Below are 72,089 nucleotides of genomic sequence, written 5' to 3' on the forward strand. Positions count from 1 at the left end.
CCATATTAACTTATTTGCTATTTGTTGGTCATGCTTCCTGTCGTTCGCACTGCCTTCCCAATTGACATTTTAAAATTGAGATCACCCGCTACAATCACGTTCCTTTTCATAGCGTTTCCTACATAGCTGATCATCTTATCAAATAATTCTGAATCTACCGGGCGAGTTGGCCGTGCGGTTAGGAGCGTGCAGCTGTGAGCTAGCATCCGGGAGATAGTGGGATCGAACCCCACTGTCGCCAGCCCTGAAGATGGTTTTTCCGTGGTTTCCCCTTTTCACACCATGCAAATGCTGGGGCTGTACCTTAATTAAGGCCACGGCCGCTTCCTTCCCATTTCTAGGCCTTTCCTGTCCAGTCGTCGCCATAAGACCTATCTGTGTCGGTGCGACGTAAAGCAAATAAGAAAAGAAAATCTGAATCAGCGTCGTCAGCGCTACCCTTTCCCAGTCTGTACCCTCCAAAGACTGTCTTACGTTGGGTTAAATACAAGAACAGCTGACAGTGGGACCTGGTATGATCAGTCGCTGTAGCCTACGTTAGCGGCACACCTAAGCTGGAAGAGTAATGATACAAGTTCTTCTCGTTCTGCTTATTTTTAGCATGCTCCTTTACCTGACGACAGAGATGGATTAGAGAACACAGGAAGTAAACAAGGAGTAGTTCCTGGCGTGGGTGATTGCAATCATAACTTGAACCCGTAATACGTACCCAGTGACCACGTTATAACTGCCGCTGAGCATCTGTTTCCTTTCTAAGAACTCGAATGGCCGCAGCTGTTTCCTTTCTGAGAACTCGAATGGTCGAACTGCTGTCATCTGTGCTATTCCATATTGAATGACATTTGTTGCGCAGTTGGGGTTTATCAGTACTAGGCAGGACAATGCAGCCGACCTTGTAAGTAGCGCAAGTGAAAAATGTTTTGAAGCCGCTCTGCGGATTCTAGAAACGTTTTTGTAGATGCTAGTAGAATCCCATTATCTCATCTCATTCTCTCTCCACGCTCTTTCGAGAACCAGTGACGTTGCTGTGCGGCAGAGTGGGCTATGCGCATCATTATTTCAGCATTCAGTCTGCAAGCCTCTCTGAATCGACTAAGCCCCTCCGCAAACTTCTGTTTGCTACTAGCTATGTAGCTTCGTTCATTTCCACGCCTATCTTATGATTAAATAATTAAAAACCCAGTGTATAGCATCATCACCATCTTCTCTTACCCTCCATTGCGGAGTCCACTATTTCCCTTGGTAACTTATCCGCCTACAGCCGCCTCACATCACCACATAACCTAAACCTGTTTTGTGCTCACTGATCTCTCTCTTTACATGGATCTCTGATGGCAGCTCTCCGCTGCAAGAGAAAGTACGCCAAGTTGAGCACGCGGTCCGCCATGTTGGTGTACCCATCCTAGAGCTGTCCTTATAGGGAAGCATTGATAATATAATCAATTTTAAATCGCAATTAATGTCGCATGGGAATAATTAAAAATATAGGGACATGTTCACATAAAGCATAAGGATATTGGGAACACCGACACGTCATTTCAAGGTCAGTAAATCTCCGGGATAGCAATAAAAATTAGTGTATAATAACGGCCGACAAATATTAGGTGCTGAATATATGCAGTTAGCGATCGGTAATACAATACGAGTGAAAACCAGTTTCTGGAAACATTGCTGTAAATTTTATACATGTAAGCCACGAAATTATGCATTCTTAAGGGGAGGTATGACTGAATTTTTCGTATTTTGAGCCCAAAACTCTATTTTTCGTTTTATTCATACAAAAATAGCCCTATTCTTCATATTTCAGAAAATGTTTTTATTTTAGTAATTCCGGCTTGTTTAAAGCTTGTAGAAGCCATTTAATATGAGCCCACAGGACATTTAAAACCCCAGAACCACACCCACTTCTCCTGTAACGGCATAATTATAGTTTACTGTGTGTTTTTCGCTGGATATTCAAGTATTTCGCTGCGAATTTGCAGTAGAAGTACACTTCGGCATGCTGACAATTACTTGTTTGCTACGTAATCAGTACAGTTACGTTATGTTAGGAAATATTGTTATTTGAACTGACGGAGAGAATGTTGTACCTCTTCCAAATAGTACTCAATTTATATCTGCCACACATGTATACTTTGATAGTTTAAATATATTATGTATTTGTATTATTTACATTTAGGAATTCGTATTTGTGTTAATCGTAGTAGTACAAGCATGGCTCCCTTGTTTGTTTATATTTTAGTAACATGCAGAAGTAACACGTGGTTTCAATTCAGCGCGTGAAATATCTAAACTAGTGATTTTTCATTGATGTATTTCATCTTAATCCCTTTGTAAATGTGTGGGGCATTGCAATAACACAGTACAGAACACCCGTGGAACTACAATCAGGAGGCCTGGCGTCACTGAACTAGCGAAGCATAAACAAGGCAAGCGCGCTCCTCGTGGTCTACTGCACCGTGCGCTCGCTGCCATCTTACTACACCAGTCATCTTCTATTCGGCTTACTGCTACCTAGCTACCAGACATCCATTTATAGAGATCAGTGGAATAGCTCTATCAGTAAAGTTCATTCCTATTTTAGCCATTATTCTTATGTTGTTCACCCATGCCCTTTCCTACATCTTGTTATAGCAAAGAATTAGTTTTTCTTTTAGTGTCACGAAAATGCTGGTGATTTGATTGTATTCTCCCTTACGGTGGTCATCATCACCACCACAAACAAACGTATTTATATGCAGGAATTTGTCGTAAATCATTGAAGATTTTCCTCGGTAAACTCCAGACACAGAATAACAGCTCACATTGCTTACAGTATGTCTTCCTAACCTAAAACACTTGAGAGGAGAAAAATGTACACCACTAGCTCTCTCACATGCAGTTCTGTATCACATTGTTATCATAAAACAGCAAATCTGAGGCAAACAGGCAATGTGGGTATGATCTGATGGACTCGCGGTTGGCTGCATTATCAGTACAAACGAGGCCATGCTTATCGGCCAAAGGCCAACTATCTAGTGTTCGTCATGCAGGAAGTGAATAGTCGATTTTACCATTAACAACACGGTTGTAAACGCCCGCCGTATATTTTGGAAAAAGGGACTACTACGATCCATGCGTTGCTAATGGCGACAGAACGTGAAGGTCTTTGAATGAGTGGAAGCAGAAGGCTTCCATTCACAGTAGTTAGCCTAATGTCTAGTCACGTCCTACCCACCTTCTTCCAGAATTAACCTGGCAATCAGGTTTGGTCAGTACCATACTCAAGGGTGGAAGGGGTGGTTACGAACTTGAAAATTTGTTTGAACTTCTCTTTTTAAAATTGAATCTCTGTCAGTTTCATACATTCACAGTTAACATCTGCGCACGGAAATAATACTAGCCTAATAAATATTGTAGCAATAATAATAATAATAATAATTACATAATCTTTATATAGAGGTTACTGTTATGCCTTTCTGCGTACGGTCTGCAAGCCTCTGTGAATTAACTACCCCCTTCAATAATTCTCTCTTTGCAACTACCTCTGTGGCCTTGCTTAGTTCCATAGCTTTTCTCACTAAATACTTAACAAACGAAGTCTGCCCATCGTCGCCCTTGCCTTATCTACTTCTCTTACCCTTGGTGGCCCAGTCTGCTATTTTCCTAGGTAACCTATCCTTCTCCATTCGCCCCATAAGAACCCAGCACCGTAGCTGGTTTATGCGTGGTTTTTTTTTTTTTGCTAGGGGCTTTACGTCGCACCGACACAGATAGGTCTTATGGCGACGATGGGATAGGAAAGGCCTAGGAGTTGGAAGGAAGCGGCCGTGGCCTTAATTAAGGTACAGCCCCAGCATTTGCCTGGTGTGAAAATGGGAAACCACGGAAAACCATTTTCAGAGCTGCCGATAGTGGGATTCGAACCTACTATCTCCCGGATGCAAGCTCACAGCCACGCGCCTCTACGCGCACGGCCAACTCGCCCGGTGTTTTTATTTTATTGCATTATTTTTATAATAATAATAATAATAATAATAATAATAATAATAATAATAATGAAATAATATAAATACTAATAAGAAACAATTAAATTGGTAGATTGCTCATGCATAACCAGTTTTTTTTCTTTCTTTCTTTTTCTTTCTTTTTTTTTTTTAATTTACTTTACGTCGCACCGACACAGATATGTCTTATGGCGACGATGGGATAGGAAAGGCTAGGAATTGGAAGCAAGCGGCCGTGGCCTTAATTAAGGTACAGCCCCGGCATTTGCCTGGTGTGAAAATGGGAAACCACGGAAAACCATCTTCAGGGCTGCCGACAGTGGGGCTCGAACCCACTATCTCCCGATTACTGGATACTGGCCGCACTTAAGCGACTGCCGCTATCGAGCTCGGTTATAACCAGTCTTAAAAATAAACACATACACTCTCACTTGACACAGTTTTGCGTATTTCTGTGTCAGTCATGTTTAAATACAAAGGAAATTCAATTTCTATATTTCCGTCATGTAGCCTGTGTATGTATTTACGCACGCATAATTATGAGTAATCGGCTGAATATCATTTAATGAACATTTGTTTTTAAGGTAAGGGGAGAAGGCACTGCGATCTATCCTATACAGAATTTTATTCACGCTGGGTGAAATAATAGTTTAGGGGAAGGTCTAAAAATTAATTCGTAAATTTCTCCGTTTATACGGATCCTATTGATAAATGCTGTACCGGGCTCGATAGCTGCAGTCGCTTAAGTGCGGCCAGTATCCAGTATTCGGGAGATAGTAGGTTCGAACCCCACTATCGGCAGCCCTGAAAATGGTTTTCCGTGGTTTCCCATTTTCACACCAGGCAAATGCTGGGGCTGTACCTTAATTAAGGCCACGGCCGCTTCCTTCCCGCTCCCAGCCCTTTCCTGTCCCATCGTCGCCATAAGACCTATCTGTGTCGGCGCGACGTAAAGCAACTAGAAAAAAAAGAAAAAAAGATAAATGCTGCATAGCAATGCGCTCACGAATTGAGCCTACGACGAATAATAACGGACATACTCTTGATTTTTAATTCATTTCCCGCGTCCAATCGTTAACATCAATCTTAACGAGGAATCCTTTGTAACTAGAAAGGGGAAATACTACGGTTTCATATTTTTTTATCACAGTAGAAAGGTTGATCTTCCCGTTACTTTAGTGTTTTTTCTGAGTCAAAATGGGCGTGAGCGGACGTTGCATGACACGCGAGAGCCTTCCGTCAGACACTGACAATTGTAGCAGCTGGGATGAGGTGCAGTCAAGCTTCTCTGTATAAATCCTACTGTCCGATTCCCAGCTCGCGAACCTTGCTGGTTGAGTAGGTGAGTAAACAGAGAGACGCGCGAGGTAAGCATGTATTAAGTGACAATTCTGGATCGAACATTAATTAATTCAATCATTCATTTCCAGATCCGAATCAAATAACATTTTGCCAGTGAGTAGCAGCAGTTATGGCTGTAGTATTTGCAATCATGAGGTGGTCTTTCGAACATAATTATGTCCTTTGTCTAGGGACAGACCAGCAAATGATCTGGCTCTTGTGAGGTACCGCAGTCGCAGAGCTCATCGTTGTTGTTGAGCGTGTTCCGCGTTTTGAGGTTGGCCTTACAGCGTGAAACTCCCGTTGTCAGCCTGTTCATCGATTTCAAATTCCATATGGCAAGTTGTGATCTGGTGCCATTTTTCTGAGAGGTGGTTCTTGACGTCTGTCTTCCGTATCTTTATACGGGCAGCTTCTTGTGAACATTTGAGGCTTGTTATTGTCCTGAAAAGGGTGCCTTGGGACTTAAGTCTCTGTCGGGCTGGTTGATGGCCAAAAAGTTGGATCTCTTAAGTCATTTTCTTGCCGTTTCCTCTCAGATGCCGCAGCCGCCATTTTTCGAATATGAGTTGGAGAAATTCCACTCAGAGTGTAGATCTTCTGAACTAATAATAATAATAATAATAATAATAATAATAATAATAATAATAATCGTATATCCTCAGCTACCGTGTGCAGACATTTCGATTTGACGCCATCTGGCTGTCTGCTCGTCAATTTCGACGTTCCGTTTTACTCTAGGTCCGCTAGATGGCAGACAGAGTAAACCGGATCTCTCTTGGGCGTCTATGGCTGAGATTTAATTAATTTTGTCGGGTAAACACCAAATGTATCACCAGAGATCTTTTACTTGCCGACATCGTACGACATGGAGAGTCGAATGGACTTTTTTCCGCCCTTCAAAAATCCGACTACCTCTGCCGGGTTTGAACCCGCTATCTTGGGATTCGGAGGCCGACACTCTACTGATGTTGGTCTATAAACATCCAGACACAGTCCTGGAAGTTTCACTCAGAGCTATATCCACATCTTTGGAATGTGAAGAAGAAAACCAAACAGGTGCTGTATATTCAGCAGCAGAGAAGCACAGTCCAAGAGCTGAATCTCTGAGAGTGGCGGGGTTAGCCCCATGTCTTTCCTTTTAGTGATCTTAGTATGTTACCGTTATTGCGTGAAGATATTCTGCTGTTGGTGTTCAGGTAATGCCGCTTGAAAGACGAGTCCGGTCGAGGCTGACACCAAAATATTTTGGTGTAAAGCAATGAAAGAGTGTTTGATCATGCAACTTAATGTTCAGTGTCCTCTTGACTTCTTTATTGCGTACGTGGAAAGCACAAACTTGTGTTTGCGTTTGCTTCAAATCATTTCTGTGATAGAACGTGCCAAGTTCTTCCGAAACACATTACAAAGAATTTTCTACTTTTGCAAAGCTACTACACCTATTTTGTGTGACTACTGCAGTATCATAATCACAGATGAATCTCCGAGTGTCTTTTGTTCTTGGCTGGTCATTGGTAGTGATGGGCAGTGCTCTCGCACGAAACTGTCGAGACTGACGGCACATATCTCGAGACTTTCGTGAGAATTTCGAGACCGATTCTCCTTTGCTGTGATCTCTGCGACGTCCCAGTAACTGCGAGCGTAACTTTGATGGAATATCATAAGCACTTATTGCGTGAAACAACGTTCTCATAAAAGAAGGTGTGTGTGCCGATAAATTTTGTCAAAAACCTGGAAAGGTACTGCAATGTTTAACTGTGAGCCCCTTAATTCCATTAACGAAAGTGAAAACGGAATGCCAGTATCTTAAACGGTTCACGAGTTATTTGAGGTGGACATCTTAGCTGAATAACGCTGCATAATTTGTGAATAACTGTAGATAGATTGTAGATTCACACACCCCCACCCGCTACAATAACACATCAAGATACACGACATAAACACAGATACCTACCTCACTTACCTCTCTTCATAAATTGCCGTGGATGGACTGGAACGAACTAAAACAGTTCGGAGCTGAACCCGCGCGTAGACAAAAAGGGGAGAGAAGGACAGAAAGGCAAGAACCCATAATCCCCATGAATAAAAGGATGGATAAAAATGGGGTTTCTTATCACCACATAATATTAAGATGAAAACAAGAAAATGGGAAGCTGCTTTAAAAAGTTACTTACATAACTGCAGGTAAAACTCATATCAAGTGGGACCATGTTCAATAACATAGTAGATTTTTGTATTTCTCGGCGAGAGTGCACACAGTCGCCCAATTCAATTCAGTACGACCACATTCGAATACAGGCTTGCTCCGAAAATGCATGAAAATGTGAGCTGGAACACGTTACCAAAGGAACCACAGTGGGCCAATATAATCGTATAAATACGAACCGCGCACATATCAAAAGTTAGTATTCCCGTGCTCCAAACGAGCGTCAACTCGATGCTAGCGCGTCACAACAACAATAATGCGAAAGCACAGTCTCCCAAAGGAACAGAAGCAATATTCAAGATGATGTTGCCACAGTTACAAAACAAAATACAAGCGTTGACAATAGAGCAGATATCGGTCATGAAAAATATAATAGCACATCACACAGGCCCAAACCGGCCAAGTAAAACGAAAACAGAAAAGAAAAAGAAAGAAAAATTAAAATTGCGAGATACCCAGAGTACTATAAACCGCACTCAGGCAGACAGCACAGGCACGCACACATACATACGGACAAGAACAGAGACCCAAGAATATAAAAATCGACACAGACTAGATCGGCGTGTCAAGGCACGTGACGTGCATCGTGGACCTACGAGCTTGGTTCGAACACCACAGATACAATGCAGGACCGCCGCAATAATAGGCAAGGCTGATCGAAATATAATCGTAGCAGTCATACTTTCGTCGACCCGCCACCCGGGACATCCAAATTGCCTCACGTGGACAAACATGGATTAAACCCCGTAGCGTCAAATCATACAATATACCAATGCTCAACCATGATTCAAAACGACGAGAAAATAGAAGTGCATGGTTTCAAAACCCACAAACACACAAACCCAGACAAACGGGTAGGTAATCACCACTCTCCGCTCTCGCGCGTGTGTACGCAAGCAAAGAAAAAATTAACACACACACAAAATAAATTAACTAAGAGCCCACGAAGACAGGTAATGAAAGACTACGGAAATGTAATCATGTAGAACTGTTCTTGTAAATATGGCATGTGAAATAAAATGAAATACCTGGGAGCAGCACATGCGGAATCTCATAAATATTTGCGTCAGTCGGAATAATGACTCCCAGCAGAGAGCCGAGTGTTGAAACAAGTAAATCCAAGATAGAAGCAATTCGTCAATCAAGAAGCACATTTTAATTCCCAATTTTCTCATTTTCGATCCATCCATTGTTGGTTTCACGAGCAGACCAACTTAACACTCGGGGAGCTAGAGACAAACTCAATCACAATACAGATGACTAGATAGCCATCTTCAAGTAGAAACTATAAGTTTCACGTCACATTTTGGTAATGTAAATTAAAGGAAGTGCATCTCCAAGGCAGGCGTGGTTCGGCACAGTATCTACCTGGGTACTAAGGTTTGCATTATTCGAACTTACGACGGGTAACCAAGACGGAGCAAGATGTGCCTTGCTGCATATGCAACCACCATTACGAGTGAGTGGAACGTGTAATCTAAAATGCCCGAGTTGGCTCAAATTCGTTCGACAGGGCATGTTCGATGCGAAGTATGCTGACTAGGGAGGATGACCTTGCTTGCTTTACTGACGTTGCAAACAACAATATGGTTCTTCCAGAGATGAATAAGCCCTTGTTTACAACGAGCAAAGGCCGGGAATTCGGAAGTATAAAAGGATGATGGAACGGTTGAATTAACCATTAGCTTTGAACTGTGAATCGGCGGACAGCGTTATGGCTAAAATTCAAAACGGTGAATATAAACTAATCAAGAGAAGAGGGCTCAGTTCTGATGTTTGGAAGAAATTCCTGCTTGTGGTCACTGCAGACAGTCAGGAGACAGGTTTTTCCCATGGAACGTTTTGTGCGCTGTTAGCATATAAATCCGGTATAACTCATTAAAAAAACACGTTTGTAAATTTTATTGTAGCGCTTTTCGCCAAATTTTGCCCGGCAATACAAAGCAAACCATAACAGCGCCATTTCACTATTTGAATGTGGCAAACGTTGGCCTGTGTTTACATATTCAAATATCATACCGATGCAAAAATATTTGAACGACGCAGGATTCGAACTGCCGCTGGTACGTTCCGTCGATTGCTAGGCGAACGCCTAACCACATCCGCTACGCTACACTGCTTTTTTTAGTTGCTTTACGTCGCACCGACACAGATAGGTCTTACGGCGACAATAGGACAGGGCTAGTAGTGGAAAGGAAGCGGCCGTGGCCTTAATTGAGGTGCAGGCCCAACATTTGCCTGGTGTGAACATGGGGAGCCACGAAAAACCATCGTCATGGCTGCCAACAGTGGGGTTCGAACCCACTATCTCCCGCACTTAAGCGACTGCAGCTACCGAGCTCGGTCGCTACACTGCTGGAAATATGGTGGTAGTACGACGAGAGCAGAGTAGGCCTACATGCGCCATCCTGTTTAGTGTTTAAGACATTAATTATTGCACTGTTACCTAGTTTTATGCATTGATTCCCCTCTTCGTAACACGCGGTCACGAGGCACGACACATTAACATAGTTACATTGTAAAAGGGCGTTGCTACGTGATTTCAAGGCGTCATATTTTGCGAACGGATGATATAACATTTCGCTAGGGTTCAGAATCGTGTGCAAAATTGAGTTGGCCGTGCGGTTAGGAGCGCGCAGCTGTGAGCTTGCATCCGGGAGATAGTGGGTTCGAACCCTACTGTCGGCAGCCCTGAAGATCGTTTTCCGTGGTTTCCCATTTTCACACCAGGCAAATGCTGGGGCTGTACCTCAATTAAGGCCACGACCGCTTCCTTCCCACTCCTAGGCCCTTTCCTCTCCCATCGTCGCCATAAGACCTATCTGTGTCGGTGCGGCGTAAAGCAAATAGCAAACCAAAAAAAGTAGTGTGCAAAATGTGCTCATTGAACATTAGCACCTCTATAACCATGTGCACGTTAGTTGGGCTGTAGCAAACGATATTGGAAGGGGCTGCTGAATTACACTGTATATAATTACGTAGGAGTAAGGTGACTTGTCGTCGATCCTGTATATTGATCCATGCAGCTCGGTTGTCAGACTTCGTCATATCTGCTCAATTTGTTTGCTTCCAGTTTACTATTATAGGTAACTGGTGACCAAATCAGGTACAATTTTTTAAACGCAAACAAAAATGTAGGAATATTTGAATTTTCTATTGTTTTGATGTACTCCTGAGTAAGGTAGCATTTTCTTATCATTCAGACTTTATCAAATGTTTTCAAGGAAAACGTGTCTAAAATGACAATCACCAATTTGTTACAGAGTAAATAAGCAACATTTGAATCAGCAGCTTATTTTTTTAAACTTCCTCTTGGGTTATATTTTTCTAGTACTTTATTTTGTGTTGCTTGTTGCCCTTTTATTAGGATCGTGCTTGTACGAGGCCGAGCTCGAACCGAGAGTTTGTTCATTAATTACGAGAAGAACACGCCTCTTTGAAACAAGTGAGGTGTAGCTGACTGGCTGAACAATAGCGCCTTTGTACGTTTTGAGCGCTTTGTTCGATCGATGTATCGTAAAATATCGAGGATCAGTTCTGGTGTTCCTTGATGTATCGAGATTATTATTATATTAACTGTTTTTTGCTGTGTAGTGAAAGTGAAATAAGTCGTAGTGCCTCACAAAACGTAACTACCGGGCTCGATATCTGCAGTCCGTTAAGTGCGACCAGTATCCAGCATTCGAGAGATAGTGGGTTCGAACCCCACTGTCGGCAGCTGTGAAGATGGTTTTCCGTGGTTTCCCATTTTCACACCAGGTGAGTGCTGGGGCCACCTAAATTGAGGCCACAGCCGCTTTCTTCCCACTCCTAGCGCTTTCCTGTCCCACCGTCGCCACAAGGCCTATCTGTGTCGGTGCGACGTAAAACAACTTGTTAAAAAATACATGAACTGTATTCCACTGTAGATTAGCTGTCGATGATGCGTAACGTGGCGTGCGTGTACGGTAACGAATTTTATTTCTTTAATGCATTAAGCAGTACACTTAATAATTTGTTTACGATATAGTAAGTGATTGAAAAGGTTTGGCAGAAACTGAAGTGGCCCCTACAGGACGAAACCCTGCGTCAAAGCAAGCCTGGGAATGTCAGGAACGGCATAATGGACAATTTATTTTTTCCAAAATGCTCGATATTCTTTTGAACAATTCAGAACTGGCAATCCGTTAAGTGATAGTCGATTGTGCACACAGTAAAGCTAGACATTGGAAACTGCATGCTGTTTACTAAAGCTGTTCGAATTGTCGTCTACCTCATTCAGTTTCCAGTGTCTAGCTTTACTGTGTGCACAATCGACTATCACTTCACTGATTGTCACTTCTGAATAGTTTAGAATTGTACAGCAGTTTAGAAGAAGAAATAAAGGGCTTTTTTAAAATGTTATTTCTGGTATTCCCATGGTTGCTCTGACGCAGAGTTTCGTCCTAGACTATCGAAAGTAGTATCAGGTACTTCGGTTTCTGCATGATCTTTTGAATCACTTGGTGTATATAAAATGCAAAATACGATTCACTTACTCACTCGTCACATTATCTCGCCAAGCCGGGGAGAGTGAAATTTCGTGTAGATGTTCATCTTAGACCATAAGAAATCTTCTTGTGGATGGTCTTACGCTAAAGAGAACCAAGTGACATTACATGATTTCAAGAAAATCAGAGAACATTTTGGCTCACTCCTACAACATATTTACAGTCTGTGAACCCATTACTTGGATGTAGTTGTAGTAGAACGATTTACTTACCTCAAAGCACACAGTAGAATTTGTGAAGTACTTATTAATAATAAAATAATGCTTTTAATTATTTTATCAATAATGTACTAATGCTGTACCTTGAGGTACACCTCAACTCCGCACATTCAAAAGAAGCGCCTTAAAAACTCTATCTAGCAAACAAATGGGAAACAGCTACTGCTTGAAGTTGGGACATTAATCAGAAGATGTTACCATGGGAGTATTGAGTAATTGTGTTATTGTGAAGTTGCCTAAACTGACTGGATTTATTTGCTTTGTGGTTGTTTACTTCAAGAAGTTTCAACTTTCCTCCATAGATGTCTTAACAAAAACTGTGGTCATGCACTCTGGTGTAAAGAAGTTTTGTGTTATTATGTTTTCTCAACTAAATTAACTTTCATTTATCTTGTTATTTCAAGGTTTGCAACACTTCCTTCTCATTCCACCAGTTTTGAATCTGGCCAATCAGAAATTTTCTGCAATTATTTTTCAACCAATCACACATTTCTTGTTCATTTTGAATTTGCCAATAAAATTGAGAGGGTATTTCCGGATTAGTCCAGAATCCTCTTGAACAATCCCCTCGAGTATATAAGCTGAGGATTTTCTGACTACCTTGTCTGATTGATCGTCGTCTTTCTGAGTGTGTGTGTTAAGACAGGAGGCGGGGCGCCTCATTCTTCGGCATGCAGAACAACAGCCCAGGTAATGGCCACCAATATTCTATCTTTCTAGTTGTCTCCGCAAACTTATCCAAGGAGAAGGTTCGAATTTCTAACTATGTAACCACCCTTTTCTAAAATGTAAATTTTCTTTCGGCTAATGTAAAATTTCATAAAGTCTTTAACAGTAAATCGGGGATAGAGAGTGCGTTACCCCCTCGAGTTCCCCGTTCAACTTGGTTTGAGGTGACTACGATTTTGTAACAGTTTTTCTTTGATGTAATACATTAAATTAACCTTCATTCGAGTCACCTCAGTAGCTTGGGATTAGTCCCTGTACCATCGTGCCGAGAGCTCAATTAGGATTTTATACTTAATTTTCTAGGAGCGCAGGTATACGCCTCCGTTCAGTTTGTGTTTGGGCCTTTAATTCAACCTGTTCTTTCTCCACGAAGGCCCAGTAGGTTGGGTAATAGATACCCCTGTGTAAAAGAAATGTTAAATTGTAAATTGTGCCGAGAGAGGCCAGGGATCGTAAGGTTTTGTGTAATGTTGCCTTAAGCGGGCTGTTAGAAATCGGTTAATGTTGGAGAGAATGCAAGTTCTTTTCTAAGTTTACTGTAATATTGAGGGGTGCCTTTGGAAGGCCGTAAATTGTTACTGTTGGAGCCAAGTGCTCGCGAACACTGTGTATTGGGATACAACTCTCCTTATCTGGCTAACGCAACATTAGCGAAACTTGTAAATTAACTATCCTTGGGTTTTCTATTTTGTATCCAATTACCAGTACCTGAAAATATTGTTTGTTAAGTTTGAGATTTTGAAAACCGAGCTCGATAGCTGCAGTCGCTTAAGTGCGGTCAGTATCCAGTATTCGGGAGATAGTAGGTTCGAACCCCACTGTCGGCAGGCCTGAAAATGGTTTTCCGTGGTTTCCCATTTTCACACCAGGCAAATGCTGAGTCTGTACCTTCATTAAGGCCACGGTCGCTTCCTTCCCACTCCTAGCTCTTTCCTGTCCCATCGTCGCCATAAGACTTATCTGTGTCGGTGTGACGTAAAGCAACTAGCAGAAAAAAATAGATTGTGAAAGACATATAACCTTTATTTGAAGTTTTAAATTAATGTTTGATATCTTATATAGACCCATTTAAGCCCACACCTTCTTTCACCTCGCTGCGTTCCATGGAAATTGCGGAACAAATGCTATTGAAATTCTCTGTTTCACATTCATAACTTACGTAATGCGGTAAACATAAATCGTACGGCACTCTTGAGTTGCTAATGTACATTGAAAAGCCCATGTATTGATATAGTACTTCGATCAATGCCAAGAATAACACAAATGTTTATTGATCAGACAAGCAAAAATGAAATAATTCTTAGCATAACTGATTTTTCTGTTATGTCATTGAACACTGAAAAGCAAATTTTCTTTCGTCACTAAAATTTTTAATTATCATCTTGTCTGTATTTTACTTCCTACTTATGGAGTACAAATACCGCATAGTCTCTTAAACATAAGACCATCCATATGTCTTGCCGTGGCTTTCTCTATGATATGACAGGCAGGACACCCCTGTAGGAAGGATGAGTAATTCTGTATACTTTCATTACCATTTACAAATGTCGATGTGCCTTTTACATTTAACGCAGTTTTGCAGCCGCAGGAGACAGAAATGGGTTATGTCAGACTCCACAAACAATAAGTGCTCGCGGTTCTTAAACATGATGTTGCAAGCAACAACAAAAGCTGGTCATCGTGGTAAATGAGTAAGAGAACTCGTGAAGGAAATTATCATTTTTACTCATTTGGAGACCAGAGGACGTGCTGTCATTTCCTCTGCAATTGTTTGTATGGTGGCTGATCACTGGGGCCTATAATTTTAGATGGCGTGAGCCTTCCTTTTAATTTTCTACCTAAAATAGGTTTATTTATAATTTGTTCGACAATGGAAGAATACCTAAATCACTAAAATGTTCGATTTTCTTAATATTTGAGATTTATGCATTAACTTGTAGACATGATTATTATGGGGTTTTGGGCTTGCGCCGTGTCAAGGAAACAAGGTGAAAGTCTTTAGGTTTCACATAGAACTTTGCTCCGCGTCTTCAGAAGAAAATCTAGACTGCTCACGAGGAAGGCTTCTACAGTAATGAGCGTTTGAATTTAAGAATGTATTACCGTTGGAGCTGTAGTGGTACGCTCATTCGTCACCAGGTGGCTCGCTGTAAGCTGGCACAGCGCTCCAAGCGGGAGTTGACGACAACATTAAGCTCCAATTAAGATGTTTTATCACACTGCGTGTGCATGAGAAGTTACCTAGAGGATATAGACGAATCGGGGACGAATGTGGTAGAAGAAATAAATAGAAACTAATAAAATAACGAAAGACACCAGGAGAGCTGAAGTATGGAAAGGAAATATGTAGAGAATACCAACGATGAATATTAAACTTATTTTTACAGTTTTTTTCTTCAGCAAGCTAAACATTAGGAATACACATAGAAAACATTCATTGATCCTTTTATTTGGAATTGCTGCAACTGCATACATGCCCAAATTTCTTGGCGTGAATGATTTCCCCCTATATCGCAAACTATTCTTGTGAGATCTTTCAGTGGAACACGGCGCCATTGAAGCATATTTCATTGAAGGCACTGCTGCAGGTGCTAGACTTAATTTTCGTTTCACGTTGTCTCTCTTTAGTACTGAACAGTAAATGTTCTTCATGTCCTCATATACGTGATTGTATGCAATAATTCTCTACAGCTTCGAAGCATATGTAGCTCGCACTCACTGGTCTGAGTTCCTCTTTTCTGGAAGCGCGCTGCCTAGATTGCTGAAATAGCTTCAGGTTCAGCTTGAAACAATGTTTATTACTTCAAGAAAGCCAAACCAACTGTTTAGGATATTTTAGGTGACAATTGCTCAGGGTATACTAAATCCGTAAAATGAGGCGGTTTAATGACAAGGTAAAGCATGTTTCTGAGATTGACGAGTGAACCCCGTGATATTCTTGCTTCAGAATGCACCAGTATTTTGGCAGAGGCTTGGATTCAGGTTGAAGCGAACAGGCCTCAAGTACTAGATTTCAGGACATCTCCAAATGCCAGATATTTGGAAAGACTGTTTATGTTATCCTGGGGTGATATGCATCCACTGTACGACCTTAGATAGATAGTGCCTTTATTGCTGGTGAAGTTAGGCTCAAGGCCCTCTCTTATACGTAACCACTAGAAGAGTATATAACTACCTAACTTATACATACTAATACACATAACACAAATATTTTAAATAATAATCATTTTACCGGAGGTACATCCGCTCCGTGCATTTAAGAACAGCGCCGTGGATAGGGCCCTCTGTAAAGTGAAGTTTGAAACGACTATTACAAGAAGTTTGAACATTTCTTGATAGATGTCGCAACCATAAACTTATGTTGTGACCTCTGGTGTGAAGATGAACTATTAAAATCTGGAGTAATTTTGTATGTTAAGGTTTCCTAAACTGAATTGTTTATGCTTTGTTTTCGGTGTGCTAATGTTTACAACACTTCTATCTTTTCCCACCAGCTTAAGATGTTGGCAAATGAAAAAAAGTGTACATTTATTTTTCGGCCAATCAAAACCTTCTGGTATTTATTGGATTATCCAGTGAGAATTGGGGGTGTGTCAGGGCCTTAGTCCAGAGTTTTCTGGAACTTTCCCCTCTACTATAAAAGCTGGCACTTTTCGGACCAGGTTGTCTTTGTGATCGCTCCAGTGTAAATCTAGTGTGAGTTCGTAAGAGAGGCGGGGGCGCCTTGTCCATCTTCGGGAGGTCCACCACCTCAAGGTAATGGCAGATCCAGTTTAGAATCTGATAGTCTTTCAAAGTTAGCTCGAGGGGAAGGTTTCAGATTTTTAGTAATGTAACTTATTTTCTAAAATGTAAATGTCAAATTCTAAATGTAAATTTCAAACAAGCCGATAGAACTTAACCGAAATCAGGGAATAGAGAATGACGTACCCTCTTGTGTTCCCTCTCAACTTAATTGTGAGGTGACTATGATCTTTGTAACCTTTTCTATCTTGTAATTTCTGTAACTTAAACATTTTCCTCCATCTAGTCACCTCAGTAGTATAGGTTTAGCCTCTGTAACGTAGGGCCATAAGCCCAAGTAGGGTTTTATGTATTTAATGTAAATTTTAAGGAGCGCAAGTGTTCGTTTTCTCACCATTTTGGTGACTGTTGAGCGCATAAGACAGTGAACGTTAGTGTATTTTGTTAAATGTCGGTTGTGTCATTGATAGGCCTGGAAAGTGTGAATTTTCGAAAATAGACTTCTAAGTGTAAAATTATAGAGCAAAGACGCTCTTCCCATCAGTGTAAAGGTTGAATGGTGCCTTGGAAGGCTCGAATAGTATAATTTTTGGAGAGTAGTCTCTTAGATAAATTTTGTGGAGCAAATGTGCTCTTGTAAGATAATATATTTTGGATACTCTGTCTCCTAGTGGTTTAATAGAAATTGGGAAATCCGTCTCCTTGACTAGTGACTGAAGAGAGCAGTAGTGCTCAGGTCAAATTTGTAATTAGGAGTTTCAAGCTCAGCCTGTGCAATTGTTCCCTGATTATTTTAGACCTCTCTAAAAGTGTTTTTCAAGCTTACGAGCTAAATTTGTAAATCATTGTTAATTACTTGGCAAACTATTAAGATTTTGTTATTCGCTTAGCGAATTGTTTTGTTAAAATTTAACATCTGAAAGGAAAAGGGGAAAAAGGGAGGCAATGTTAAGAAAATTAATAAAACTGCCAATTTTTAAAGTTTTAATTCAATCTTTCGATTTTCGTATATCCACCCATTCATGCCCGCACCTTCTTTCACCTCTGCTCTCCATAATATTTTCGTAACAATAATAATAGAAGTAGTAGAAATGCATCGTCTTTTACTTTTATGCGCTTTTAATTCTGTTGTGTATTTTTAACGGGCGTTACGTTATGATGCATTTTCTTGGTTATTGGTGTAGTGCAGTGTGTAGTCGCTCAAAGAAGAAATGAGTGCATGGTATATCATGTCCCTCGCATTTACTATTTTATCAGACTTAATATCAATTGTTATCAAAATATAATTTACCTCCCATATAGATACAAACCCTGTGGATACCCACAACAAACATATCTATAGGTTCAAATAAAGAAATGAATGTGCTAAATGTATTAAAGCTACTATATATATTACATTTCATAAAGCCGAGCTTTCCGCCAAATTGCATTGGCCCTCATCAGGGGATGTGAAGGTTTGCCTCCGACAGTGAACAAAGAAATTCTTCAAAGGAACGTGGAAGTCATGACCGTACTATCCACGGCCTCCCCACTAACTAGACTCAGAGATCGTCGCGCTGTGCTGTGGTTTAGTTAGTGGGGAGGCCGTGGATAGTACGGTCATGACTTCCACGTTCCTTCGAAGAATTTCTTTGCTCACTGTCGGAGGCAGACCGTCACATGCCCTGATGAAGGCCAGTGCAATTTGGCGGAAAGCTCGGCTTTATTAAATAAATACATTTAGAGGCTTTAATCCAGTTAGCACATTTATTTCTTTATTTTAAATAAACCTACGTTCATTAGGTTCAATTTTTCCTGCGAGGAACTTTACCATGTGCATTTTTGAGCGACTGTATAAGGTCGTATGATGTACAGGGTGATTCAAAACAACACCGACAACTCTTAGTATGTTATATGGTGCGACAAACTTTTCGTATTTAAAGGGGGCCCATGTCTGGAAATGCGTGGTTTGGTTACTGTGGGGCATCAAAATTTGACGACACTTGGGATACGGTGGTGGGCGTATTTTGCATATTTTGTTCAGAAACCTCCACCAAACAAACAAGAGCTGAACATTATGCATTAAATTACAAAAGTGTTCGAATTGTCAACCTCGTCCTTGATTGCAGAGCCTACTTGGGTGGCATAGAGTGGTCAGCACGACGAATCATTTCGGACGTTATTCTAGGCTTTCTAGACCGGGGCGGCTAGCTCACTGCCAGTGGCTCTTCAGTAGTTCTTAGGTAGTTCGTAGGCAGTCTGAGTGGACCTCGAACCAGTTCTCGGATCCACGTAGAAATCACTAACCTGGTGAGGAATCGAACCAGGGGCCTCTGGCTATATAACAGGTTCGTTACTCCTAGACCGTGGGGCAGACGAAATAGCTACCGCTCCTTTTCAAAGCACGGCGTTTCGGTAGGTTACTAACGCCTCTTTTATCTGTGACCGTCTTCCTTAAGCTATTGAAACTTGACTTGAGTAAGTGGTAGTATAACGGGGCTTCACTCAAGTTGAAGTACTTGTTTGGTAAAAGCAGTTGTATATCCAATCACGTGCCTGATGTTACCCTTGTCCGGCTGAGTGCTGCAGCAGTTGTGGAGAGCATTCACTTTTATTTCTGCCGCTGCTTCAATATTGAGATTGAACCATGCCACGTTCCATAATTCATGGCCCGCGACGGCTGCTAGTCCTGCCTCGTAGGAGACATGCATAACCCCGAAAGTGCATCGCAAGCGGAATGAAGAGCTTTTGTCATCGTCGGCACATGATGTTTTAACCACGCGTCATACAGTTCTGTTATTCGAGAATCTTGAATCATTTCCTTCATGTTCTACTTAGAATCTATAATCGTCCCAAATAAGTTTTGACCGAGTTTTCTCGATACGATGTCAGTTGATTCTAAGCGATCGACACCGATATCTAAGCGAGTAATGTGTCCTGGTGATACCGTTAAAAGAAACATTTTCTCCCGTCTGGTCGAGAGAAACAAACTCATAATATTCTCTATTTCTCAGAAATCCCTTATTGGTAGAAAAAAAAACGTAAAATCAAACCTTTTACTAAAATCCATCCAAGAACATCTGATTATCACATCGATTCGTGGGTCTTGTGCATTATTCAGTTCCCTAGGTCACTTAGGAAATTCTACCGAGCTCGATAGCTGCAGTCGCTTAAGTGCGGCCAGTATCCAGTATTCGGGAGATAGTAGGTTCGAACCCCACTGTCGGCAGCCCTGAGAATGGTTTTCCGTGGTTTCCCATTTCCACACCAGGCAAATGCTGGGGCTGTATCTTAATTAAGGCCACGGCCGCTTCCTTCCCATTCCTAGCCCTTTCCTGTCCCATCGTCGCCATAAGACCTACCTGTGTCGGTGCGACGCAAAAAAAAAAAACCCGGAAATTCTAAGCTACGACAGCTTTCGCTCTCGTTTCTCTTTTACATGATTTTCCTTCATTATGTTCTGGCTTTGTATTGTAAGAAGTCTGATTTTTCTGTCCATTTCTGTACTTAAAGGTGTATTTAATCTTGGTTTGTTCAACTCATATCCCCGTTTCAGAAATGTTTACACTATGCATTAATTCGAGAAAGATGTGAGTCATGTTTGTGGAGACGTGAGTAGTGTATACCAGTGTTCACTGTGAAAGTATTATATGGCTTGAAATACCAGCGCCGTGACTTACAGCAGTTAGGCTACTATTCCAACTCTCCCGTTTTGCGGGTAGTCTACAAATTCTCTTCCAGATATTTCAGGGCGGCGACAAGCGGAGACAGGTAAGAGGGATGTTTGTCCCATTTAGCATTCGACGTCGCGGTAAATGCAGTAGTGCTGATAACGACTCCAAAGAAATGCTTCTCTGTATTTGAATCGGTGTTACGTTCCTGGCTGAATACAGTTTGGGACGAATACGCTTAGCAAGTTCGGTTTTTTTTTTTTTTCAGTTTCTATTTTGTTTTACTACCGTACTGTAAATATATTTTTTCATTTAGCAATAAGTTTTCAAATTTCATTGAATTATTTGGACGATGATTGTGTAAACCTTTTAAATATGGTAACTATGATTAACGTTAAATGCACACATTTGATATATTCTGTGCGAGATAATGATCAGGGTCCTCTCTCGGTTTGGGTTAACCCCGTACCAGCCGTCAGTCCAGAATTGAAATCACTTGATCGGCCGGAGCGACACCTGGGTCCTCCCAGTAAAAGGCAGGCATGCTACTCCTACACCATGGAGATGGCTTGAGGTCCAAAAGCCGAAGTTATTTTAATAATCCCCAACTATTTTAAAAGTTACGGCTTCTAAATAAGTGTTGCAACATGCGTATGTGTCTAATAAATGCCATGTCCCAAACCCTAAAATGAAGAAAGAACAACAAAAACAAAAATAAATTCGTGATGTGAATAAGATTTGAACCAGACCATCCATTGTGACTGAACCAGCGATGTTCTGATGACAGAGAAAGTTGCAAGTTGTTCTGCTATCTTATATCTTCAGTATTCTGAGTACAGAAAATCATTTCCCTTAAGCCCTATTTTACAGAGGTTAGCGTAAAACTTGCCCTCCATCTAAAGTGTAATTCTTTTGCTAATGAGCCGCTCTTTATGGCCGAAGTAGGTTTGAAAGGTTAAGACTATTGAGTGCCTTTCTCCTCTTTTATTACAGAATATATATCGATCAGAGCCGACTTAATCCTACAGTTCGAGGGGAGGATCACGAGAGCAAGCTGAGCATCTTCAAAGCATTATTTTGATGTGAACCTGCTGGGCCAATTTTTTATTGAATTGAAGGAGGCTTAGGCATTTCAGATTTTACATTTAAAGTATCAAAACTGTTATCGTATGAACCTAGTTTTACGAACATAACCACGCAACTAATATCCTTAGTTATTAAAACATGGATGTCAAGAAAGTATATGACTTTATTGTGAATTGAATGTTCAGTTTCAAACTTTCTGTAAATATTTTGATATAAATTACAACACTATTTATAACATTTCTCTAGGTCTCCACATCTTCATAATTCGCAGTGAAGGGGAACGCAGAACTGTTTAGGCAGCCTCTCTGGTGAAGATGTGATGTTAGGAAGTGATGATGCGGAGACTAGTTAAAATGCTCATTGTATAAGGCTGATGTCGTTCTCACGTTTCCCTAATATTTACAATAGCGACGTGAGAGAGACGTGCAGCTGTCATGTGATTTAGCCTCTTATCTCAGCGGCTACTAGGATCGCAACCATGCTTGTGATTGATGTAGATGTACGAAAGGCCTGGCCGTCAACAATGATGAATAATATCAAATGCTTGCCGCATGGTAACAGTTTGAGTGCGGCGGTAATACCTGCTTGATTGCGCTGATCGCGGAGGGTCCAGACATTCATTTTTTCACTTGATCCCATATACTATAATGAGCCAAAATTTGGGGTTATTAATGGTTACTATTATTATTATTATTATTATTATTATTATTATTATTATTATTATTATTATTATTATTATTATTATTATTATTATTATTATTAACCGGTGCTCTGACACAAAACAAAGCTATTCCATGAGTATTATGTAGGTCTTGTGCGGCTCCATGGCTAAATGGTTAGCGTGCTGGCCTTTGGTCACAGGGTCCCGGGTCGGGAATTTTAACCTTAATCGGTTAATTTCGCTGGCACGGGGGCTGGGTCTACGTGTCGTCTTCATCATCATTTCATCCTCATCACGACGCGCAGGTCGCCTACGGGAGTCAAATCAAAAAGACCTGCATCTGGCGAGCCGAACTTGTCCTCGGACACTCCCGGCACTAAAAGCCATACGCCATTTCATTTAATGTAGGTCTGCACAAGTTCTGGCCAGTGACAACGCTCGGTCCGTGGCGTCCGTAGGTTTTTTCAACTCCCCTAACTCCCCTGTCGCGTACTCTCTGTGCGACGCTGCACGACATACCCACCGTTTGATGAGAAATAATAATAATAATAATAATAATAATAATAATAATAATAATAATAATAATAATAATATTTGCTTTACGTCCCACTAACTATTTTTACGGTTTTCGAAGACTCTGAGGTGCCGGAATTTATTCCCACAGGAGTTCTTTTACGTGCCAGTAAATCTACCGACACGAGGCTGACGTATTTGAGCACTTTCAAATACCACCGGACTGAGCCAGGATCGAATCTGGCGTCGATAGGACAGGGAAGGCCTGGGAGCGGGAAGGAAGCGGCCGTGGCCTTAATTAAGGTTCAGTTCTAGCATTTTCCTGGTGTGGAAATGGGAAACCATGGAAAACCATCTTCAGGACTGCCGACAGTGGGTTTTGAACCCTCTACCTCCTCGATGCAAGCTCACAGCGGCCAACTTGTCCGGCGAACATTTATTCATTCAAAGGAGTGCTGGCCTTGTTTTTATACAGGATGACCCAAAAATTCGTTCCCATATGATGAAGCAATACTTCACGGAATATTGGAGATAGGGAGGTAATAATTGACACATATGATTGACATGGCGTGGTTTTATTTTGACACAAAAATAAAGTACGCAAAATTACCAACAGATAGCGCTGGACAGCAACACGTCGGGTTCAAATGGCCACACGTGCTGGACATGACATAGGGTTTCATTGACACCCAACGAGTGTACACACAGGCCAACAGATGGCGCTGGACATAAAACGCCAGTGATGCCGCATGAGACTCGTGTACTGTATAAAAGGAGCGCCGACACAGAGAGGTCTTTTGGTGACGAGACCTTGTAGTTTGAAACTGGTCCTGTTAAACAACCCAACCTTACTGAACCTCTCCTTTGTTTTGGTACTCATTTGTTTCGAAATGCGTGTGTTTTTGAGACACCGGTTGCAGGACATCTCTCAATGCTAAAACCAGTATATCTACAACCTTGTAAGGACCCAAAACAGCATTAGCTCGTTCGGGACAACCAAGTATCTTAAGTGGGGGGATGAAATATATCAACATACGGTAGGGGTGGCATCGTCACTGGCTTTTCATCAAGGAGGCCGCGGTTCGAATCCCGGAAAATGCACGTGGGATTTTTTGAGAAGAAAAGTCAGGTCCCTGTGGCTCGAATTCCTTGTAAAACACGTCGTCCCATGGTTGTGCTCACGATATCAAAAGTGAAGGAAAACATCAAGCTTGCTTACAACCTCTCTATTCCCTGTCTGTTGTAAGAGCTGATTCCCAGGGACTCTCACTCTTGAGACTATGGAGCTCGTAGCTGAGTCTGACATTGCTTCCCCTGTCTTATGCTAGGCCCCTCACATTGACCCTTTCTATGGTGACACTTTGTTCTCTTCGACGCCGTTAATATTACTTAGGTGTACAAAGCCTAGGTTGGGTTTCATTTTCACGCCCTTCATGGCCCTTCTCTTTTTGCTGTTTCCTTCATTCTTCGAAGAGTAGAACCATTTCTTCATCATCTGATTAAAATTAATAATTTAAAGTGAATAAGGATTTTCATGAGTGACTGTTCTAAACATTGTGATTATTTGATTTATTTGAGCTAGTTCCACTAGTTACTAAAGACGAAGGATAAGAAAGAAAAGGCGGGGGCATGATAGTCGTCACTGGCGTGTTACTGAGACGGCGTGGTTCCAATCCCGGCCATTGCATGTGGAATTTTTGAAATGAAAAGTGACGTTCCTCTGTTTCGGATTCCACGTCAATTTAGAGGTGCTATTGCTTCGATCACGATACCAACAGTCACATAAAACTGTAGGATAGATTGTTTTTGTTTAAGAAGAAACTCCTGTGTTACTTACTTGACCCTTTTCTAAAGGCACTTGGATTAAGTTGACTATTTCTATCAGATTGTCAGTTTCTCTGTGTTTTGCCAGGTGTAGGGTTTGTGAGCATTCTCATTGTACTAATTACACAGGTATATTTCAGTGGTTCATTATTTATGGCTGTCTCTGCCGCATATATTAGTCCAGTGTATGGACCTATTACAGTGTCCAATTAATTGGGAATGAAAGCGCAATTAGAGCCATAAAAGACCACGGTGCCTCTAGTTAGACGTGCGGTCAATTGCGTTGTTAGTTGTAACGCAATGTGCATTATGCTATGTTGCGGTTTGCTGCCAACTCACGTGGCACAAAATAGTATTTATGGCGCAATAAAGTTGTCAATCTCGTAGTCCAAGGTAGTTGAACATACATTAATTGTAAATGTTCTGGTGAGCTTGCACACTCCCTACGAATGAATTACTAGAGGCTTCACTGTGTTGTACTGGGGATGAAACTGTTCGTCGTGTCTGCAGTATTCGAATAAACGACTGTGATGGTTTCATTATCTTCTTTGTTAGTAAGAGAAAGTAGAGTAGATTTCCTTAATGGGTTAATGGTCCGTGTGAGCCTCAAATGTAGGTTATTTCTTTATTGGTTCCCAAACTGTGAGGCACTTCCCCTGAAATATTTTCTAGGGGAAGAGGGCAGAAACAACGTACTCAGGAGAAAAAGAAGCATGTGGCATGTAGAGAAATCAGTAGGCCCTATACATATTATATTTACATTAGCTAATGTACCCGTGCTTCGCTACGGAATTCTCAGAAAGACTATATATATGGTTTTCCACATAAATAAAATGCTCGATCAAATGAAAAACCGCACTTTTCTCAGTTTTAACGAACAGTACTACGGTGTCGATATAACAGTCCAAAATTCCATTGCTGGAATGACCAGGCCGCAGACAGCCGTGAACATTTCTCTGCCATTATTCCGTTAAATGTGCATGCTGCTCGTTCCAGTCAATCCCTCAGAGTAGGGATTGAATACCTGGAGTGCTATGATGAAGCAGCGGTCAGGTGGTTGAGCTTAGGTAAAAAAAAAAACAAGCTTTCTTTCTTTGAGATTAGTGTTACGTACCAGTAGTATCAGAAAATTTACGAACCAGAGGAATGGCATGCTAAAGAAGAGAGAGAGAGAGATCTGACTTCCCATCTACTTCCCGTCAATATTCAGGCAGGCTGTTATACTCGGTACGCAGCAGTAATCCCATCTATCGGAGATGAGTGGCGACAGAGAACACAGAGCTCATCACGACGAACAATGGTCCATATAATGTTGTTGCTGATCAATTTTATGAGCTTTTAAAATTGTAGGCCTTCACATTTAGTTTTCTTTCGACTCTGTGATATTAGGGCGTCTGATAAAGCCATTTATAGCCCAGACTCCAGTTCCTTATTCCTCGACGTTATATTCCCATTTTCATTCAATTCTGTTTACCCATTTTCTCGTGACTCGACGCTGATATGGACTTTGCAACAAAAATCCAAATTCATGAATATCTCTTTTATCATATCCGGTACGGTAAAAATGTGTGACACAAATGATCGGAAAGCTATATAGTATTTGTCAATAGAAACACTAATAACATACACATTTGAGAATTCAATTTTAGGCCTTCCCCTAAACTACCACTTCACTCAGCGCGAATAAAATTATTTACGGCTTAGATTGTAGCGTCTTACTCCCTGACTTTACATACCGATTTTTATTGAATTATCTTCATCCGTTTTCTCGTGATGCGCGTACATACATACAGACAGACAGAAAATTAAAAAGTCCATTTCCTTGTTACTGTGGACACGACCAATACAAAAATACCATTCTTTTTAAAATTCTGAGCAATGTACAGACACAACTCATATATAGATGTTTACAGGCCAGCACTTCGGATTTGAAGCAGTAGCTTGATACTGACTTCGTGACGCAGCCACACATACTAGGTTTTGTTCAAATTCGATACTGTACCAATGTGGATTTTGAGAACATCTCATTTATTCTGCACTGTTATCAAATACAGGGTGTATCCGTGATGATGTTACAAACTTTCAGGGACGATGGAGGACGGCAAATGGATCAATTTGAGATAAAGAACCGTAGTCCGGAAATGATTGCGTCAAAAGTTAAGCAAAATTCTACTCATTTAAGTCCGTTTACCTGCACAGGCTTCACAAGCTGCTCCATTTACAGCAAACGTTCGAAATGGCGTCCCACTGCCTCTATGCAGGCATGGCATCGTCGCCCAAAGTTCTTTCGTACCCTTTCGAATATCCCCTGTGTCGTTTGAATAGTGTCACAGGCAGCGAGAATTCTTGCCAAGAGATCCTCTTCAGTCTCGACAGGTGTTTCACAAGGATTTTCACATGGCCCCACAAGAAGAAATCAAGTGAGGTGAGGTCAGGTGAACGAGCGGGCCACGAAACAGGATCTTCTCTTCCTATTCACCTTGCAGGGAATGTCTAATCCAGGTGTTCACGAACCCCCAGTCCAAAGTGAGGTGGGGCTCCATCATGTTGGAACCACATCTGTTGACGAAGGGCAAATGTGATGTGTTTCAGGAACGTGGGTAGTACATCTCTGAGCACCTCTGTGTACCGTGCTGCATTTAGGCGGGGAGAGGAAGAAGAAACGGGCTTACTACGTAATCATTGACTATGTCTGCCCACACATGTACTGAAAGTTTGTACTGATTGCTCTTCACAAGATAGCATGGGGATTCTCATCGGCCCAATTTACCATTCCGTCTCTCGTGAAACAGGCTTCATCTCTGAAAAGCACATACACGGGGAAGTAAGGATCGACTGCAAGGTGCTGTAAGACTCATTGGCTCAACACGACTCGAGGTGCGAAGTTAGCAGAACTCAAAGCCTGTCCCATCTGTGGAAGGTAGGGTGCAGCTGCATTTCACGTAATACTTGCCAGTCATATGCGAAGCATTCATTTCACGTGCAGCTGTTCGAGCACTGATTGCAGGCGCCTCATCCACGCGAGCAAGCATTGCATCTTCTAAGTCGGGAGTCCGTGTAATTCGTCTTCCTCCTCGGTCATTGTACTATGGCACCAATTGCCCTGTTTTACTCAATCGTTGGGACAGTCGTCGAAATACGGTGTGAGCCAGATGTCTCCTAAGTGGATATTTGGTCCTGTGTAACCGTTCGGCTTCTCTGTTCCTTCCATTTGCTTGCCCATACACGAACACCGTATCTGCAAGTTCCGCAACCAGGTACAACTCCATTTGGATAGCGCTGATCAACGTACCACTTCAACCGTAAACACAGACTGATGCATACAGTACAGACATCGCATACCGATCACGTCAGTACACAGTACGCCATCTTCATTGGAGTCGTCATTATCCTAGCATTTTCTGCTCGTCGGGATTGTCTCCCCTATTGCACTCTTAGCTCATGTAGTGTACAGTACATTTGGAGGTATCAGACTGATTTTAGCTTTAACTTTTGACTGCTGGCCGCAGTGGTGTAGTAGATACGACGTTGATCTAATAATCCCAAGTTAACGGTGGCTTTTAAGGGTGTTTAAAGGTGACAACCCCAGGTCGTTGGCTTCCGGCACGTTAAAGAACTTGGATTATTGATAACTTTTGACTCGAACGTTTCCGGACTACGGTTGCTTATCTCAAATTGATCCATTTGCAGTCCTCCATCATCTCTGAAATATTGTAGCACCATCACGGATACATCCTGTATGTTTATGAGAGGAAATATATTTGTAATAACGGTATGGCGTAGGGGCATGGGATTTGCAGACCTTACGCGGGGGATCGTCATCATCAGCATCACCAACAGCTCGATGCCCTTTGTGGGCCTTGGCCTTCCTCAGACATTTCTGCCAGTCTTTTCTGTTCCATGCTCCTCCAGGTTTTAATTTCCAGGATCCTGATATCCTGGCGCACACATTCCTCCCACCTCGACTTTGACGTTCCAGCTTATCGGGATCATTTTTGCAACGAATTAAATATCTTCTTCAGTCTATTGCCATTTGCACGAGGTACATGTCCAGTCCACTCTAGCCTTTTTATCTTGGATCTTGGCTTCATTAAATAAGTGTTCATTCCCTGACTGTATCGTCTCCATACTCTATTTTATTCTACTGGACCAGAAATGCATCTCATAATTTTTCTTTCGAAGGTACCGAACTGTTTTTCATCAGATTTTGACAGGCCACATTTCAGAAGCAAATGTTATTACAAATCTCACTAAGACCATGTTCATCGCCATATGACCTATCTGTGTTAATGCGACGTAAAGCAAATTGTGAATAAAAAATAAAGACCTTGTAGATCATTATGTTTGTTTTCTTCTTCAGAAATCGAGATTTCAGATGTTTTCTCTGGCCATTTTCGCAGAGAATCTGTTAGTGGATTTCATCACTGACATTTTTTCAATTGACCTCTGCACCTAAGTAGGTGACACTTCGTACAACATCGAATTTGTGTTTGCCAATTTGAATGCATGAAGATCTTTCTGCATCCCTTTTCTCAATCACAGGCATATACTTAGTCTTATCTTTATTGATATGCGGAATAATATTTCTTGTGCCTTCACCAGGTTAGTAAAGGTCTCTTTCACAACTCTTGATGTTCTTGCTGTGATACCAATATCATCCACATACGCTAAAATTTGGACTGTTGTATAGAAGTTAGTGACCCTCATGACGCTGCTAGAATCTCAAACCGCCTTTTCTAACTCAGTACTGAACAGAAGACAAGCCAGTGAATCTCATTGTGTAACTCCATTTGAGGAGTGTCTGTTCATAAGGCGCTAAACATCGTGAGACATTTGTGGAGGAAAACGCAAGAAACGTATAAGTAAAGGCACATGAAACGCCCTTATGATCGGGTATGGTAGAAATTTTAAGGAAATGCACAATACAATAGCAAACACTCGAAAACTAGGATGGTCTTCCAATCAGAACTCCTCTTCATCTGCGACCCTGTAGGTGGCTGAGCGGTCCAATACGGAAGGCACAGCATTTTCCGCAGAGATGGCAGATAGTCCCAGGTTTAGCAGCCATTGTTCTCTTATTTCGTTCTTTTTCCTTCCTTCGTTGCCTCTTATCGTTTGCTATTTGCCACCGGTTTCTTAAAAAATTAGTGTGCAGCGATAAACTAAATCTCCAAGATGAACGGTTGAGGACTAATGTCTCCCAGTTGTTAACATCAATGTGCCACATCTTTATGTTTGCCTTAATTACATCCTTAAATCGCTTCCTCTGACCTCGCAAGCAACGTTTACCCACTGTTAACTCAGAGTAAAACACTTGGGAATGCGATTGTCGGGCATGCGTATTACATGCCCTGTCCATAGTACCTGACGTCTTAAAACCATGGCTTCTATACTGGTGGTCTGTGCCTCTTCAAGTACACTGACATTTGCGCGTCTATCTTGCCAGGTTATATGTAGAATTCTCCTAAAACATCACTGTTGATACTGTTCTAACTTTTTAATATGCCGTCTGTAGCATGTCCAGGATTCAGATCCATATAATAAGCTGGGAACTACAACTGAAATTTTATATGAGGATCTTTGTTGCAACATTGACATCATGACTGTCAAATACTCGGAATCGTAGTTTGGCAAAGGATGCCCCAGCTCGGTTGATTCTAAATTAGATTTCCGAATCTATATTTGCGCTTGATGAGAGGATACTGCCAAGGTGAGGAAAGGAGTTTACTACTTTAAGGCTCACTCCGTAGATGGAGACATTGATCTGTCTATGTCCTTCTCCAGGGGCTGGTTGATAAAGAATCTGTCTTACTGGTATTTAGTTTGAGACTAATGTTTCTATATGCAGTTGAAGAGGCATTCAGAATTAACAGTAGTTCTCCTTCACACTGAGTTACAACTGCATTATCATCAACATACTGTAACTCGACTAATGCTGTAGAAAGTATACGATTCTTCGCTCTTAGACGGCACAAATTAAACAGTTTCCCATCCAGTCTATAATTTATTTGTATTCCTGGGGGATGAACTTCCTTGACTAACTGCATAACGGCGGCTATATATAATGGGAACAAAGTGGGGGAAATCACACAGCCTTGCTTAACACCGGTATTGAAACGATGTAGCTCTCCAACAGACTTGGTACCGATAAAAGCTGCCGTCAAATCAGTATAGTACAGTTTCAAGATGGAAATACATTTCTGTGCAAAACCATACAATCCTAAAATATTCCACAAAGCATCACGGTGCACAGAATCAAATGTCTTAGTAAGATCAATGAAGGCAATATAAAGAGGTCTATTTTGTTCTCTGCATTTTTCCTGAAGCCGACGAGCTGTGAGTATCATATCCGTGGTTCCTCTAGAAGGCCTGAAGCCTTACTGTCTCTCTGGTAGTATTTCCTCCACTAAGAGTAGTATACGATGTGTCAGAATTCGAGCAATAAGCTTTCCCAATAATGACAGCAATAATACTCCCAGATAGTTATTACAGTCTGTTCGATCACCTTTCTTAAATATTGGAACTGTAAGACTGTCTTTGAAATCGGGCGGCATTTCTTCAGTGTTCTACATTTTAACAATCAGTTCATGTAAGTGTCTTATATGCCTTTGCTGGTAGGAACTAGTGTTTACAGTGCACTGTGTCTTCTGGTATAGGCTAGAACAATTTTGTTACTTTCATAGATCTGTCTCTGTCTTATCCTTGGCTTTGACAATATGAAAGTGACTGAGGTATGAGTGATACTAGTAATGCTAATCCTTATGCACCCAGTCCCTGCTATGAATGGTGTGAAAACGTTGCTCATAGGGTCGGTTGGTGTATGCATTTCTGTGGGCTTGGCAGACTGATATGTAATAGCAGCTCTGGCTCGGTGAGGAAAGCAACGGAAACTACCTCACTCCTCACTTCCCTAGTACGCCTCTTCAGTGATGCCTAGGCCATCTATGACAGCTGGTTCCTCACCACCTTCTATGAGAGCTTCCGCAAGTATACCATCAAGACTGGTGGCTTTATGTCGCCTTGCTTGATTAACAGGACGCTTAACTTCATCCAGTGTTGGTAGGGAGCCAAGTTCTCCTTTGATGGCTGCTTGTTCTATTGAGTCATACACCTGTTCATCAACAACTGATTCCTGATTCAGGAGACCTTCAAAATGCCCTTTCAATCTGTTCATGATTGAGAACTGATCTTTTAGAAGTGTATTCCTATCACTGGACCAGGGAGGATTTCCACCAAAGGTGGTGGGCCCATAAACTGCTTTCGTGGCTTCGAAGAATTTTCGCGAATCTTTGTCTGCTAGATATTGCAGCTCTTTTACTTTGGTTGTCCACCATGCATTCTTGAGCACACGAATTCTTCTATGGACGTTTGCTTTGGCGAGACAAAATGCTTCTTTCTTTGCGAGGCAGTTCATGTCGTTTCACCACACTTGCACGCTTCTCTGAGATCAATGCTTCAATCTCTTCATCATTTTCATCAAACCAATCCTGATGTTTCTTTGTCTTAAAGCCCATCGTTTCCTTGCAAGCATCCCGAATAGTGGTTTTCAGGCTCTCCCACTGTTGTATTACATCCTGATGATACTCCTCCTACAGTGTCTTTTGAAGCAGTTCTTTATATTGTGAGGCATATTCTGAAATTCCAAATTTCACGGAATCAAAAGCTTGTTTACAGCTCTTCTGTTTTCTCCTCTGAGCGTATAGTGACAAATTCATAACTGATCTGATAAGTTGGTGATCTGCCCAACAGTCATCCGCTCCTGTCGTTGCTTTGGTGATAAAAACGTCGCGAAGATCTTTCCTGCGGACAATTATATAATCAATATGTTGCCAGTGCTTCGATCTAGGATACTGCCATGAAGTTGTAAAGCTATTATTTTGGTGAAAAATTGTGTTAGTGATTATTAAATCATGTTCAGCACATTTTGACAGGAGTTGAATACCATTAGAGTTTTCACTGTCAGTTCCATCCTTGCCAATGACACCATTCCATACAATGTTGTCCTTGCCCAATCTGGCATTAAAATCGCCAAGTAAGATTATTTTGTCTTGTTGATTATGTTTGACAGGATGCCATCTACATCTGAATAAAATGATTCTTTGATGTCATCATCAGAATCTAGTGTGAGGGCATACGCGCTGATCACCGTGGCATTTTGGTTGTCATTTAACCGAAGTCTTAATGTCATAAGGCCTTATAATGTCCAGTGGGAAGTTCCGGCTGTTCGTTGAAAAGATTATTCCTGATAGCAAAGCCTACTCGTGTAATCGGTGCTCACTGGTAGCTTTCTCCTTCCAGAAGAAGCTGTAACCTGCACCTTGTTCATTCAGATGACCATCAGCGAGACGAGTTTCCTGTCGATGTTTTATCTTCTTAATTCTCTAGACACTACGGCTGTTCTCCTTTCGGATCTCTCAGTTACGGGGTCATCATTGAGTGTTCTTACATTCCATGTTGCAAAATATAATTTCTTATTTTAATTAATTTCGTGTGGCTATTTCTAGCCGGGTGCAGCCCTTGCAAGGCAGACCCTCCGATGAGGGTGCCATGTGTAGGTAACTGCGTGTTATTGTGGTGGAGGATAGTGTTATGTGTGGTGTGTTAGTTGCAGGGATATTGGGGACAGCACAAACACCCAGCCCCCGGACCATTGGAATTAACCAATGAAGGTTAAAATCCCCGACCGGGCCGGGAATCGAACCCAGGACCTTCTGAACTGAAGGCCAGTACGCTGAGCATTCAGCCAACGAGTCGGACAATTTCTTATTTGTTCGACCGCATAAAGGTGATACCGTCGGACGCGGCTATCCATTCATAATATTAGTGGCTGACTATGTTTAGGGCGCCTTTTCTAGCCCCTTCTCCATGTGAGGTGAATAGAGTGGACTCTAAATGGGACTGCTCAGACGTAGATGCAGCAACCGAATTGCTCTAAAGTCACATCCCTAAGCAAGACGACCGATCACATATCTACCGCCTATGTATCAAGTTATCACTAGAAGCTTCCAGAAATCACAGTCCTGCCCCCGTCGCAACTTCTTGATCGCCGCTGGACTTTTGGAAGAAGTCATAAGTTGTTGGAAGACTGCTGTGCGTGATTTCTTAAGAATGAGTGTTGCTGAACATCAACAAACGCACCTTACTTGATGACTGGGAAAGCAGATGTAAGTTAAGGAATTGCATCTTTTTTTTTGGTCTCGATTACTCATGGCGTTCCATAGTAGTCAGCTGCTACAATACATATGGGTGAAATACTAATTTTTATTTCTAAGTGAAAATAGCACCTTTTGAACACTCTTCTTTTGTAGTTGTTACAGGGTTTGACAATATATTTTGAATCTTAATTTGAGACGGTGTATTTTCCATGATAGCTTTTACAAACAAAATCCGTTTTTGAGGAATGTGCAACTCCTACATAGCTATATTTAGACAACCTCTATCAATACTGTCATATGCCGATCCGAAGTCAATAAACACGTGGTGTGTATCAATACCAAATTCGATACATTTTTCAAGTATTTGGTGTATAGCAAATAATTTGATCGACAGTTGATCTTCCTTGTCGGAATCCACATTGGTAGTCTCAAGTGACATCCTCAACAAAGGGAACAAGCCTGTTATACAGGTTGGTCGGGAATATGTTCTGAGTGGATGATGTCCATTTCTGCAGCTTTGTTGTTCAAGTTTGTAATAGTAAGACGTACTTCATCAGTGATTGGCATTAGCACTTGCACTTCAGATCCTAGCCTGTCTGCATTTTCTGTGATGAGTATCCTTCCTCAACTATCGGTTGTACAGTATTTTCATTCAGTATTTCATTAAAATGCTGAACTTACCTGTCAAGTATCACTTCATCACTGCTCAAGATTTTACCATCTTTACGCAGAGTTGTTCTTGGTTGGAAATCCTCCCGATTCGTATTTAACTTCTGATAATATGCCTTCGTTTCATTGGAGCCTCTCATATGTTTTAACTCCTCAAGTTGTCTTCTTTTATACGCTCTCTTTTATGTGTTGTCTCTTCTCTTCCCTTCTAGCAACTCTGTATTCTTCCACAGATTTTATTGTATGGTTCTGCTGCATCCTCTTGTATGACACACGTCTACACTCTTCATCCAACCAGCCGTCCGGCTCCATGACTAAATGGTTAGCATGTTGGTCTTCGGCCCAAGGGGTCTCAAGTTCGATTCCCAGCCGGGCCGGAGATTTTAACCTTCATTGATTACTTCCGATGGTTCGGGGGCTGGGCGTGTGTGTGTGTGTGCAATCTTCAGCATTAGAATTCATCACAGGAAGTGCCCCATTTCCACAGAAGCGCACTGTAAGTGCCTCGTTGATCAAATCGATGTATCTGAGAGCAGCTTCTTGTTCTTTCAGTCTAGCAGTGTCAGCATTTTCCCCCTTGTAACGTCTTATGTGCGGCAAGTTGGACAGGTGCCTTGCCTCTATCAGGAGGTGGGCAGTTTGATTAAAAGTATTTCTCCCTGGAGATTTCTACGTTATATTTTATATGTCGGTATGATTAAAATTGTACTTCGCACTGCCAAGTTTCTTGAAGAGACAAAGTTTATTATACTAATCCCGTTGACATTTGGCTCGTTATGCAGGCTGTATTTACCAATCACAGGTATACATAAGGCTTCTTGTTCTATCCTTTTTCATACCCCGAAAATTATTTTACAGTCGCTATTTGGGCACTCACTATATAGCTCATACAACTCATCATAAAACAAGTTTTTGTCTTCATCGCTTTTTTTTTTTTTCAGATGGACAGTATACACGGAGGGAAGTTAGAAATCTTTCCTTGAACTGTTATCCTGCACAGGCTATTGGGCTTGGCATAAACATGAGGTGTTTTACTATTCACAACAAAATAAGCTCCAGATGTGTCCGTTGGTGTGGCAACTGTAGTGTACTGTATGATCCTTCTTTTCTATAACTGCTTTAACTGTCCATCACATTTCTAGGATATCTAATCGATACTTGATAAGCTGAACTAAAAGCTTTCTTAGGGCTCCAGTTTGGTACAACTTTAAAACATTCCATGATTCAATTCTCAAGTCCAATAAACGTTTGCCACGTTGTCGTAAGGAACTAAGGCCTTTGAAACGAGTCGGTTTAACGGGTTGCGTTGTCAGCCCTACGCTAGTCCCCAGCAACCATGGAGGACCGATGTTTTCTGTTTGCCACGAACCTGCTACGCTGGCGAAGCGGGGGGAGAGGTGATACTCCCACTTGGCGCGTCCCAGGTGGCGGATAGGGGGGTCCTAACCGGCTTGCCGGCGGACTTGAGGGAAATAAAATACCTCTCGCGGACCATTCACACAGCCCCCCCTGTGGGTGGGGTAGGCAGACGAATAATACACCCACGGTATCCCCTGCCTGTCGTGAGAGTCGACTAAAAGGGGCGACCAAGGGCTGGTTGTATTAGAACCATGAAACTACTTGTGATTAGTACCATCACGCGCGGAACATCATGGGTCGCTTTTACTTGCGAGTAGTACCACTTTGTTAGGTATGGAATAGTTTTGTGATTCGTAGCACTCGAGTGGGGTTCAGTGTGGGTTTCCAGTACCCGTGAGTCGTACCCATGTGAGCAACACCACGGGTCTGGGCGTTGCCTGTGAGTTGTACCACTATATGAGCGACACCGTGGGTCTGCGTTGCCAGTGATTAGTACCCACTATGTGAGGAACACCACGGGAATGCCGGCGCCCGTGATTAGTACCCCTAGGTGAGGAACCTCATCGGTTTGCATTGGCTATGAGTGGCGCCATTGTGTGAGAAACACCATAGGTCTGCGTTACCTTTACGACGTACAATACTTGTGAGTAGTACCTGAATGTTTGGAACACCGTGAGTTTACGCTACCTTTGATTAGTACCGCAGCTTGAGAAATATCATGGTTCTCGTTTACTACCGATAAGTGAGGTTATGCGGGATCGTTGACATAGATGTTGACCCATTCAGACAAGCATCATCGATTCAGGATTAGGCTTTGGAAGCAGTCCTTTGGTCAGTAACAATTTTTTTCTGGGAATGTGAGGCATTGCGCGTCTTATCCACTGCTTGTTTTAAATTCATATTCATCAGTTCATTCCCCATCATCACGTTTTGAATTCGGGTCAGTGGATGAATGTTGTACTTTTAAATTGTAATCCCATTTCGTCTCATTTCGTACCATAGGGGCCGATGACCTAGATGTTAGGCCCCTCTAAACAACAAGCATCATCATCATCATCAGCTTTCTGTTTGGGTTGTCTCCTTTAGCTGATGGATCCCCATTTTGAAGCTTTGGAAACCCGCTTTTCCCGCTCTGAAAACATTGGCAAGCTTGAACTTTACGTGCCTGTTGATATCGTGTCGATAGCCGTTAAACTTCCAGTTTTACATGGAATGCGAACCTCAGAACGGCTGTTTCGTTTCAAGAATCCCACTTTTGCTGCTAGTGGTGGTGGAGTTATTGTTTTAAGTGGCAAAATTCCTTACAACGGGTTTGGGAAAAGAGCAACTTTCAGTACGTTATTTACTCCTCAATACGGTATTGAAATGCAAGAATGTGTTTCATAGGTTTCTGGCGACGGTGGGATTGGAAAGGACTCGCACTGGGAACAGCCATGACATTCACCTCCTGTGAGTATGAGAAGCCGCAGAAAATCATACTCAGGGCTGCCGACAGTGGGTTTCGAAACCATCTCCCGAATGAAACTCACAGCTGCGCGGTTCGTACCACACAGCGGACTCACTCGGTGCACCAGGATCTGAAGTTCCCTTTTTTTATTTTTGAATAGCTTCCTGATTTTTTATATTAACTCCCCCTCCATTTCTTGTTCCAACATTTTGGATTGTCTGAACTTCGCACCCCGCCGGTCGTGTTTTTCTCGTCGAACCAGCTTCAGCAGTTAATCTATGGCTCTTACTGCCCTGGCTGTCCGCTTCCGTAGCGTAACGGTTAGTGTTGTTAGCTGCCGTCCTCGGGGGCCCGGGTTCGATTCCCGGTACTGCTAGAAATTTAAGAATGGCAGGAGGGCTGGTATGTGGTTGAAATGGTACATGCAGCTCACCTCCAATGGGGGTGTGCCTGAAAAGAGCTGCACCACCTCGGGATGAGGACACGGGTTTGAATTTTTGACTGCCCTGCCTGAAAAAAGAGAGAGAAAAAATCTCTTTCTTAGGGAAATGACCAGTCATCTGACGCCATTTCGAAAGTACGCTAAGTCTCCTGTAATTCTCACTATCGGATTCACGCCTTCTCGTATCGGGAAATAGTCCTTATGGAGGTCAATGATCTTCCGAAACATCTTACTGAATAATAATAATAATAATAATAATAATAATAATAATAATAATAATAATAATAATAATAATAATAATAATAATAATACTGGGCGAGTTGACCGTGCGGTTAGGGACGCGCAGGTGTAAGCTTGCATCCCGCGTTCTCCGTAGTTTCCCCATTTTCACATCAGGCAAATACCGGAGCTATACCTTAATAGAGACCACTGCCGTTTCCTTACTACACCTAGTCGGTACGATGTAAACAAATTGTATTTAATAATAATAAAAATTATAATGAGCCTCCGTGGCTCAGACGGCAGCGCGTCGGCTTCTCACCGCTGAATACCGTGGTTCAAATCCCGGTCATTCCATGTGAGATTTGTGCTGGACAAAGCGGAGGCGGGACAGGTTTTTCTCCGGGTACTCCGGTTTTCCCTGTCATCTTTCATTCCAGCAACACTCTCCATTCTCATTTCATAGCATCTATCAGTCATTAATAAACTCACTTTGGGAGTGGCGACCCCATCGTACTAATAGCCTATATATAATTCATTCATTACATCCCTGGCCCGGTCAGTGACTGGAAAACAGGTTGTAGGTTTTCATTTCAAGTAATAATAATAATAATAATAATAATAATAATAATAATAATAATAATAATAATAATAATAATAATAATAATAATAGTTCAATAGCTGCAGTCGCGTAATTGCGGCCAGTATCCAGTATTCGGGAGATAGTGGGTTCGAACGCCAATGTCGGCAGCCCTGAAAATGGTTTTCCGTGGTTTACCATTTTTACACCAGGCAATTGCTGGGGCTGTACCTTAATTAAGGCCACGGCTACTTCCATCCCACTCCTAGCCCTTTCCTGTCCTGTCGTCGCCATAAGACCTGTCTGTGTCGGTGCGACGTAAAGCAACTTGTAAAAAAAAAATTGTTAGACCTATTGTTTTTTACGTTTCACTAACTACTTTGGCGGGTTTTGGAGTCGCCGAGGTCCCGGAATTTTGTCTCGCAATAGTTATTTTACATGCCAGTAAATCTACCGACAGGAGGCTGACGTATTTGACCACCTTCAAATATCACCGGACTGAGCCAGGATCGAACCTGCCAATTTGGGATCAGAAGGCCACTCAGCCCGTCACATCTTATTGGCGTCTGAATCCTGGGACTAAAAAATCGAACTTTGAAAAAGTTGGCAAGCTCGTAACTTTACGTGTCTGTTTATATCGTGTGGATAGCCATGAAAAATGGGACTCGAACCTCGGAACGAGACTTTTCGTTTCAAAAATCCCACTTTCTTAGCTATACATTACACCGCAAATGTAGACCTAGCGTTCTCCAGCGTAGCTCACATCTGTCGTGATGTTAATTATGGGTGATTACTACGAACCTTACATGCAAATGGAGCATCTTTTTTCTTCATCTGTCTCTACCTCCATATAGGTCATGGTAGGCCTATATACTGCGGTTCATATAACTATGTGCACACCTGATCAACAGGTGTGGTAATCCTATTCCTAGTAATAGGAACACTTTTTATAGGATAGTTTCCCTCGTATACTGAATATAAGCTTTTGAATATTACCTCCCTCACTAACATTCTTACTAAAAAGTAGTTTAGTGGAAAGCGGTGCAGGTACTGGTTGAACCGTGTACCCTTCACTTTCTTCAGGAATTATCCACGCTGGGGCCTCTGTTGATTTAACAATTTTCTCGCTCCATCTAGCAGGGGTTTCTTCTATTCTAGGAGCTGTTAATTTCATTACCACAACTATTAATACACGTGCTCCAGGGATATCATTAGTCAAACTCCCTTGTCTGTAGCCATCACAGCTCTGCTCCTTCTCTCTCGTCCTGTACTAGCTGGTGCTATTACCATACTACTCACTGACCGAAACTTAAATACTTCATTCTTTGATCCTGTTGGTGGTGGAGACCCAATTCTCTGCCAACACCTTTTCTGATTCTTTGGACACCCAGAAGTATATATTTTAATTCTCCCAGGATTCTGAATGGTTTCGCATATATTTTTCTTTTTGCTAGTTGTTTTACGTCGCACCGACACAGATAGGTCTTACGGCGACGATGGGACAGGAAAGGGCTAGGAGTGGGAAGGAAGCGGCCTTGGCCTTAATTGAGGTACAGCCCCAGCATTTGCCTGGTGTGAAAATGGGAAACCACGGAAAACCATTTTCAGGGCTGCCGACAGTGGGGTTCGAACCTACTATCTCCCGAATACTGGATACTGGCCGCACTTAAGTGACTGCAGCTATCGAGCTCGGTCGCATATTATTAGTCAAGAAAGTGGGAGAATGGAAGCCTTTGGTGCTTTAGGTATAATTTATGCAATAATAGCAATTGGTCTTCTAGGATTTGTTGTATGAGCCCGCCACAGATTCACTGTAGGTATGGATGTAGACACACGGGCTTCTTTCACTTCCGCCACTATAATTATTGCTGTCCGTACAGGAATTAAAATTTTCAGTTGACTTGCTACTCCCCACGGTACTCACTTAACATATAGCCCATCTTTACTTTGGGTATTAGGATTTGTTTTTCTCTTCACCATTTGTGGATTAACTGGAGTTGCATTAGCCAGTTCCTCAATTGATATAATCTTACATGACACACATTATGTTGTTACTCACTTCCGTTATATCCTATCTATAGGAGCAGTATTTGCAATTGTAGCCGGATTTATCCTATGATATCCTTTATTCTCAGGGTTGACATTAAACCGTAAGTGATTAAAAATCCAGTTTTCAATTGCATTCGTAAGGGTAAATTTAACATTCTTCCTTCAACACTTCTTAGGATTAGCTGGTATTCCACGACGATACTCTCAATATCCAGATAGTTATACTTCTTGAAATGTCGTTTCAAGCTTAGGATCAACAATCTCATTTATGGGAATTATTCCCCTCATTTTCATTATTTGAGAAAGCATAATTTCAAACCGAAGTGTATTATTTCCTAAAAACATAGTAAGCTCATTATAATTATATCAGTCCTATCCTGCAGCTGAATACTCTTACTCTGAATTATCTATATTAACTAATAATATGGCAGAATAGTGCGGTAGATTTCAGTTCTACAAAGAAAGTTCACCCTTTGATTAGAACATGGCAACTTAATTGAATTTAAATTTACAAAACAGTGCCTCTCCGTTAATAGAACAACTAATTTTCTTCCATGACCACACACTTTTTAACTTATTGATAATAACTATTTTGGTAGCTTATATTATAGTAAGTTTAATATTCAGTAAATTTACACATTGTTATCTCTTGAAGGACAATCAATCGGAAGTAATTTGAACAACTCTACCTGTCATTACGCTTATCTTTATTGCCTTCCCTCCCCCCCTCCCCCCGACCTCTTTGGCGAATCTATAGATCCACTTTTTACAGTAAAAATTGTTGGACACCAATGATATTGAAGCTATGAATATACAGATTTTACCACCCCTTACGAATTTGATTCATACATACTCCCTTACAATGAAATACCTCCTTACGGTTTCCAGTTATTAGATGTAGATAATGGAACTATCCTCCCCATAAATACTCCTATTCGGATACTAGTTACTGCTGTCGATGTACTCCATTCGAAGAAGTAGGAGCTGGTTCGTATGAGGTAATGAAGAGACTGACAGAGAGCAAAGAGGAGTGAAGAAGAATTGTTGCTAACCAATATTTAGATTAAGAATTAAGAAGATAAAGTGGTGTTTTAGTTCGACTCCTCGGTTCATTTGTCAGTGTTGTTGCCTTCGGTTCAGAAGGCCTTGTGTTCGAATACCACCGTCTCGGAGATTTTAATTGCACAACCGAGCTCGATAGCTGCAGTCGCTTAATTGCGACCAGTATCCAGTATTCGGGAGATAGTGGGTTCGAACCCCACTGTCGGCAGCCCTGAAGATGGTTTTCCGTGGTTTCCCATTTTCACACCAGGCAAATGCTGGGGCTGTACCTTAATTAAGGCCACGGACGCTTCCTTCCCACTTCTAGCCCCTTCCTGTCCCATCGTCGCCATAAGACCTATCTGTGTCGGTGTGACGTAAAGCAACTTGCAAAAACAATTGCACGTCCTTATTTCCTCTGACTCGGGGGACGGTGTGTTTGTGTTCTTCTTAATACACATCTCGTCATATACACACAACACATCACAGAAATGGAAGATAGGAAACTTAAAAGGGTCCACCTTTTCAATACAAATAAATGTTATAGTTTATTTACAACATATATTTACACTTGGAACTAGTTTCGACGCTGTTTGGCGTCATCTTCAGCCAAAATGTGGGAAATAGGCATAGCATGTAGACATTTATATTATACAAGGTGTTACATCAGTGTGATTAAAAGAGAGAATATGAAGACGTGAAGTACAATGTACAATGTCTACATGCTATGCCTATCTCCCACATTTTGGCTGAAGATGACGCCAAACAGTGTCGAAACTAGTTCCAAGTGTAAATATATGTTGTAAATAAACTATAACATTTATTTGTATTGAAAAGGTGGACCCTTTTAAGTTTCCTATCTTCCATTCTCAGTTCAATACGGACAAAAATGAAATTCTTAGATTTAAATACATCACAGAAATTGTCTGGTTCCATGCCTTAATGGTAAGCCTTTGGTCCAAGGGGCCGCGGGTTCGATTCCCGGCCGGGTAGGGGATTTTAATAACCTTCATTAATTCCATTGGTTCGGGGAATGGGCGTGTGTGAGTGTGTGTGTGTGTGTGTGTGTGTGTGTGTGTGAGTGTGTGTGTGTGTCGTCTGATCGTTAGAATTCATCATAAAAAGGGCTCCATTCTGAACGACGCGCAGGTCGCCTATGAGGCGTCAACTCGAAAGACACCCCATTACGACTACCACAGAAATACGTATTAGCGAACATATCTGTACACATAGGGTTGGCATCAGCAAGGACTTCCGGCTGTAAAACTGAGCCAAATCGTCTTGCAACCCCAATATATTTGGGGGGGGGGCAGTTAGGAGAAGAAGATGGTGTCTATCATGTCTATCCGATGCATGGAGGTGCTCATATGGCAGGTGTGATGGATTGAATTATAACTTCAGTTCATTTTATGAATGTTCCTGAATCGCTTCTGGTTGAGTAACTTTAGTAATGCCGTAGCACATTTGTTATAATATTTTTTATTATCTTTTTTTTGCTAGTTGCTTTACGTCGCACCGACACAGATAGGTCTTATGGCGACGAAGGGACAGGGAAAGCCAAGGAGTGGGAAGGAAGCGGCCGTGGCCTTAATTAAGGTACAGCCCCAGCATTTGCCTGGTGTGAAAATGGGAAACCACGGAAAACCATTTTCAGGGCTGCCGAGAGTGGGGTTCGAACCTACTATCTTCCGAATACTGGACACTGGCCGCACTTACGCGACTGCAGCTATCAAGCTCGGTGTGTTATAAATTATAGGACTGGTTGTTTTCCATTCCCCAGTTGCAGCTGTGACGTAAGGGATTGTTACATTTCACGAGAGAGTCCGGTGGTGAACTTTTAATGATTCATTAAATTGTGTTGGTGCATGAGTCTTCTCGAGAGGAGAATTCTTTTCTTTTCTTCGAGTTTTGCACAGTTTAATGAGTGCCAAGCGCTGCTCAAAGATGGCGCTGAGAGCATCTGATTGTCGTAGGCAGGAGTAAAAATATTTCGTGAAGTTACTGGCAAGAGGTCATGAATGTTTTTATAGTATACGAGCTGCTGTTAACCCATCGTTGACGGGTTAGTTTTTAATTGCTGCAGTACTGCTATTTAGCGGAGATGAATGGTGGCAGAAGGGACAGAGCTCATTTCAACGCCTCATCTAACAACAATAGTTAGTGCAATATTAGTTTTGAAACGTTTGAGGCACAGGGGTCGGTGGATGCAGAGTGGGTCTCGGCCCATACGTGCCCACGGCTGGTCCGTGGTCCAACAGCTCTGCACTCTGACCGGCCAGCCGAGCAGTGGGGGGGTGGTCACGGCTCTACCGTAGCTCTACGCCTCTGCATTCGGGAGACGGGACAGGGCTGTACATCACGGCTGGCCCCAACCGTCGGCTGTCCTGAGATTGGTTTTCCATTCTCCTGCACTAAGGCGATTGCCGGGACAGTTCCTAGTATAGGCCACGGCCGCCAACCCCCTCACCTCCGAGCTCTCCTTTACTGTAACAAATCTCCCGGCCTGAGAGATGGCGCCACCGTCTAAGAGGCCCGCTTCCCCCTTCAGGGGAGGAATGAAAACATTTTAATAATTAATTAATGTTATTTGCTTTACGTCCCACTAACCACTCTTTTACGGTTTTCGGAGACGCCGAGGTGCCGGAATTTAGTCCCGCATGAGTTCTTTTACGTGTCAGTAAATGTACCGACACGAGGCTGACGTATTTGAGCACCTTCAAATACCACCGGACTGAGCCAGGATCGAACCTGCCAAATTGGGGTCAGAAGGCCAGCGCCTCAACCGTCTGAGCCACTCAGCCCGGCTGAAAACATTTTAGTAGTAGTAGTAGTAGTAGTAGTAGTAGTAGTTGAGGCACAGAGCAAAGTGGGCTTCAGCTCAACAGCGGCTAGTTTCACTAACCTTGCATTTGGGAGGCGGAGTGGCTGGTTCCCACCGTCGGCCGTCCTGAGAATGGTCGCCCGTGCTTTTCGATTCTCTTACGCTAAGACGAATGCCGGAAGAAGAACTGTTATATGCCACAGCCGCCACCCCTCACGTTCTTCGCACCTCAACTTGAAATTTTCTTGGCGTGATAGAGGGCGTAACCCTCTAGGAGGCCAGCCGTACCCCCTGTAGGGTACGGAATTAAAACATTTTTCTAGCGGTAAGTTTTAGGGGCTTGGAACATTGTAGAACATCACATTTTGTTTTCTTCTTGCGCGGTGATATTAGGGTATTCGAGGCTTTCAACATCCACTTATATGATTCCTCTTAACGTAGACTTAACGTTCCTCGACAGCGGGTACATGAAAAAAAAAATGTTAAGACGCTTTTAGTGTTTGGGTAGAACGCCTATATCTCCGAGAGTATTTAACTTGAGGCCGGCTCCGCGGTGTAGGGGTAGCATGCCTGTCTCTTACCCGGAGGCCCCCGGTTCGACTCCCTGCCAGGTCAGAGATTTTTACCTGCACCTGAGGGCTGGTTCGAGGTCCACTCAGCGTACGTGATTACAATTTAGGAGCTATCTGACGGTGAGATGGCGGCCCCGGTCTAGAAAGCCAAGAATAACGGCCGAGAGGATCCGTCGTGCTGACCACACGACACCTCGTAATCTGCAAGCCTTCGGGCTGAGCAGCGGTCGCTTGGTAGGCCATGGTCCTTCGGCGCTGTTGCGCCATGGGGTTTGGTTTGCATTTAACTTGCGATGATGTTTAATGTCCCAATATTGACAGATAAAGGAGGGGACTACCTGTTGAAGAAAAAAAGAATAAAATGAAAACATGAAACGTATTTTTTTTCATGAAATAGCGCTTCATAGTAAGACAATTTCTGTGTTAAATATGTGACGTCACACACACGATCTGTTTTATTTCTGGTGTTAGGAGTAGGCATGTGCCGACACCATATTTCACCCTCTCCCTACATCGTCATAATCATCTCACATCTAGGTGGGCGTCAACTAGGAAGGCATGCACTGGGCAAGCCAAACATGTTCTCGGACATTCCTGCACTAGGAGCCATATCGTCCCCACTATGGCAAACTAGTGAAAGTGACGAACTAGGAAACCTATAGTTCTAAAGTTTTGGCCCAGATTTTATTATTTATATAATGTCTAACCTCTGACAAAATATCACATCTGCAGCTCATTCTGTATGGCTAACACTTAAAACTAAGTATTAAACATAAAAATTGCTTTGACGTGAGTAATCGCAACTTCTTTCAGCTCTCGTAATTTTTTGACAATTTGCACATTTGTTAGTTTGCCAGAGGGAGAATGATGTGATAAATAACTGATACTTTCGCAGTTAATTCGTATTCACACAGTACATGCATTCATTATGGATTGTTGGGCCTTTCAGAGTTCCGTCTGCAAGCCTCTGTTTGTAACTAGTTCTGTCGCCTTAGTTACTTCCATACCTCTTACCTTTAAATATAGCTACCGAGCTCGATAGCTGCAGTCGCTTAAGTGCGGCCAGTATCCAGTAATCGGGAGATAGTGGGTTCGAGCCCCACTGTCGGCAGCCCTGAAGATGGTTTTCCGTGGTTTCCCATTTTCACACCAGGCAAATGCCGGGGCTGTACCTTAATCAAGGCCACGGCCGCTTCCTTCCAATTCCTAGGCCTTCCCTATCCCATCGTCGCCATAAGACATATCTGTCTCGGTGCGACGTAAAGCAAATAGAAAAAAAATATAGCTAACAACTAATAATTAAGCCTGACCATCGTCTCCTTGGTCTCTGCTTCTCCTACCCTCTATGTCGAGTCCATGTTTTCTCATAGGTAACCTTTACGCTCCATTCGCGTCACCCGACCTCACCTCCTGAACCAGTTCATACACACGGCTCCATCCATCGAGATCATTTCTAACATATGCGTTATCTCATCTTTCCGAGTATTAACCTTAACGAACTCTGAACATAATGTACGAATAGCAAAAGATACTTTGAAATATACTATGTTGTCCCTGTTGTTTTCCTACCTTATCTTTAATGTATACTGAGCATGCAACTTCTTTTCATAATGCATCTGTGTTTTTAAATCTTGAAGTATTTTGGAGCATAAGAGAAGAAATTGTGGTTACATGCCCATTTCACCAATGAAGATGACATGTTTCCTCTTTCTTTATGGCAGTTGGGTCTGTGCTCACTCAACCTGCAAATTATACTGCATTCTTCATTTTTCTGATATTATTGTGCCGTGTTCTGTCCTTTGCTGTATTCTATATTGCGCTCTCCATTTGCCCCCGAACAACAACGTATGCTGTTGCCTCGCGTGCCAACTTTTGCTTATCTGCTGCATACATTTCGAAATATTGTACAATGGCAAGATGTAGTAATTGCTGGAAATGATCTCAAACCCCTAAAAGACAATCATTATACTTATTGAAAGTTTCATATTCATCCGCCGTAATTCGTTTTCTATGATATTCCTACAGTTTTCTGTGTTAGGTTTTGAAATAGTCTATGGATTTGGAGTTTGACATTACCACTCTGTACTGCCAGAAAGGACAAGTCGTGTATTAGATTACCTACACGGTATTCCTTCGTTAACGAGGTGAAGGTTTTATTCATTGGACGTAATAATTATATTCTGTAAATTGTTATTTCACCGTTTGGTCCATTAACAGAACATTACAATGCGTCATCTAATAAGTATCGTTTCAGACGGCCAAATTATAATAGCGACTTTTCGATATTAATTTTAGTTTGGAAATGGCCTACATAGGTTTCTGTCTTCAGTTAGTCGTTTCAGCTCGGAATAAAGTCTCATCCTGTGAAGTTGCTAAAACAGCTCACTCTCGCTCATCCTCTTCCCAGACACTCGTTTTTCAAATATGTTGCAGAAGAAGTCGCTGAGCTGTACGATGTGACCAGTGAACTTTATCTTCCTTCCTTCCTTCCTTCCTTCCTTCCTTCCTTCCTTCCTTCCTTCCTTCCTTCCTTCCTTCCTTCCTTCCTTCCTTCGCGATTGCACTGATGAAGTTTCTTCTTTCTCCTGCTTCACGCAGTAGGCTACTCCATTATTACCTTTCTTTTCTGTCCAGCTTGTGCCATTCATTCTACTCCGTATCAACATTTCTACTGCTTCTAGCCTTCCTTTTTCTTGCTTGTTAAATGTGCAGCTTTCACTCCACTAGAGAAACACATTTCACACAAATGTTTTTTCCGAAGCCTTCCGTATTTCTGTACGCATATGCCTGGTGGTCAGCAAATCCTTGTTTTGGAAAGCTTTCTTAGCCATTACTATCCTTATCTTCTGATATGCTCCTATTATTGTGAGTGGTCACTGGTTTACTTCCTCAATTTTGTCTTTGCCTATTTTGTTTAAAATGATATTATTATTACACTGACTGACAGAGCAAATGCAACACCAAGAAGGAGTGGTCAGAACTTTATGCCAATTGCAGGGTAGACTGACGTCACTGAGGTATGCTGATGATGTGAAATGCGCCGCTGTGCTGCGCACGTAGCGAACGATAAATGGGACACGGCATTGGCGAATGACCCACTTCGTACCGTGATTTCTCAGCCGACAGTCATTGTAGAACGTGTTGTCGTGTGCCACAGGACACGTGTATAGCTAAAAATGCCAGGCCGCCGTCAACGGAGGCATTTCCAGCAGACAGACGACTTTACGAGGGGTATGGTGATCGGGCTGAGAAGGGCAGGTTGGTCGCTTCGTCAAATCGCAGCCGATACCCATAGGGATATGTCCACGGTGCAGCGCCTGTGGCGAAGATGGTTGGCGCAGGGACATGTGACACGTGCGAGGGGTCCAGGCGCAGCCCGAGTGACGTCAGCACGCGAGGATCGGCGCATCCGCCGCCAAGCGGTGGCAGCCCCGCACGCCACGTCAGCCGCCATTCTTCAGCATGTGCAAGACACCCTGGCTGTTCCAATATCGACCAGAATAATTTCCCGTCGATTGGTTGAAGGAGGCCTGCACTCCCGGCGTCCGCTCAGAAGACTACCATTGACTCCACAGCATAGACGTGCACGCCTGGCATGGTGCCGGGCTAGAGCGACTTGGATGAGGGAATGGCGGAACGTCGTGTTCTCCGATGAGTCACGCTTCTGTTCTGTCAGTGATAGTCACCGTAGACGAGTGTGGCGTCGGCGTGGAGAAAGGTCAAATCCGGCAGTAACTGTGGAGCGCCCTACCGCTAGACAACGCGGCATCATGGTTTGGGGCGCTATTGCGTATGATTCCACGTCACCTCTAGTGCGTATTCAAGGCACGTTAAATGCCCACCGCTACGTGCAGCATGTGCTGCGGCCGGTGGCACTCCCGTACCTTCAGGGGCTGCCCAATGCTCTGTTTCAGCAGGATAATGCCCGCCCACACACTGCTCGCATCTCCCAACAGGCTCTACGAGGTGTACAGATGCTTCCGTGGCCAGCGTACTCTCCGCATCTCTCACCAATCGAACACGTGTGGGATCTCATTGGACGCCGTTTGCAAACTCTGCCCCAGCCTCGTACGGACGACCAACTGTGGCAAATGGTTGACAGAGAATGGAGAACCATCCCTCAGGACACCATCCGCACTCTTATTGACTCTGTACCTCGACGTGTTTCTGCGTGCATCGCCGCTCGCGGTGGTCCTACATCCTACTGAGTCGATGCCGTGCGCATTGTGTAACCTGCATATCGGTTTGAAATAAACATCAATTATTCTTCCGTGCCGACTCTGTTTTTTCCCCAACTTTCATCCCTTTCGAACCACTCCTCCTTGGTGTTGCATTTGCTCTGTCAGTCAGTGTATTATTAGTATTCGTAACACAATATTTCAAGTTGCAAAGTTAAACATATGGAGACATAACATCGTTCTTCTTCTCCTCCTTCTCTTTTCCGTCTTCGCTCATTTTTCAACCCAATCTTGATACTTTTCTCTGGCTACAAGGATAAGTTTAAATAACGTGCTTAACATAAATGGCATCGGACACAACTATGTCAAAATTACTCCACAACAACCATTTTTCATTAGAATCGTCGCTATTTTAATAACGTGTGAAGAAAAAGTTGTATTATTTTTTCGTTACTGAAATAATTATCACTATAATTCGGCTGACTAAAATTATTGGACACAGTCCATCCGAAACTGCGAAAAAGATACTTCTATACTTGCTACACAAATAGCTATTCTCTTCTAGGCGCTTTTCATTTTTTATCATGCACGGTACAGCATTTCCATCTCTCACTCCCTTTTTATGTCTTTCATTTCATATTCTTGTCAGTTATCTAAACAATACATTTTATCTACTGAATGTAGAATTACCGGCCGAGTTGGCCGTGCAGTCAGGAGCGCGCAGTTGTGAGCTTGCATCCGGGAGATAGTGGGTTCGAATCTAACTGTCGGCAGCCCTGAAGATGGTTTTCCGTGGTTTCCCATTTTCACACCAGGCAAATGCTGGGGTTGTACCTTAATTAAGGCCACGGCCGCTTCCTTCCCACTCCTAGCCCTTTCCTATCCCATCGCCGCCATATGACCTGTCTGTGTCGGTGCGACATAAAGCCATTAGTAAAAAAATAGAATTTCTACCTAAAGAATGTTTTAAATTAGTTTAATTGATCATCCGCCTAAAATTAATTTGGAAATTTATCACGCGTTTATGAACCGGAAAATCTAAGTTGCTATAGTATTTCTTTATAGCCAGTACTAGCCCCGGCAAGATGAATTAACCTTTAATCTCCCACCAAATTTACCTTGTAACAAGTTTGTTATAATATGCAAGTCACGACCTGCTACGAAATGTCAGAATCTAAATACTGTATGATGTTTAAAGTGAATCCAGCCATCCTACCAGAATAATAATACAAGCAGGCTGACAGCAAAACTGCTATCCTTTTAGGATTGCTATCCAGATGGATAACTACAATCTAAACAGTTTGTGGTCCATATAGTTTAGGGGTATTAAGGGATTAGGTCTGTCTCCACGACAGCTGCTTGGAGATGCTGGAAGCTCGTGTGGTGAGCGTGATGAGTTCCTCAGTCTTATTGCTTGGCTTTCTCGCTGCCTCTCATTTCAGAATGCTCCTTGTTGATCTCACGGAGCTGATTGAATCCCGTTCAGACTCGCAGACCAGATTAAAATCCTTTCATGAGCCAAAATTCGCTAGACTGGTACTGAAACCGGTAGCCAGTAATAGTCACCCGCAAGTCTATTACCTTTTGCCAAATGTCGGGAAGCCATTGAGGACCGTTAACAAGATTTCCTCTGATTGATGACAGCGACGGAGCGCCCTACTGCGCGGAGTACAGACGCCACGTCAGGAAATCGGCGACCTCGGAGGATTTTCTTTCAACTTTGGAAACAGGTCGAATTCACGTGAACTCGTATCTGGTGAGTACGGAGGGTGTTCCAAGACCTCCCAATGCCACCGTTGCAATAAGAGCTTGACATTGTTTGCGACATGACAACGTGCGATGCCATGCAAAACGATAGGGTAATCGTCTCTTAATAAACGTGGCTGTTAGCGCCGCATAGCGGGACGCAGATGTCGCTCCAGAAATCGGCAATAGGAGACACTGTTTACGGTTTGTTCCTCAGGCACAGCACGCGTAAGAATAATACCCTCGTAGTCGTATGCCACAATCAGCATAAGGTTAACCCGAGTGGGTTCCTGTCGAAATTTCTGTGGACGTGGTGAACCTGGGTGCCGCCATTCATTCGATTGAGGCTTTATTTCAGGCTCGTAGGCTCGTGCCCACGCCTCGTCAATTGCAACAATGCGCTGCAGAAATGAGTCTCTTTCATTGTGGTATATTTCCAGGTGGATGCCAGCCAGTGCATAACGGTGCCATTTCTGTACGTCAGTCGTGATTGAGACAGTTGAGTGAGCGGATGTGCTGAGTAGAGTGCTGAATATGGGCGATTCACTAGTGCAGTACAGGGCAACTATAGGAAGGTGGAATGGAGGAGTGAAATGTGAAAAAGTGAGAGGAGAGACGAGAAATGGGTAGCAAATGGGTGTATTGGTAACCTTCATGGTAGCCGCAGTGATGGCAATCTTATTGGAAATTGGCGGAGTTGAGCTAAACCCGGGACCTGGACCAGTTGGTGCAATCGGATGGGAAGAATTCGAAATGATTAAGGAACTGATCAAAGAAGCATGTCAGGATGAGCAAGCAAGAGACCTAATTAGAGAACAAGCCGAGGCAATAAATAAGGAAATACAAGAGTTAAAACAGTGTGTTAAAGAGGAGATGAACGTGATAAAAGAGGAAGTGGCTCATAACACGGAGGAAGTAGAACGACTAAGACCAAAGTCAGGGATTTAGAGGAGGAACTGAGTCAAGTAAAGTGGTCTGAAAACAGGAATAACCAAGAGCTCAGGAGGAAAAAAGTTTTTATTTATGGTGTGCCGGAAGGAGACACGAAAGCAAGGTGGAAATAGTATTTAAAGTGGTAGATGTAATACAAAGTAAAATGAAGATAAACTTTAGTGAGGTGGACATAGACGATGTATATAGAGTGGTGAAAGTGAAGGGTAGGAGACCGATCAAGGTTAAGTTAATATCATTTCTGTACGACGGTGAGTTGATATGGAGCCCACCGGGACGCAGTTTTCCTCATGTTGAGACATTTCGTCAGTATGTGCCACACCGTTTACTGACTGACACCAACCTCTACGGATAATTCCCGGGCAATCCGTCGATGGTCTATGGAAAGCGAGATCACTCACGATGTCAATCTGATCTTGAGGAATAGATTGCCGACATGTGCGGTGCAAATCCGCAGTCTTTTTCCGACCCGCAAGAAACGTTCTGATCCATCGTGCAGCCGTCACAATACGGTAATACATTCTCGCCACAGGCTTCACGTAATCCTTGATAACATTTTGATGCATTTTTGCCACGTGCAACCTCAATTTTAATCCGCGAACGCTAATCACCTCTTGAAAACATGCTTTACAGCACTGAAATAAACACACTTCACTTCAGCTTCACACAGCAGCAACACTCCCAACTGAATGTCCATCAAATGCACACTGCACATCGACAACAGCGCCACCTGGCCGCTTCCATATCCTATTTGCGCATGCCCGATCTCCTGCCAGTGTCTGGACAACGTTGCCACTATTTTATTTCCAACCCTCGTATTTGATGGTGCCTCTTGGAACCACCGTTTCTTGAAAGTTTTAACACTTTTATGCGACTCGTTCGTAACTATGGTAGGCTTTTCTATGATTTCATAACCAACAGCAATGTGTATTGAATATTCAACCAACCTTCGGACTAATAACTCGGAACACTCGTTGTTGTTATATTATGCCATCCTTACTTTTCATTAGGCATATATTTCGTAATACCATAGTTTAATTCGTTTCTTAGTTTGCAAACCTTCTTCTGATATTACGAGTGGTGTAACTATTTAGTCAATAATTCTGTACTACTACAGCGTTCAAAAACGTTTTGCATATTATGATTTCAATGGCAACTGTCATGGCACCTCAAACATGTTTAAACATGTGCTGTAGGCCAGTATCTGAGACACACAGTAACGCTAAACCCAGATCAAGTTCGATATTTGTCTGATAGGAGGCATTAACGCTTCGTTTTAGTTTAACATCACCACTTGTAAGGTCGGTGGTGTATAGACAGCACGTCTAGGACTGCGGTAAACACGGAAGGATTATCCATTTTCTACTACTGGCCGCATTATAATATTATATTGCTTATAGAAGAATAGTGACAAGTAGATATAGCCGTTGGTGTTAGAACATGTGTCAGAGTGATGTCTCCAGATTTTGGAAAATGTTCAGCGAGAAACAAACAGTTGCTGATCGACAACGGACGGGATACCCACGCAAAACAACTCGCAGGGAGGATCGGTATTTGCTGCTTTCACCACGTTGGAAGCCCACTGCTACTATGACCTCGTTCCACCTGCATCTACGTAGAGCCATCACTGTGAATGTGTTAGACCAGACAGTGGGAGAACGGCTGCACGACGAAGGACTGATATCAAGGAGGCGTGTTGCAGAAGCTCCTCTTAAATCACACCATAGGGCGACTCGTGTGAGGTGGGCAGCTACTCATAGCCCATGGCATCAGAAACACTAGAAACATACGCTCTTTCCTGATGAGGTCATCATAAGCTTGCACCCATACAACAGGAACATTAAGAACCTGGAGAAGATCCGGTGAGAATCCTGTAGCATCACCAGCAGCAATGACGGGGAAGCGGAATGGAGAGTTCCGGCATATTTTGGGTTGGGATCATGTTTAATCGACGTACGTCTCTAATTCATATGCAGAATAACATGACTGATCCGATATACAGAGACAACATCCTCCAACATGAAATTATAGGATTTGCTGTCAATGTGCGCGAGGTCTTTAGACTAGTAGATGACGATGTTCGTGGCCATCGAGTCAGAGTAGTCAGTCGCATGTCATACAGCGAGTGGTGTGGCCGGCATATTCTGAGAACATGAACTGTGTTGGCATGCATGGCATGACTTGACAAGAGCAGTTGCCCACCGTCTTCAACAACTGACTGAAGCTGCTATCCAAGAGTGGGATAATGTGCCCCGAAACAAGTTGGATTTTGTGGTGCTGAGTAGGCCTATACCTCATCGTGTTCCACATTACCAGCTTTGAGCTATTGTTGCGTTTCTGTTGCTTTTATATGGCTCACTGCATGTTATTTTTCTTCGTATGTACGATCGTACGTAAATGAACCCCATGGCCCTACAGCCCTAATTGGCTTTGGTCTACCAAGCCACCACTGCTCACCCCGAACACCTAGATATTACGAGGGTACGCATAGCCAGTGCGGCGAATCCACTCGGCCGTTATTGGTGGCTTCCTACACCGGACTATCTCACCGTCAGATAGCTCGTCAATTGTAATCACGTAGGCTTAGTGGACTTCGAACCAGCCCTCAGATCCAGCTAGAAATCCCTGATCTGGACAGGAATTGAGCCCGGGGCCGGCCAATGTACGTACATACGTACACATACAGCAAGTATACGAAACAAGAATATGCAAAACGCTTTTTTGAGCTTTATATTATGTAAAAACTTTAAATACTTTAACTACTAGCCAGGTTTTGATGAAATTTTCACCGACGTCTTCTTCATCATTATAGGAGTCGACGTCGTCTTTATCATTATAGGAGTGATATAGGCTAGACATTATTTCACTGTAACTGGAGGGAGCTGAGCGGAAAACAAAATTCGTCTTTCTAAGAGCATAACAGAGGATACCTCCTCTTAAAACAATAACCACCACCACCACCACCACCGCCACTGAACAGAAACCAGAGAAGGCAACGGGAACCAATCTGCTTATATTTTTCCCAGGATGTCATGGATAATCATCAAACATCTCTACTGCCATCAAAAAGCTGTGATGATGCTACATCAAACTCTATGAGAATTAGCCGAGGGGTTCGACAAGGCTGTGTTTTGTCTCCATTACTATTCAATATGAACTCGGGAGCGGTATTTAAGGCAGTAGCAGATACAGAAGTGGGAATCAAGGTCAACGGACAACTAATATGCACGTCCAGATATGAAGATGACACAGTCCTTGAAAGCTTACAACTGTACTTAGACAAGCTTAATACAGTTTGGGAAGAAATTGGTCTCACAATCAACACAAAGAAAACGCAATTATTTGTTTTCAGTCGAGGAACAGATAAAACTACTCTGAAACTGAAAGGTCACCAAATCCAACAAGTTGACAAAGTTAACTACCTTGGTTGAAATGAAGACCCGTATAGAAATGGCAAGGTTAGCGTTCAAGAAAATGAAGGCTTTACTGTGTGATAAAAAAATTTAAATTCTCAGCCTGTTTCCAGTTATTCGACCGGGTCAGGAATGGAATGAATGCAGGCCCCATCTAGCGGCGAGGATAGGAATTGTGCCGGCTGCCGAAATCTGTCGCACTCCTCTGGTGCAATGATTAATGAATGTCAGATGAAATGAAATGATATGGGAGAGTGTTGCTGGAATGAAATATGACAGGGAAAGCCGGAGTACCCGGAGAAAAACCTGTCCCGCCTCCGCTTTGTCGAGCACAAATCTCACATGGAGTGACCGGGATTTGAACCACGGAGCCCAAAGGTGGGAGGCCGACGCGCTGCCGCCTGAGCCACGGAGGCTCTGTTTACTGTGTGATGATACCTTAAATTTAAAACTGAGACTGCGCATGGTTAAATGTTATGTTTGCTCAGTTTCGTTTTATGGAGTTGAAGCTTGTATCCTGAAAACGACCATCATTAAAAGGATGGAAACTATAGATATGTGGTTTCATAGAAGAATGTTAAAAGTCTCTTTGATAGAGCATGTCTCTAAACAGAAATTGCCGAGAGCAAACTCTAAAAGAGAGCTGTTGACCAGCATCAAATACAGAAATATTGCGTACTTGGAACATCTGTTACGTGGTAAAAGATATGCAATATTGTACCTCATTTTTAAAGGAAAAATTGAAGAACAGCGAGGAGTAGGCAGAGAAAGAACGTCGTGTCTCAAGAACATTCAAGACGGGACTGGAATAAGAACCGTCGAACAACTCTACCGTGTTGCTGAAGATAGAAGAACACTGTCCATGTTGATCGCCAACATCCGGGAGACTAGGCACGCTATATAGAAGAAGAAGAAGAAGAAGAAAAAGAAGAAGAAGAAGAAGAAGAAGAAGAACCTTGTCATGAACAGTTGTGCATTTGGTGCAGTGGACTGTAGAGTAGCATAAGTTAGGGTTGCCCTACTTTCATATTCTTCTTTAATAGGTACATACGTATATGTTTATTATAGACGGTTACGTCTTCCAGCGTTCAGTCTGCAAGCCTCTGTGAATTCACTAAACGCCGCCACAATCTTCTATTTGTAACTAGTTCTGTGGCCTCGTTTATTTCTGTACCTCTTATCTTCTTTGATTGTAAACAAAAATTCGCCAGATGAAACTGAGAAGATAATGTGTGCTGAACTATCTGACAAAGAACATAATCTTTCCTTATATGAAAATGTGTACAAAAATTTTTGATACCTGGACCTCATGGTGACCTCAACAGGGGCTTATCTGAATGAACAACGGTGAATTGTTAAAATATATCTTCGAACTTCATTGCCGTCACTCAAACGAACGAAGAGGGCTATCCAGCTTACCGATTGAGGGTTCTTGAAGATGGAAGACTGACTGCCACACTCAACAAACATACATACATACATACATACATACATACATACATACATACATACATACATACATACATACATGCAACACGGTGACTGAGGCCGATGATCTATGTGTTAAGCTCCGTAAAATAACAACAATCATCATCAACAACACGATGACTAAAGACAATAGATGGCTTATAATAATAATAATAATAATAATAATAATAATAATAATAATAATAATAATGCTATGCACGGGCCCTTTCGACTTAGCGATTTTAAGGGACAATGGATTACTTACGTTTTCCTCTGAAAATGGGTTCACTGTCGTGCAAACAAATCCGCTGGAAACAGGCTCTTGTGTTGAAGTATTCTGATATACTACCCAGTTGCTCGGGAGTTCTATATACTATCTTGACTGCCACACTTATAGACACCCCCCTGCGGGTGGGGGACGCACATGTAGAATACACCCGCGGTATCCCCTGCCTGTCGTAAGAGGCGACTAAAAGGGGCGACCAAGGGCTGACTGAATTAGAACCATAAAACTAATTTTGAATCGTACCATCACGCGGGGAACACCATAGGTTGCCTGTACTTGCGAGTAGTACCACTACATTCGGTACGAAATAGGTTTGTGATTAGTAGCAGTAAAAGCCTGGCCTGGTGGATTCCAGTACCCGTGCGTCGTACCCATGTGTGCAACACCGCGGGTCTGGGCGTAGCCTGTGAGTTGTACCACTATATGTGCAGCACCGTGGGTCTGCGTTGCCTGTGATTAGTACCCACTATGTGAGGAACACCACGGGAATACCGGCGCCCGTGTTTAGTACACCTAGGTGGGGAACCTTGTCGGTTTGCGTTGACTCTGAGTTGGGCCATTGTGTGAGACACACCATAGGTCTGGGTTACTTGTACGTATTGCAATACTTGTGAGTAGTACCATCTTTTGTGGAACACCGTGAGTCTTCGCTACTTCTGATTAATACCCCAGCATGACACATACCATGGTTCTATTTTACTCGTGACACGTACCATTCTGTGGGGCCTTAGACGTGGATTTTGCACCCCCTTTAGACACCAAGCATCATTGTGCTTTATAAGTGGTTCCTTGGTCGGTAATAATGTTATTTTCGATCTGTATTGAGTCCGATCCACTGGTTTTTGTTTGTTTGTTTTGTGTTTTGTTGAGTTCCTGTCCATCCATTCATTCTTCATGCCATATTTTCTTTTTATTTTGGTCAGTGGATGCCTTTGCAATTTTTGTTCTTTCATTTCGTACCATTAGGGGCCGATGACCTTTGATGTTAGGCCCCTTAAAACAACAAGCATCATCATCATCACTTATAGACACATACATACATAGGCGAGAGGCGCCTAATGAACTACAGTACGCAACCCGACTTCGTTGCTCGAGAAATGGAGATCCGCTTCTAACTCATTCTTTCCCGTCTGGTTTATGAATATAGCTAAGGTTGATGACCACATATGATTGTTCCCAGTGCTGTGTGCGTAAACCGGCTTACTATAGGATTCACATCCCGTTATAATTATAATATTATAATTAAGTAGAAGGTGTAATTTTCCGGCTAATCAGGTCAGATTTAGAACACACAAGCTTGGCAAGCTTTCTGTGATCTTCGTCTAGACACAGTACAGTGAATATTGTTGTATGTGGCAGATGGCCCAGCTATAAACCGTATATCACCAGTCAAGGAGGTTAGGCCTTTGGCCCTTTGAATATCGGTCATAGAAAGTGGTGACAGTTTTGAAATGAAAATATAACTGAACCCGGCATGAAAAATGACTGTTCTTAAGAGCCGTCGCTTTATGTTAATTGTCAAAGGAAACTGGAAAAGCACATGTTTACGTGGTTTTTGCGGACGGTTTTAGTTGAACATCCAGAAGGGGGAAAAAATACACTATATTTTGTCTCCTCCTGTAGGTGGGCCACTGAATACATCCACGGTATTCCTTGCTTGACACTAATATAAAACATCGTTCGATTTACGCTTACTGATCGTCAGTTACATGAATGAGGAGCAACTTTGTTATTCTTCACATTTGCCCTAACGTAAGATCCTAAGGTTTCGGACGTCTAAGGGCTGGTAAATTTAGTTTATTACTAGCTGATGTACCCGTGCTTCGCTACGGGATTCTCAGAAAGACTTGACTTTTTTGTGGTTTTCCTAACTGAAATCAACATAAGTCATTACAAAAACGTAAGTATGAATGCAGCGATTAAAAGCAATGCTATCATATAAAATACTCGATTAAACGGAAAGCCGCACGTTTTATCACTTTTAACGAACAGTGCTGCGGTTAGATTGCGGTGCCAGTCTAATAGTACAAAGTTCCAGAGCTGGGATGACCAGGCCGCAGATTGCCATGAACACTCTTCTGCCATTATTCCCCTAAATATACACACTGTTCATTCCAATCGGTGCCTCAGAGTAGGGATTGAATAGCCCGAATGCTATGATGATCCAGTGTGTTACGTACCAGTAGTATCAGAAAATTTATAAACCAGGGGAATGGCATGCCAAAGAAGAAAGTTGTCTAACTCCCCAGCTACTTCCCATCAATATTCAGGCAGGCTGTTACACTCTGTACGACTGGGCGAGTTGACCGTGTGGTTAGCGGTGCGCAGCTGTGAGCTTGCATCCGAGAGATAGTGGATTCGAACCCCATTGTTGGCAGCGCTGAAGATGGTATTCCGTGGTTTCCCACTTTCAAATGCTGGGCCTGTACCTTAATTAAGGCCTAAGGCACTCCTAGCCCTTTCCTATCCCATCGTCGCCATAAAACCTATCTATGTCGGTGCGACGTAAATCAAATAAAAAATACTCTGTACGCAGCAGTAATCCTATCTACCGGAGATGAGGGGCAACAGAAGGCACAAAGCACATGACGACAAACAATGGTCAATGTAATATTATTGTTGATCAATGTTAGGAGCTTTCTATATTGTAGGCCTTCACATTTAGTTTTCTTTCGACTCTGTGATTTGTAAAATATTTTATACCGTAAACTGTAGTTTCTTATTCTACGACTTACGTAGCGATTTTCATTAAATACTGTTTACCCATTTTCTAGTTACTCGGCGCTGATATGGACTTAGTAACAAAAATCCAAATTCATGAATATGTTTGTGATCATAGCCAGTACGGTAACATGTATAAGACATGAATAATAGGAAATTTAATACTATATAACCTTAGTTATGTAGCAGTCATCGATTACACCTCTAATAAGAAATTTGAGAATTACATTTTAGGCCTTCCCCTAAACTACCATTTCACTCAGCGTGAATAAAATAATTTACAGCCTAGACTATAGCGACTTATTTCCTGACTTTGCCTACCGATTTTCATCAAGATATAGGACTACTAATAACAATATTTGAGAATTAAATTATAGGCCTTCCCCTAAACTACCATTTTTCTCAGCGTGAATACAATTATTGATAGCCTAGATTGTAGCAACTTATTCCCCAACTTTGCATACCCATTTTTCTTTAAAATACGACCACTAATAATATAAATAGTTGAGAATTCAATTTTAGGCCTTCCCCTAAACTACCATTTCACTCAGCGTGAGTAAAATTATTTATAGCCTAGATTGTAGAGGCTCATCCCCCGACTTCACATACCGATTTTCATTAGACCACTAATAACATAAATAGTTGAGAATTTAATTTTAGGCCTTCCCCTAAACTACCATTTCACTCAGCGTGAGTAAGATGATCTATAGCCTAGATTGTAGAGGCTCATCCCCCGACTTCACATACCGATTTTCATTAAATTTTCTTCAACCGTTTTCTCGTGATGCGTGTACATACATACAGACACAGACAGACAGACAGACAGACAGACAGACAGACAGACAGACAGAAATTACGGAAAAGTAAAAAGTGCATTTTCTTGTTACTATGGACATGACCGATACAGAAATACCATTATTTTCAAATTCTGAGCAATGTACAGACAAAACTCTTATTTTATATATATATAGATTAGTTCATTATTTTCTCCCTCTCTTCCGTAAGTCTGTTACACCTAATCACTAATTTTTGTACTATCTTCCTTCAGTAGTTTTGTATTAAGTCCCATGAATAATTTCGTATTAATTGTTACTTCCATTGAAACGAGTTCATACGTAACTTAATTGTTCGTAGTTCTGAATTAAACGTGGGTGCTTACAAGTCCCGGCGAAACAACATTGTAATGCATTTCTTTGAGTTATATTTAAAGGTAATTCTCATTTATACGTAACAGAACTAGCTCTAAGATAAAACTTTTTTTTTTTTTTGCTAGTTGCTTTACGTCGCACTGACACAGATAGGTCTTATGGCGACGATGGGACAGGAAATACCTAGGAATGGGAAGGAAGCGGCCGTGGCCTTGATTAAAGTACATCCCCAGCATTTGCCTGGTGTGAAAATGGAAAACCATGGAATACCATCTTCAGGGCTGCTGACAGTGGGGCTCGAACCCACTATCTCTCGGATGCGAGCTCACAGCTGCACACTCATAACCGCATGGCCAACTCGCCCGGTAAAGGTAAAACAGAAATCACATTACTGCATTAGTGTTGGTTATATACACGATGTCCCAGGAGGAATGGTCAATATTATAGGATATGAAGGGAATAATCATTTGAAGCAAAAACCTTCATATGGACATTTGCCGTATTCCGAATGGTTTCCAAGATAGAGCACATTTAATATACATTTGTTTATGGGCTAGTGGCGCGTGTCTATGTGTCTTACCCCCTCCCCAACACCACCACATGACAAAACCATACTGTTTCGCCCGACTTCTTTTTCGTTGTGTATAAAACTTTTAACCATTGTACACCAAATTTAGTTTCCTCTTTAGCGAAGTAATGAATTCCATGTTGTGCACTGCTCGATGACACCAAGCAGAATAAATGAGTTAAGATCAGTGCTATATTTGGAGAATTTGGTCCATGGTAGGGCGATCATTTCTTGTAAGAATGCATGGGAAATGCCATTCTAGAAGTGGCTGAATAAAGAAGGGTTGAAGGGCAGCATGTGTCACCGAAGAACTGATCCTTCATGCGGCCATTGCAGGAACCTGCTCTCCAGAGTCTTGTGTTCTGAGACTCATTAAAATGTTGATTTACCTACTGGTTTGTACTCATGAGTTTTGATACTATCTACGAATTTTTATCTCATGAGTTTTGAGACTCGTGAATTTTGGGATGTACTGGTTTTACTTCTTTCTGCGAGTTACTTTATTTCAGTTTCATTTGTTACTTCAATCAATCAATCAATACTGATCTGCATTTAGGGCAGTCGCCCAGGTGGCAGATTCCCTATCTGTTGCTTTCCTAGCCTTTTCCGAAATGATTTCAAAGAAATTGGAAATTTATTGAACATCTCCCTTGGTAAGTTATTCCAATCCCTAACTCCCCTTCCTATAAATGAATATTTGCCCCAGTTTGTCCTCTTGAATTCCAACTTTATCTTCATATTGTGATCTTTCCTACTTTTATAGACGCCATTCAAACCTATTCGTCTACTAATGTCATTCCACGCTATCTCTCCGCAGACAGCTCGGAACATACCACTTAGTCGAGCAGCTCTTCTTCTTTCTCTCAATTCTTCCCAACCCAAACATTGCAACATTTTTGTAACGCTACTCTTTTGTCGGAAATCACCCAGAACAAATCGAGCTGCTTTTCTTTGGATTTTTTCCAGTTCTTGAATCAGGTAATCCTGGTGAGGGTCCCATACACTGGAACCATACTCTAGTTGGGGTCTTACCAGAGACTTATATGCACTCTCCTTTACATCCTTACTACAACCCCTAAACACCCTCATAACCATGTGTAGAGATCGGTACCCTTTACTTACAATCCCATTTATGTGATTACCCCAGTGAAGATCTTTTCTTATATTAACACCTAGATACTTACAATGATCCCCAAAAGGAACTTTCACCCCATCAACGCAGTAATTAAAACTGAGAGGACTTTTCCTATTTGTGAAACTCACAACCTGACTTTTAGCCCCGTTTATCAACATACCATTGCCTGCTGTCCATCTCACAATATTTTCGAGGTCACGTTGCAGTTGCTCACAATCTTGTAACTTATTTATCACTCTATAGAGAATAACAGTGATCTCAGTACTCGCCTGGACAAATGCAGTTGACGGCAGTTAATATGTGTGAGTAAAAAGGCACATAGGTAATTAACTTCACGTTTCATGTGTAAACATGTGTCTTCTTTTTGCGTTGTATGAAGCAGTCAGCAGAGAACTACTTATGTTGCAGCAATCCGTGTAATAGCTTTTGCTCAACGACGCCCACATTGTATAGCAGCAGTAACAACATTGTTTGAAGAAGAATGCACGCTTGAGAATGTTGGACGCGCCGCGTTAAAGCAAGCGTCTTACTGGGCGTCTGGTCGCTCTTCAGGGAACAATTCAGCCCGCATTAAAGCGGGAACAGCCATTAGTGTAAAACCACCGGCCAACGACATGTTTAACAATACAGTAATATTATATCTTAGAGCATCGCTGAGAATTGCTTGTCTCAAGGTAAAGTTGCTCTAAACTGAGAAGATACAATGTTCGTTGTTTGTTTATTTCGAGTCCAGTATCATATAGTTTATGTTACTGTAGGATACGTTTTTATCGTTTATTGTTTCAATACTTTAACATTTCACTTGATTACATCAGTTTTCTGATTATTATTATTATTATTTGGGGTCGGCACTGATGAGGATAAAGCTAATCTTTACGGCCCGATGCTCTTCCTGACACCAACTATGTGGAATGTTTTCTCTATCGCTTGATTCTGTGGTGGATAATAGTGAGATATATTGTATATAAATGAAGATGTGTATTATAAAAACACGACTGTCCAGTCCTCAAGCTAGAATAATTTAACTATACGCAGTAAAAATCCTCTGCCTGGCCGGGAATCGAACCCGCTCCTCTCTGAACTGAAGACAAGTATGCTGACCATTCTGCTTAAGAATCGGACGATTACTTCATCAGTTACTCTATATAATTACAGAAGTCATTCACTTCTACTTTTGTGGTTGTAATATTCGTATTAAAACAGCATAGCTGTAGACTTACGCAGAAGCATGCACGGTATCATTTGTCTCTTCCTGTGGGTAGGCACATGGAATGATTTCACGTTATTCCCTGACTATCGTAAAAGGCGTTTGAAAGGGCTCCTGGATGCTTTTAATTTCTTAACCTACGTTGGCGGCCATGGGCTCTGCAGCTGTGTCCAGTATTCTCTCGACGTATGCCGTGCTTCTCACTTTCATTTTTTTCTATTGAACTTTCCTTGGTCAATTCGTATTCTTTCCCGACTCCAATCATTATTAGGTTTTGCGAGGCTTAAGGTGTCTTCAGTTTTCTCGTCCCCTTTTGCCCATCTCTTCTGCCGATACCTTCATTCTTTCGAGGGTCGATCGTCGTCATTTTTATCTTCTGATTAGCGTTAAGAAAGGGGTGATAAACGCGTTGCTTTCTCCTTAAAGCAACCACCACCATTATCTTATACAAACAAACTCGCTGTAGTACACGGTGGATAATATTTACTTCTAAAATCACAATTGAATACCTTCATGAACTAAAAGTGACACGCACTGGAATATACTTTGTACGGTTAACTAGTGAACTAGAGATTAATTCGCTTACACTGCACTGGAATCCCTTAGAAAGGTATAAAATTAAAATTACCGTTGCCAACTCTTTCTTCTGTCGAAAGGAATTATATGAAGAGGAAATAATTAAAACTGCCGTGAAGGAGCCATCTCAGAGGCTCGTTAGGAGAACACAGGCACAGGACATTGTAAAAAGAACACAATGGTGTACCAGTCCTGGCATTTATTGCAGGGTAACAAACACTTGCAGGATGGACTTAGTGTGGTGTTGGATCATCCAAATCAGGCAGCGATACGGTCGGGTATACAGATGTAAGACGTTCTCCTGAGGAAGATCCTGCAATTGACCCTCCAAATCTGCCGTAGTTGCCGCTGGACGAATTTTCCCGTCTAGTATAGTCCCAGATGTTCTCGATGGGTGAGAGGTCTGGAGACCTTGCTGGCCAAGGAAGCAGGCAGGCGAGAAATGCCCGTGATGCGTGAGGCTGGATATTATCCTGCTGGAAAATGGGTTTGTTGATGTCCATCAGGAAGGGAAGTACACATGATTGCAGAATTTCCTAGACGTGTCGCCCGTCAGGGTTCGTTCAGTTACCAACAGCGGGGAGTGGGAATCTTAGGAAATTGTCATCTCTCGTTAGGGTGGTGTGCCACTCTGCAATGAAGTGTGGATCACTGCAGTGGCTAGGGCGTCTCCAAACTCGAATTCGACAGTCCTCATCCACCTTCCCTTGTGCCAGGTTCCTCACTTGCATCAATCCTATCCGGTTCTAGTGGCGAGCTATGCACAGAAGCGTCCAAACTGCTTCTCTTAGTCCGAAGACGCGGTCTCTCAAACTCGTGTGGCTGGTCAGAGGCTCGAATGTGCCGTCGGAGCATGCTGCTTGTTCACTCAACTTACCTCTGTGGCTCACACAACTCAAAGAAAATAAAATGGCTGCGGATGGAGAGCAGAAGTCGTTCTGTGTGCTTGATTGCCATGTAAAGAAGTCTGTGATTAGTGTTAAACGGCATTTCCGTACCAGGTATGGAAGAGATCCACCTACTGGAAAAGCCATTCGTGCGTGGTATGCAAAATTCAGAGACACGGGCTGCATCTGTAATCGAAAGTCGACTGACCGTCCCTCGACCGGGGAAGAGACAGTGGAACGTGTTCGTGCCAGTTTCGTGCGGAGTCCGCAGAAGTCCACCTATCGGGCAGCGAGGCAACTTAAACTTCCACAGGCAACTGTTTGGCACATTCTGCGGAAACCCTACCGCTTGCAACTTGTGCAGGCCTTAAAAGAGACTGATTATGCCGCTCGAGCGTCCTGATTTTCTCGCATTGATGGAAGAGGATGGGTTCTCCGAAAGGCTAATTTTCAGTGATGAAGCGACTTCTCACCTTTTCGAGACTGTGAATAGACACAACGTAAGGATCTGGGGAACTTCTAATCCCCATCAAGTTGTGGAACACCAACGCGATTCTCCCAAGGTGAATGTGTTTTGTGCCATTTGCCATGAGACGTTTTATGGACCCTTTTTCTTCATTGAACCTACTGTGACAGTAAATGTTTTTCTTGGTATGCTGCAACAATGGCGCCTGCCACAGCTCGAAGAGGATAGAGCAGATTTCATCCTTCAACTGGATGGTGCCCCTCCGCATTACCATGGCAACGTTCGGACCATCTCAACGAGATATTGCCACAACGCTGGATAGGTCGTGCATCTCAGGAGGATCGAACTCTCATTCGTTGGCCACCGCGTTACCCCGACTTAACCCCATGTGATTTCTTCTTGTGGGGTTTCGTAAAGGATGATGTTTACGTGCCATCTCTTCCACTAACATTGGTCGACCTTCGTGCTCGCATCACAGCAGCCATCGCAGAGATTGGCCACGACACAATGCACAAGGTTTGGCAGGAGATAGACTATCGGCTTGATGTATGTCGTATTACGCGAGGTGCTTACATAGAACACTTGTGATATGACTGAAAAAACTTTGAGAGTTTACCGTTCTTAACAGATGTCTCACATTACGATATCTTTATTAGATTTCACAGAATAAATTTATGAAATCCGGTCCATCATTTTGAATTGCCCTGTATTGTGTTGACCGACTGAAAAATGGAAAAGCTTCTGTTTTATCGTGGCAGTTGAGGTGCAAGAGTGGACATGAGATTAACGTCGGTATCGTAGCAATAGTTTCGAGTAACTGTAAAAAGCTGGACCGAACTGTCTTCTGGACGACCACTGGAAGTCACCATAGTCCTAAACGAACTAGAGAACTATGATTACATTTTGTCAGTTAACACGAATCTCCGGGTTTTGTGTTCAGTGAGCTAGTGACTGGGCGCTGTGTTATATTAAGGGGCGATAAAGCTGTTTGCCATTGTGTTTGACTTGAGCTGTTAACGTAAGCTAAGCCGACGTTTAATCCTTCAACCATGGGGAGCTGAATCTCTCCAAGGCCAGGTCGTAAATATTGACACACCGCATTGTCACCTGCTATGGTACACTGTGTTACGCCTTCCTGTGCCCAGTATTAGATGTTGATATTAAAAGTTTGACTATCAGTTTCTAATCTTCGATCCCGCATAAGCCTACCTGCGGAGTCCATATCTGAAGGAATATATTCAGATCAGGATTGGTTGTTTTTTCCCTGTTGGTTTAATGTCTCACTAACACATCGAAGGTTTTTGGCGACGGAAGGATTGAAAGGGGCTAGGATTGCGAAGGTAGTGACCGTGACCTTCATTAGTAAGACATAGCCCCAGCATTTGCCCAGTGTGAAAATGAGAAATCGCGTAAAACCATCTTGAGGGCTGCTGACGGTGGTAGGATTTGAACCTACAAGCACCTGAGCAAGCTCACAGCTGCGTGATTGTAACCGCACGCCCATGTCGCTCGGTGAATCAGGGTGGCCCTTGAATTTTAAATCTACTTGAGTGTCGTCTTCGTCTTATCCGCGCGTCAATTGAAAGAGCGCTCTGTTAGTTCCTGAGTGGGGCGGCGGAGATAGTTAAGTGACATTGTCCCTCTCTGGATCAGTGGTAGTGGTTTGGCTTCCGAATACCAAGATGACGGGTTCTAAAGTCGGGTTTTGTTAACGGCTACAAAATGATCCATTCGGCAGTATGTGTACGACGTCTGCATGAAAGAGATCTCTGATGGCACATTCGGTATTTATCCGACAAAATTAATATTAAAACTCAGCAATAGATCACCCAATAGCTTTTCGGTTTCTCTGTCCCCCTGTAGAGTAAAATGGAACATCGAAATTGACACAGGTAGCCTAAACGACGTCATATACAAATGCATGCTGTGGTGGTACGATTATTATTAGTCATTGATGATCCAGATCAAAATGTATGCTGAGGTTGTGTTAATGGTTGTGATTATATGTTTTAAGATGAAGTACAGCTAGGTAACCATGTTCTATTAACATTAATCAGAGAGAGAAAAAAATCAAGGGTTCCGACATTTCGAAAAATGAAGGCATCGGCCAAAGAAAGACAAGGGCCTCGAAGGGCGTGGAAATGAAAGACTTCGAATAATCTAATACCGCCGGGATTGGAAAAGAAGAAGAGTTGACCAAGGGAGGTCGGATAGGATTGATGCAAGTGAGGAACCTGGCACTAGTGGAAGCAGTGCCAGGACACAACTAAGGGCCCCGTGGTCGCAAACTCACGACAGGCAGGGGATACGCTTGTAGAAGAAATTGGAAGCTGGTTAACAATGCAACAGGCACCGAGAACGATCTGGAAGTGGAAACTACTAGAGTCTTGTGCGGTCCTGTCTAAAGAGCGTAGCTGGCGCACGCAAGTCAGTCTCGAACTAGTCAGTCTTGAGTGAGTCAGTTTTGCGTCAGTCGCCAGTGAGTGATTAATGAGACGATCGCGGGTCTATTGCGAGAAATGTGAATCAAGATGGTCCTGCTTACGCGGTGTGCGGTGTGAAGTCAACTTTTCTAGAACGACACTGCGCTGTGAGAATCCGTGCCTGGGAACAGGAGTTCGACACTCCACCGAGTGTTTGTGAGTAAAGAACACTTTAATCGAATGGAAAGCTCGAACGCAAATGACCTTGCAAATAACTCTTAAATATTAGTAGAAATAAATTTAGTGATTACTGAAATACCTCTCGTTTTATGAATCCTAAAATCCTAATAACCCGCCACATTATTATTATTATTATTATTATTATTATTATTATTATTATTATTATTATTATTATTATTCGTCACTGGCTTTCTCCTTCCACTCTTATCACGAAATTATGCCTTGCCACTTCTCAAAAATCCCTAATTTCAAAAAGTGCGGACACGAATCTTGTTCCAAAAATTGCAGATTCTTCATAACATTAGCACAAACTGACAGATTTCATTTACAGTTTTGGAATTAACACTGAACATCTATGGCAGCGATACTGTTGATTCCATAAGCAATAATCAAGCTAAAGCTAAACTGAATGATTTATATTTAACGCTAAACTTTCCTCTGGCGATTCACCTCGTCCCGCCTTGTCACGATAACTAGAGTGACGGCGCATAGCGATCTAAGTGCCAAAATGTGTCCTATCCAGCTTTTTTCGTCCTGAGTAATTTACATGCCAACGTCAATGCTGTGCTGAGTTATCTACGTCCAGATGCCTCTCCTCCTTTTAAAACCCATCAACCACGCTGATGCTCTGTCCACGCACATCTTACGTGATATAGACCGCGCACACCATTGTCACAAATCGTGGTTATAGAAGCTTCTGTTGTGTCGATTGCTTTCTAGTTTCGAGTTTTAAAAATAGGAAGCTTTCCCAAGTAGTGAAAATCTTGCTGGGAAACGAAGACGAATGGTGGGAAGTAGAATAAAAGGAAATATATGTTTTTCCGATTCAGATCACGACTCTGATTTGGAAAGGCTCAAAATAGTGTAAACTAAACCAAGTAGAGTACGTCGAGAATGCTGTTTCTCCTGTGAGACCCGTCCAACCTTACAAGGTGTTGGATACGGGGAAGGGGAACTTTTCATTTCGATAGCGCCCCATCGAAATGCACCACATTGACACCTCCAAACTTGGAATTAGCAAGGCATGTCTACAAATCTCCAAAGAAAGTCCTGGTGTTAGCTTTTTTTTTTTTTTTTTTAATGTGTAGTGAGATAGTATTTCAGTAATATCGCAGTATGTTTGAACCATGTGTTACGATAAAAACGCTGGCATTGGCGCTATTCTCAAATTCTTCGAGTGAAGAAAATAAGTTTTATGAATAATTATGTGTGACCAATAGTAACTGAGCAAATTTATGTAGATCATTAGGTTATACCATCAACTTGGACTTACATTTTTTCTTCAAAGACCTCAAGGACTTACGTGGTCATTTCTGAACTAGTGTGTTTATAAAAACTTAATTTGATTTGTTTCTGTTTATTTCGCATTCTCTCTATTTTTTGTGTTAATACCGATTTTCTTTTAGGAGAGTCAACGTTTTATAAATAAATAAATAAAATGTTTGAATGTTTACTGCCAGACAGCTTTTCCCCCCATAAAACATTCCGTTGGCAATTGGATAACTTTGTCCCGCAGTTCTTCGTATATGTATGCGCAACGAGCTGAAATATTACGATAGAGGTTCCTTGTGCGTGCACGTACTGTGTAGAATATTACGACTGGAGCAAACAGAAACTCGCCCGGACATCCCTGAATGCAATCTTCCCACACATCGTATGTGTCACGAGTGTAGTGTTCCGTCTCGTCACGCTAGCGTACATTTTACCCCTCTTAAGTCCTCGCCATGACATGTCGCATAGAGAGAGAGAGAGAGAGAGAGAGAGAGAGGCGCGTGCGTATATGAGTGTCTGGGTGTGTGTGGGGTGAGGAGGAGTCAGTACGATTTTTATCCTAAGGTCACGAAAATTGGGACGTGTAAAATTAATAGCAGTATGATAATTCCTCTTAAAAGGATACTGTTTACAAGCATCAAATGTTTATATCATTATGTCGTTAAATAATTTCCAGCTTAGCCAGCTGTACAATGAAGAGACGGGCTGAGTGAATGAGACGGTTGAGCCCTGGCAGGGTTCGATCCCAGCTCAGTCCTGTGGTAATTGAAGCTGCTAAAATACGCCAGTCTTGTGCTGGTAGATTTATCGGTGCGTAAAAGAATTCCTACAGGATAGAATTCCGGCACCTCGATGTCTCCGAAAACAGTAAAAAGTAGTACGGTGAACGTAAAATCAATTGTATTATTGAACACATAAGATATATCTTGGGGTTGGGCGCACTGTATACGACCTGGAAGTAGGCCCTACCTGGCATGTCTTTGTACGATCTTTGAGGATTGCTAAGCACTTACTGTATTGTTAAGGAACAAAAACAGGAAGGTTGTACATTTTGAGATTGTGTGGTGAAACAGCTTGTGGTGTTCGCTGTATTGAATAGATGCGTTTGACACTCGACTAGAAAAAAAAATTTGTTCACAAAATAAAATGTAATGTACGAGTTTCAGCTTATATGTCCTTATTTTCGTATGTAACGGTACTTCACACATCTTCGCTGTAACGAGGCGTTTAATTTTGTTATAATAAAATAATAATAATAACTAGCAGTTTCTCGCTGGCTCCGCCCGCAATGTACATTGTATGGTGTTGTTCGTTACTATCCTCACGGATGTATTTGCAAAGTTCCGACTTAATGAAATAAAGCACATGATCTGCTGCGGTAATAGAATGTAATATTGTGTCAAGAAAACACTTTAAAATACATTACACAAAGAAATTGAATTAAACGTTCCTTGGAACAACACTACGCGCCGAACTATTAAAAAGTCAATTGAATTAACCTTGGAACAACACTATGCGCCGAACTATTAAAAAGTCCTTCAAAGATCGTTGTCATGGAGACAAATGTACTCATAACTATTCTCATAATCTACCAATGTAAGTAGTTATTACCTCAAAAGAAAGCGCTTGATCCACTGAGCGTTTTTAGACCAAAACGAACTGCGTACCTCAATTAGAACGAAAGATTTAATTGCTTCAATGAGAAAAAAATGTTGAAGAAATGGGACGTCAAATTGAATGTGCACTCATAACTTTCCTCAGAATCAACCAATTTGAATAGTTAAGAGCTGACATGAAAGATCTTGATCCACTGAGTGTTCCTAGGTCAAAACGAACTCCGTACCTCAATTAGAGCCAAAGATATGATAGCTTCAAAGAGACAAAAAATTGAAAAAATCAAATAATTTGAGGAAGGCGAAAGTTAAGTGATTTATAGTGCCTGATGACAAATCTGTGCATGAATACCTTTCATTTAAAAAAATGAAGGAAATCGACCGGATAGAATGGCCGTACTTGACTGACTTTAGTTTTCATCATATTTTTTAATATACAGATAATAATAATTGTTACGGGGATACCCGTGGACCAGCAGAGGTGAAAGAAGGTGCCGGGGTGAATGGATCTAACTACCAAATCAAAGTTAATTTAAAACTTTAACAAGGTTATATTTTCTCTTTTAGAATTTCAAAATCAACAAATAACAATGAAACAGGTACCAGTAGCAATAAACAGGTCTAGTAAAGACAAGATTGGTGGTATAAACAGATCTTGGGCTTCAAGCCCTTACTACACAATTCCTGAGCCACACGCTCAAAATTACGAAGGTCACCGTTTATGCAAGGGCAGAACACCCCTCAATACATGGAGCACTTGCTCCCAATTTTTAACGTCAAGCCTCCCAGAGGCACTTTTACAACACTCGAAAAGAGCTGACACGCTCTCAGTTTTTCAAGCCTATCCAAGGCAATATCAAAACCTTACGATTACTTGCCATCAAGGCACAACTTTCAAAAATGAAACATGGGTATCTAGTACCCAACCTACTGGGCCTTCATGGTACACGA

This window comes from Anabrus simplex, chromosome 7 (genome assembly GCF_040414725.1).
Source record: "Anabrus simplex isolate iqAnaSimp1 chromosome 7, ASM4041472v1, whole genome shotgun sequence".
NCBI lineage: Eukaryota > Metazoa > Arthropoda > Insecta > Orthoptera > Tettigoniidae > Anabrus > Anabrus simplex.